At 39.5% G+C, this 72,089-nt stretch overlaps 1 protein-coding gene and 1 pseudogene across 3 annotated transcripts; one reads left to right on the forward strand and one right to left on the reverse strand.

Moving 5' to 3' along the window:
- Positions 1–816: 816 nt before the first annotated feature.
- LOC102391222 (adhesion G protein-coupled receptor E2) lies at positions 817–41,860 on the reverse strand. Of its 3 annotated transcripts, XM_044948250.2 has the most exons (20): positions 41,713–41,860; positions 38,551–38,604; positions 37,890–38,009; positions 34,831–34,977; positions 33,370–33,423; positions 32,947–33,081; positions 30,511–30,557; positions 30,336–30,413; positions 29,746–29,923; positions 24,566–24,673; positions 24,160–24,380; positions 23,795–23,974; positions 22,101–22,298; positions 21,596–21,831; positions 15,534–15,600; positions 15,082–15,173; positions 13,924–14,092; positions 13,728–13,838; positions 3,076–3,283; positions 817–1,735 (listed from the first exon to the last, which is right to left on the reverse strand). In XM_044948250.2, the coding sequence occupies exons 1-19, from the start codon at positions 41,741–41,743 to the stop codon at positions 3,119–3,121; spliced, it is 2,391 nt and encodes a 796-aa protein (XP_044804185.1). In that variant the 5' UTR covers positions 41,744–41,860; the 3' UTR covers positions 817–1,735; positions 3,076–3,118. The 3 variants fall into 3 exon arrangements, with proteins under 3 accessions (XP_044804185.1, XP_025149465.2, XP_044804186.1); XM_025293680.3 differs by lacking the exon at positions 3,076–3,283; XM_044948251.2 differs by lacking the exons at positions 817–1,735; positions 3,076–3,283 and having other exon boundaries at positions 13,689–13,838.
- Positions 41,861–68,577: 26,717 nt separating this feature from the next.
- LOC112587090 lies at positions 68,578–71,691 on the forward strand (annotated as a pseudogene).
- The last annotated feature ends 398 nt before the right edge of the window (positions 71,692–72,089 follow it).

The raw sequence follows: 72,089 nt of genomic DNA on the forward strand, positions 1-72,089 counted from the left end.
GTGTTTGATCTTACATTTAGATCTTTAATCCACTTTGAGTTTATTTTTGTGTATGGTGTCAGAAAGTGTTCTAGTTTCATTCTTTTACAAGTGGTTGATCAGTTTTCCCAGCGTCACTTGTTAACAAGATTGTTGTTTCTCCACTGTATATTCTTGCCCCCTTTGTCAAAGATAAGGTGTCCATAGGTGTGTGGATTTATCTATGGGCTTTCTATTTTGTTCCATTGCTCTATATTTCTGTCTTTGTGCCAGTACCATACTCTGTCTTGATGACCAGTCAACCTTAAATGAAATCAACCCTGAATACTCTTTGGAAGGACTGATGCTGAAAATGAAACTCTAATACTTGGCCACCTGATACAAACAGCTGGCTCATTGGAAAAGACCCTGATGCTGGGAAAAACTGAAGGCAGAAGGAGAAGAGGAAGACATGATGAGATGGTTGGATGGTATCATTGATTCAATGGACAAGAAGTTGAGCAAACTCTGGGAGATGATGAGGGACAGGGAAGCCTGGTGTGCTGCAGTCCATGGGGATGCAGAGTTGGACAGGTCTTACTGATTGAAGAACAACATGTAGTCATTAATGGGGCTTCCCAGGCGGCTCAGTGGAAAAGAATCCACCTGCCAATGCAGGAGATGTGGGTTGGACCCCTGGGATGCGAGGGTTCCTTGGAGAAGGAAATGGCAATCCACTCCAGTATTCTTGCCTGGGAAATCCCGTGGACAGAGGAACCTTGTGGGCTACATTCCATAGGGTTTCAAAAGAGTCAGACATTACTCAGTGAGTAAACAACAACAAGAACTCATGGATATTTTAAAGTTTATATATTATGATAACTTACAGTAATTTTCCATTTTGTTTCAAGTGATACAAAGGGATTAGTGGGTGTTTGCAGGGCATTTATTGTAGGTGTAATCCTCTGGTTTAGATCTTGAATAGGTCACAGTTTGAGAAAGAAATAATTTGTTATATATGTAAACAAAACAAAACTATGCAGTAACAATATACACTTTTATTTTGCCAAGCTCAGTTTACAAGATATGCAAATTAAGATATTTTATTCACAGGGTTCTAATTTTACTCAGATAAAGCACTTTATTTATCATATAAGTAAAATTAGAAACCGAAAATCTCTTAATTTAGTGGAGCATATGGTGAGTACTAACATATATATTTCTAATGAATAAGTTAGCGATCTTTAGAAATGGAGAGTGAAGAAGTTGAAGCATGTATGTATGGAGACCATCTGTCCTAGGTTGCCTGTAATGAAAATGTTTTTTAGGACATAATCCAGAAAAATCTTGGGAAACCATATTAGTTATTTACCCTCTATGTAGGGTTTGACCTATTTCCTCTCTTTCTGTATTTTAAGTACGACTTCTGAAGCTCATTCTTCTTGTCATATATCTTCAATTAGAGGAACTTCATAGGAAAAAAGTTTGGAGCAGATGATTTAATCCAAGGCAACTGGGGAATTGGGTCATAGCTCCTTGATTATGCTGTTAGTGAAACAGGCATCCCATACGGAACAGAAAACCCAAATTCTCCAGCAATCTGAATATCACATATTCCCTTCATGCTTTATTCCACAATGCTTCCATGAAGAATTACTTGTAATAAACATGAAAAAGTGTTTGTTTGTTTGTTTTCCCATTACAGAGGTGACAGTTTAGAATTTTCCTCATTGTCTAGGATACCGGATCATCTGGTTTACTGACTGATTCAATTACCCTGAGAAGAAAATTGTGAAAAATAATATTTTGTTAGAAAGTGCTAGACTTTTACACCAAAAACCATAAAAGATAGTCAAAAGAAGTCAAAGAAGACCCAAAGAAATAAATAAACTTTCCATGATCATGGGTCAGAAGGCAATATAGTTAATATGGCAGCATTCCCCCAAATTGATCTATAGACTCAACACAATCCTTATCAACATCTCAGCTAACTCTTTTCAGAAATTGACAAGCACTTCTTACAATTCATATGGGACTCCACCCTTATGGCAGAAAGTGGAGAGGAACTAAAAAGCATCTTGATGAAAGTGAAAGAGGAGAGTGAAAGAGTTGGCTTAAAGCTCAACATTCGGAAAACTAAGATCATGGCATCTGGTCCCAACACTTCATGGGAAATAGATGGGGAAACACTAGAAACAGTGTCAGACTTTATTTTGGGGGGCTCCAAAATGACTGCAGATGGTGATTGCAGCCATGAAATTAAAAGATGCTTACTCCTTGGAAGGAAAGTTATGACCAACCTAGATAGCATATTAAAAAGCAGAGACATTACTTTGTCAACAAAAGTCTGTCTAGTCAAGGCTATGGTTTTTCCAGTAGTCATATATGGATGTGAGAGTTGGACTGTGAAGAAAGCTGAGTGCCGAAGAATTGATGCTTTTGAACTGTGGTGTTGGAGAAGACTCTTGAGAGTCCCTTGGACTGCAAGGAGATCCAATCAGCCCATTCTAAAGGGGATCAGTTCTGGGATTTCTTTGGAAGGAATGATGCTAAAGCTGAAACTCCAGTACTTTGGCCACCTCATGGGAAGAGTTGACTCATTGGAAAAGACTCTGATGCTGGGAGGGATTGGGGGCAGGAGGAGAAGGGGACGACAGAGGATGAGATGGCTGGATGGCATCACCGACTGAATGGACATGAGTTTGAGTGAACTCCAGGAGTTGGTGATGGACAGGGAGGCCTGGCGTGCTGCGATTCATGGGGTCGCAAAGAGTCGGACACGACTGAGCGACTGAACTGCACTGAACAAATGGGGTTCCAAAGAGTTAAAAAATCTTGAGAAAAACTTATTGATAGAGTCAAAGTGAAATTTACTACAAAATACTGGAATCAAGATATATGAATGAAAGAGCCTAGGGTACAGACATGGGCACTTATATTTAGGGTAACTTATTTTGACAAAGTTTTTAGTAAAGTTCACTGGGGGACAGAATAACCTTTTAAACAAATGATGCTGGGACAATGGGACAACTGCGTATCCACATGCTAAAGAATGTGGACCTCACAAAAAAAGTATAAAATTCGTATCATTAAAATGTTAATCATAAATTGATATACCTATGGAAGTGAAAGTGTTAGTTGCTCAGTCATGTCCAATTCTTTATGATTCCATCGTTTGTAGGTTGTCAGGCTTCACTGCCAATGGTATTCCCCAGGCAAGAATTCTGGAGTTGGTTGCCATTTCCTCCTCTGGGGGATCTTCCTGACCCAGGCATTGAACCTGGGTCTCCTGCACTGCAGGTAGATTGTTTACCACTAGCGCCACCTGGGAAACAATTACTATTTGTAAAACTATATTATTTTAAGCAATCAGTTCCATTCAGTTCAGTCACTCAGTCGTGTCCGACTCTTTATGACCCCATGAATCACAGCACGCCAGGCCTCCCTGTCCATCACCAACTCCCGGAGTTCACTCAGACTCACATCCATCGAGACAGTGATGCCATCCAGCCATCTCATCCTCTGTCGTCCCCTTCTCCTCCTGCCCCCAATCCCTCCCAGCATCAGAGTCTTTTCCAATGAGTCAACTCTTCCCATGAGGTGGCCAAAGTACTGGAGTTTCAGCTTTAGCATCAGTCCTTCCAAAGAACACCCAGGACTGATCTCCTTCAGAATGAACTAGTTGGATCTCCTTGCAGTCCAAGGGACTCTCAAGAGTCTTCTCCAACACCACAGTTCAAAAGCATCAATTCATCGCTCAGCTTTCTTCACAGTCCCACTCTCACATCCATACATGACCACTGGAAAACCCACAGTTTTGACTAGATGGACCTTTGTTGGCAGAGTAATGTCTGCTTTTGAATATGCTATCCAAGTTGGTCATAACCAATACCTATATATAATTACTATAGACAATACCTGTATACAATTACTAAAAGTTCTGAAGTCTTGGAAGAAACATGCATGCAAATTTTTGTGACTTTGTTGCAGGCCATTGTTTTATGATAAGACTCCCAAAGGACAAGTGAACAAAAAATGGAGAAATTGGATTTCTTAAAAAATCAAAACTTCTGGGGGATGGTCCCAAGATGGCAGAGGAATAGGATGGGGAGACCACTTTCTCCCCTACAAATTCATATAAAGATCATTTTAATGCTGAGCAACTTCCACAAAACAACTTCTGAATGCTGGCGGAGGACACCAAGTACCCAGAAATGCAGCCCATTCTCTTTGAAAGGAGGTAGGACAAAATATAAAAGACAAAAAGAGAGACAAAAGATTAGGGACAGAGACCCATCATGGGGAGGGAGTCATGAAGGAGAGGAAGTATTCAAACAGTAGGAAACCCCCTCAAAGGCATGTCTGTGGGGAGATTTGAAAGCTCAGAGGGCAACTTAACTGGGAGGGGAAAAAAACACCCACAGAGTAGGCGCCTAACCACAACTGCCAGTGGAGAAGTAGCCCAGAAGCCCAGATCTACCACCCCTGCTGTGTACAGGCCACCCTGCTGGAGGCAGAGAGGCAGGCATGTGACAGCCAGAGCTGGAAGGCAAGGGACTGCTCCAATCTCAGCCCCAGAGACCAGCATCCTCCACCAAACTGTGAGTAGGCCCCCAGTTTCTAACCATGTCTTCCTGGGATCATGGATAGTTGACATCTTCCAGGAAGGTCACAGCCTGACATCAGCTCCCCAGAGGAGACACACAGCACACATGAGACAGTGCTCTCAAGCTCCAGGAAACCTAGTCAGGATTGGGAGGTGATGAAGACACATTGCACATCTGGAACAGTGCAGTTACCAAGCACCTGGTTGCCTGAGCTGCTCGGACCTGGGAAGGGCACAAAACGCATGCCCAACTGAGTCTGTGCCCTTGTGGACTACCCGAGAACCTGAACCTGAGTGGTTTAGACCTGGGAAGTGCACGAAATGCAGGGCCCACTTTGGACAGTGCCCTGCAGAGCACGCTGAAGCCTGAGCAGTGTAGACTGGGAAAGCACATGCTGCTGTGACCTGGGACAAACCCAGTGTGGTCCATACACTGTGAGCACTCCCCACACATGCCAGCGATATTTGTTTGCAGTTTTCCTCCCTCCCCACAACCCAACTGAACAAGTGAGCCTAAATAAGTGACCGCCTTCACCTCCTTGTGTCAGGGCAGAAATTAGACACCAAAGAGACCTGCAAACAGAGGAAGCCAAAATGAACAAAGAGGGAACCACTGGAAGTAGCAGGTGCAACAGATTAAAACACTTGTAGTTAACATTGACTAAGCATTGGAGGGGGCCTGTAGACCTTGAGAACAAGTACAAGCTGGAACAAGGAACTATTTGAAACTGAACTGACTCCACACTGCCTACAACAGCCCCAGAGAAATTCCTAGATATAGTTTTGCTATCATCACTTTTTAATTTTTTAAAAATTTATGTTCTTTATTACTCCTTTACTTTTCATTTTTACAACCTACTGTTACCTTGCAAAAAAAGACCTATTTTTAAAGCATATTTCATAAATATATATTTTATAAATTTTGTTTTGTATTTTTAATATTGTATCTTTGAGAGTCTAACCTCTACTCTAGATTTTTAATCTTTGCTTTTTGGTATTTGTTATCAATTTTGTACCTTTAAGAACCTAACCTTCAGTATCCATTCTCACTTAGGGCTGTTGATTACTGGCTTGATTGCTCTTTCCCTTTGGACTCTCCCTTTTATCTCCAGGTGACCTCTATCTCCTTCTTCCCCCTTCTCTTTTCTACTTAAGTCTGTGAATCTCTCTGGATGTTCTGGGCTGTGGAGAACACTTAGGGAACTGATTACTTGCTAGATTTGTCTCTCCTCTTTTGAATCCCCCCTCTTCTCCTCCTTGTCACCTCTATCTTCCTCATCCCTCTTCTCTTCTCTATGTAACTCTGAACGTTTCTGGGTTTTCCAGACTGTGGAGAGCACATATGGAATTGATAACTGGCTAGACTGCTCCTTCCTCTTTTGACTCTCCCTGTTCTCCTCCTGCTCACCAGGCTAATTCTCCAGCAAAGCAGGAACACAGCCCTGAGAATTAAAAGACAGGCCGTTCAAAGCCATACCAAGCCCACAGACATCCCAACTCTCTACTGGACACTTCATTGCACTCCAGAGAGAAGAGACCCAGCTCCACCCACCAGAACACACATGCAAGCTCCCCTAACCAGGAAACCCTGACAAGCCACTAGTCCACAGGGCAGGTTCCACAATAAAGAGGAACCACAAATTTCCAGCATACAGAATGGACACCCCAAACAGATCAATCTAAACAAAATGAAAAGGCAGAGAAATATTCAGCAGGTAAAGGAACATGATAAATGTCCACCAGATCAAACAAAAGAGGAGGAGATAGGGAGTCTACCTGAAAAAGAATTCAGAATAATGATAGTAAAGATGATCCAAAAGCTTGAAAACAAAACGGAGTTACAGATAAATAAATTAGTGACAAGGATTGAGAAGATGCAAGAAATGTTTAACAAGGATCTAGAAGGAATAAAGAAGAGTCAATAAATTATGAACAATGAAATAACTGAGATCAAAAGCACTCTGGAGGGATCCAACAGTAGAATAACTGAGGCAGAAGATAGCATAAGTGAGGTGGAAGATAGACTAGTGGAAACAAATGAAGCAAAGAAGAAAAAAGAAAAAAAGAATTAAAAGAAATGAGGACAACCTCAGAGACCTCCACCCTTACATTCAAGTAATAGGAGTCCCAGAAGAAGACAAAAAGAAAAAGCATGAGAAAATACTTGAGGAGAGAATAGTTGAAAACTTCCCTAAAATGGGGAAGGAAATAGCCATCCAAGTTCAAGAAACCCAGAGAATCCCAAACAGAATAAACCCAAGGCAAAACACCCCAAGACACATACTAATCAAACTAATAAAGAGCAAATATTAAAAGTAGCAAGGGAAAAGCAACAAATAACACACAAGGGGAACCCCATAAGGATAACAGCTGATCTTTCAATAGAAACTCTTCAGGTCAGGAGGGAATGGCAGGACATGCTTAAAGTGATGAAAGAGAAAAACCTACAACCCAGATTACTATACCCAATAAGGATCTCATTCAAATATGAAGGAGAAATTAAAAGCTTTGCAGAGAAGCAAAAGCTGAGGTAATTTAGTGCCACCAAACCAGCTCTTCAATAAGTGCTAAATGATCTTCTTTAGACAGGAAACACAGAAAAGGTGTATAAACTCGAACCCCAAACAACAAAGTAAATGCTAAGAGGATCATACTTATCAATCATTACTTTTAATGTAAATGGGTTGAATGCTGAAACCAAAAGGCAAAGACTGGATACAAAAACAAGCCCTCTATATATGCTGTCTACAAGAGACCCACCTCAAACCAAGGGACACATGCAGATTGAAAGTGAAGGGCTGGAAATAAATATTTCATGCAAAAGAAAGCAGGAGTGGCAATACTCATATCAGATAAAATAGACTTTGAAATAAAGGCCATGAAAAGAGACAAAGAAGGACTCCATATAATGATCAGAGGATCAAACCAAGAAGAAGATATAACAATTATAAATATATATGCACCCAACCTAAGAGCACCTCAATACGTAAAGCAAATGCTAACAAGCATGAAAGGGGAAATTAACAGTAACACAATAGGAGTAGGAGACTTTAATACCCCACTCACACCTATGGATAGATAAAAAAATTAGCAAGGAAACAAAAACTTTAAATGACACAATGGACCAGTTAGACCTAATTGATATCTATAGGACATTTCAGCCCAAAACAATGAATTTCACCTTTTTCGCAAGTGCACATGGAACATTCTCCAGGATTTATCACATTCTGGGCATAGGTCTAACCTTAGTAAATTCAAAAAAATTGAAATCATTTCAAGCCTCTTTTCTGATCATAATGCGGTAAGATTAGATATCAACTCAAAGAAAAGCAATGCCAAAGAATGCTCAAACTACCGCACAATTGCACTCATCTCATATGCTAGTAAAGTAATGCTCAAATTTCTCCAAGCCAGGTTCAGCAATACATGAACTGTGAACTTCCAGATGTTCAAGCTCATTTTAGAAAAGGCAGAGGAACCAGAGATCAAATTGCCAATATCCGCTGGATCATGGAAAAAGCAAGAGAGTTCCAGAAAAACATCCATTTCTGCTTTACTGATGACGCCAAAGCCTTTGACTGTGTGGATCACAATAAACTGGAAAATTCTGAAAGAGATGGGAATACCAGACCACCTGACCTGCCTCTTGAGAAACCTGTATGCAGATCAGGAAGCAACAGTTAGAACTGGACATGGAACAACAGACTGGTTCCCAATAGGAAAAGGAGTATGTCAAGGCTGTATATTGTCACCCTGTTTATTTAACTTATATGCAGAGTACATCATGATAAATGCTTGGCTGGAAGAAGTACAAGCTGGAATCTAGATTGTGGGGAGAAATCTCAATAACCTCAGATATGCAGATGACACCACCGTTATGGCCGAAAGTGAAGAGGAACTAAAAAGCCTCTTGATGAAGGTGAATGAGGACAGTGAAAAGGTTGGCTTAAAGCTCAACATTCAGAAAATGAAGATTATGGCATCCGGTCCCATCACTTCATGGCAAATAGATGGGGAAACAGTGTTGGACTTTATTTTTTTTTTGGCTCCAAAATCACTGAAGATGGTGATTGTAGCCATGAAATTAAAAGATGCTTACTCCTTGGAAGGAAAGTTATGACCAATCTAGATAGCATATTAAAAAGCAGAGACATTACTTTGGCAACAAAGATCCGTCTAGTCAAAGCTATGGTTTTTCCAGTGGTCATGTATGGATGTGAGAGTGGGACTGTGAAGAAGGCTGAGCGCCAAAGAATTGATGCTTTTGAACTGTGGTGTTGGAGAAGATTCTTGAGAGTCCCTTGGACTGCAAGGAGATCCAACCAGTCCATTCTGAAGGAGATCAGCCCTGGGATTTCTTTGGAAGGAATGATGCTAAAGCTGAAACTCCAGTACTTTGGCCACCTCATGCGAAGAGTTGACTCATTGGAAAAGACTCTGATGCTGGGAGGGATTGGGGGCAGGAGGAAAAGGGGATGACGGAGGATGAGATGGCTGAATGGCATCAGCGACTCGATGGACGTGAGTTTGAGTCAACTCCAAGAATTGGTGATGGACAGGGAGGCCTGGTGTGCTGCAATTCATGGGGTCACAGAGTTGGACTCGACTGAGTGACTGAACTGAATTGAACTGAACTGATTAGGGAAAAAACTATTAAAAATACAAACATATGGAGGCTAAGCAACACAGTTCTGAATAACCAACAAATCATGGAAGAATTAAAAAAGGAAATCAAAATATGCTCAGAAACAAATGAAAATGAAAACATGACAACCCAAAACCTATGGGATTCATAGGTTTTGAAAAACCTATCCCCTTAGCAAAAGCACTGCTAAGGGGAAGGTTCATAGCCTTACAAGCTTACAAGAGAAAAATCAAATAAATAACCTAACTTTACACGTAAAGCAACTAGAAAAAGAAGAAATGATGAACCCCAGGGTTAGTAGAAGGAAAGAAATCATAAAAATTAAGGCAGAAATCAATGAAAAAGAAATAAAGGTGACTATAGCAAAAATCAACAAAACTAAAAGCTGGTTCTTTGAGAAGATAAATAAGATAGACAAACCATTAGCCAGACTCAACAAGGAAAAAAGGGAGAAGGATCAAATCAACAAAATTAGAAATGAAAATGGAGAAATCACAAGACAACACAGAAATACAAAGGATCATAAAATAGACTACTATTGGCAGCTGTATGCCAATAAAATGGAACCTGGAAGAAATGGATGAGTTCTTAGAAAAGTATAACCTTCCAAAACTGAACCAGGAAGAAATAGAAAATCTTAATAGACCTATCACAAGCATGGATCGAAACTCTAATAAAAAATCTTCCAACAAATAAAAGCCCAGGACCAGATGGCTTCACAGCTGAATTCTACCAAAAATTTAGAGAAGAGCTAGCACCTATCCTATTCAAACTCTTCTAGAAAATTTCAGAGGAAGGTAAACTCCCAAACTCATTCTATTGCACCACCATCACCCTAATACCAAAACCAGAAAAAGATGCCATAAAAAAGAAAACTATAGGCCAATATCACTGACGAACATAGATGCAACAATCCTCAACAGAATTCTAGCAAACAGAATCCAGTAACATATTAAAAAGATCACACACCATGACCAAGTGGGCTTTATCCCAGGAATGCAATGATTCTTCAATATTCACAAATCAATTAATGTGATACACTATATTAATAAATTGAAGGATAAAAACCATATAATTATCTCAATAGATGCAAAGAAAGCCTTTAACAAAATTCAATATCCATTTATGATAAAATCCTTCCCAAAAGCAGGCACAGAAAGAACATACCTCAACATAATAAAAGCCGTATATGATAAACGCACAGCAAACATTATCCTCAATGGCAAAAAATCAAAAGGATTTCCCCTAAAGTCAGAAACAAGAGAAGGGTGACCACTCTCATCACTACTATTCAACATAGTTTTGGAAGTTTTAGCCACAGCAATCAGAGCAGAAAAAGAAATAAAAGGAATCTAGATTGGAAAAGAAGAAGTAAAACTCTCACTGTTTGCAGATGACATGATCTTTTACATAGAAAACCATAAAGACCCCACCAGAAAATTACTAGAGCTAATCAATGATTATAGAAAAGTTGCAGGACATAGAATTAATACACAGAAATCCCTTGCATTCCTATACACTAACCATGAAAAAACAGAAGGAGAAATTAAGGAAACAATTCCATTCACTATTGTGATGAAAAGAATAAAATACTTAGGAATAAATTTACCTAAAGAAACAAAAGACTATACATAGAAAACTATAAAACACTGATAACAAAATCAAAGATGAGACTAATAGATGGAGAAATATACCGTGTTCGTGTATCAGAAGAATCAACATAGTGAAAACCAGTGTACTACACAAAGCAATCTATAGATTCAATGCAATCCCTATCAAGCTATCAGCGGTATTTTTCACAGAACTAGAACAAATAATTTCACAATTTATATGGAAATACAAAGTCCTCAAATAGCCAGAGCTATCTTGAGAAAGAAGAATGGAACTGGAGGAATCAACCTGCCTGACTTCAGGCTCTACTACTACAAAGCTACAGTCATCAACACAGTATGGTACTGGCACAAAAACTGAAATATAGAATAATGGAACAAATAGAAAGCCTAGAAATAAGTCTATGCCCCTATGTTCACCTCATCTTTGACAAATAAGTAAAATATAGAATGAAGAAAATACAATCTCTTTAACAAGTGCTGGGGAAACTGGTCATCCATCTGTAAAAGAATGAAACTAGAACACTTTCTAACACCATATGAAAAAATAAACTCAAAATGGATTAAAGACCTAAATGTAAGATCAGAAAGTTTAAAACTCCTAGAGGAAAACATAGGCAAAACACTCTCTGACATAAATCACAGTGAGATCCTCTATGACCCACTTCCCAGAGTAATGGAAATAAAAGCAAAGATAAATGGGACCTAATTAAATTTAGAAGCTTTTGCACAATGAAGGAAACTATAAGGAAGGTGAAAAGACAGCCTTCAGAATGGGAGAAAATAATAGCAAACGAAGCAACTGGCAAAGAATTTATCTCAGAAATATGCAAGCAGCTCATGCAGCTCAATTCCAAAAAATAAGCAACCCAATCAAAAAATGGGCCAAAGAACTAAATGGACATTTATTCAAATAAGACAGACAGATGGCTAACAAACACATGAAAAAATGCTCAACATCACTCATTATCAGAGAAATTCAAATCAAAACCACAATGAGGTACCATTTCACGCCAATCAAAATGGCGGCTATCAAAAAGTCTACAAACAGTAAATGCTGGAGAGGGTGTGGAGAAAAGGGAACCCTGTTACACTGTTGGTGGGAATACAAACTAGTACAGCTACTATGGAGATCAGTGTGGAGATTCCTTAAAAAACTGGAAAAAGAACAGCCATACAACCCAGTAATCCCACCAGTGGGCATACACAGGTAAGAAACCAGAATTGAAAGAGACACGTGTACCCCAATGTCCATTGTAGCACTGTTTGCAATAGCTAGGACATGAAGGCAAGCCAGATGTCCACTGGCAGATGAATGGATAAGAAAGCTATGGTACATATACACAATGGAGTATTACTCAGCCATTAAAAAGAATACATTTGAATCAGTTCTAATGAGGTGGATGAAACTGGAGCGTATTATACAGAGTGAAGTAAGTCAGAAAGAAAAACACCAATACAGTATATTAATGTATATATATGGAATTTAGAAAGATGGTAACGATGACCTTATATGCAAGACAGTGAAAGAGACACAGATGTAAAGAACAGACTTTTGGACTCTGTGGGAGAAGGTGAGGATGGGATGATTTGAGAGAATAACATTGAAACATGTATATTACCATATGTGAAACAGATCACCTGTCCGAGTTTGATGCATGAAACAGGGCACTCAAAACTGCTGCACTGGGACAACCCAGAGGGATGGGATGGGGAGGGACGTGGGATGAAATTTGAGAGGGTTGATACATATATACCTGTAGCTGATTCATGTTAATGTACAGCAAAAACCACCACAATATTGTAAATTAATTAGCCTCCAATTAAAATAAAGAAATTAGTTAAAAAATTAAAACTTCTGTGCATCAGTTGACACTATGAGAGAGTGAAAACATTGAGAGAAATGGTTGGCTGAAGTCCTTGCACAATTCGTATAGACCCCATGGGTCTTTGTGTTTTCACCTGTCGAATAGAAACATTGTAATACCTTATCTTTAAGTGGTGATGTGAAGAATATATGAACAGAAAACATGAGAACTGTTTTGTAAACTCAAAAATACAAATTCTTGGTAAGATTCACACTGCCAGGATCTCTCTACGACCTCTGTGATTTTCTGATGTTTTGCATTATTTGTGCCTGTTGCAAATCCCAGGAATGATTAGATACTTATAAGGAAATTCTCAAATCTAATGTAATCCTTATACTTTACTTTTATGACTACATAAACCATGTATTTACTGTTTTCTATATACAGGGGTGGCTTCCCAAGTGGCACTAGAGGTAAAGAACCCATCTGTCAATGCAGAAAGATTCAGGAGACAAGCATTCAACACCTGGGTTGAGAAGATCCCCTGGAGAAGGGCATAGCAACCCACTCCAGTATTCTTGCTTGGAGAATCCCATGGACAGAGAAGCCTGGTAGGCTATGGTCCATAGGGTCTCAAAGAGTCAAACATGACTGAAGCAGTTTGGCACACACACATGCATATAGAGGGGTCCTGGGGTTGACATGGGTTAAATGATGGTCCTGTGACTCTGGTTAGCTTGTGTGTCTGTGCTTCAGATCCACAGTTACTGCTTATTGAGCTTAACACAGGACTAGTCTCTTCCTTAAGTGTTTGTGCATGAAAAAGTCCATGCTGCATGGACAAAATGGGTGCTCTAACCAGGTGGAGAATAAGAAGATAGTTATGTACGAGAGTCAAGATAAGAATAGAAATGCAATGAGCAGAAGTAAGAGGAAGACAGTCTTTCATGACAGAGGAATGTCCTGAGTGAGTTTAGACATAAACCAGTGTGAGTCATCATAGGGTATCACCTGCTTTATACCCAATTGTCCAGTATGATAGGAATGTGCTGCTCAATGAATCAATCAGTGAAGTGCTCTGGGGACACGCATGATCTTACCTCACTGTGTTTAGAGGGTTCCGACATGGCCTTGCTGGAGAGTGTGTACTCCTCAGACTCAGTTTTCTTTTTCTTGATCCCTTTGAACCATATCTTGTATTGCTCCTGCACCTGTAGAGACAAAGCATGCTCTGCATCAGCTCACAGAGAGAAATGAGGATGAGAAGAGTCCTGAGCAGGAGTCAGACAGTGGTACCTGCTGGCTGAGGAGGCAGTACACCAGGAAGATGAAGAAACCCTGCAAGCTGTTGATGATGGTGAAGAGGTAGGCCATGACGTGGGGAGCTGGTCCCACCTGCAGGATTCCCAGACACCATGTACATCCCAAGATAAAGAGCTGAGCCGTGGCTTTAAATGTTAGCATCCTGAGTAGGAGGACAAAAAAGATTCATGATGCACCCTGACCAACACAATCAAGTCCATCTTTTTTCAGCTCAAAGAATGTCTCTGACTCAGTTGTGGCCACTCTGATCTTTACTGTGAATGATTATCTAAAAGAAATATTTTTTGTTTCCAGAATGGTGTATTATCTTAGACTGAAGTTGGTAGTGAAACTTCATAATGTGGCTTTCAGTAATAGGATGAATATCCCCAGTTTCAATCAACTAATATTACTGTGGATGTTCTGTGCACATGGCTTTGTGCTGGCCCGATGCATTAAAAATAACAAAGGCAAGATTTCTGATTTCACAAACTTTACCACCTAGTGGGAAGACAAATACAAATAGTCAGTTATACTTGTGAAATTGAAGGTCCCTCTGCCCTGGTCCCTCCGGTGATGTCCCTATCTTTTCCATCTCCATGAATTGACCCAGAGCATGCTTTGTCAGATGATTCATTATGTGTAAATGAAAAGAAAGCAAAGGATATCCTTGGCTTCTTAGAAGATATGATATGTGGATAATCAACTTGGCTTCACCAGGTCGAACAGGGCAGATGAGGGTAGTGGGACAAACATGAATAAAGACATGGGCATGAAAGGGCATGCTGTGGCCTGTGTCAGGTATGTAAGTGATTTATAAGGATATATATATTCTCAGGACTTTTCTCATAGGGTCATGGTGGTAATCCCTGTTTATCAGAACAAAATCAATTTCCTCTGTAGTTAAGATAGTTCCATTCTTGGGTTAGAGATGAATGGAATATTTTTGACTTGGGTATCAGCAACAGAACAGTATTCGAGCTTCCAAGAAGGGTGGCTGAACTCCTCCTCTCAAGTCGCCTTGAAACCCTGTGAAGGGACATCAGAAGCTTGGAACTCTATGTCCTTGCTCCTGGACCATGCTTTTTATGGTGCGGGGTTGTGGGGGTGTGATGGGGTAGGGTGGCGATGTGTACCTCTGATCCATCTCACCTAGTCTTCCGGAGAGCGGACACATCACTGTTGAGTGAGGAGAGCTTCTTTTTCACAATCCAGAATGTTATCAGGAAGAAAACTAAAGTAATCTGCAGAAACATCACAAGGGATATTAAGTGCATCCAGATCTGCTAATCCTTCCTTGTGGCTCATCCAACATCTAAATCAGCAGGTAGGAAGGGTTTGTATTTCATAACAGTGATAGAAAACCAGACTGAACACCAGTAACTCACTTTGCATGGGGATTTACATGCTTAAACCCTAAGAATGCCGTGTCTAAGGAAATACTCCTTCGTGGTTTTAAAATGGAAATTTCTGCATCCTGGGACCCTCTCATTCCTGAGCTAACTGGAATAATTGGTCACCCTGTCCATAGCCCTCTTTTTGCTTGTGCTTTAATTCACCCTCAGCCAGGGAGGAAAGATCCTCTGATGTCATCCATTACTCACAGAGAAGATGGTGCAGACAGGGCCAAGAAATGTCCATACAAATCCCTTTTCTGTGCTGAGCCAGCATCTAAGAGAGGTGGTTGAGAATCAAGAGTATATTAGCCTTTGTGGATAAAGAATTGATAGATGAACATCTCTCTCATTCCTCAAAGTTTTTCCTGACTCCTGGTCCCAATAATTATTATTGGTTTTTTTTGGTCAGAATATTTTGCATAAGATCACCCTGGTACAGGGAGGGAGGAGGGTTCAGGATGGGGAACATGTGTATACCTGCGGTGGATTCATGTTGATATATGGCAAAACCAATACAATATTGTAAAGTTAAAAAAATTAAAAAAAATAAATAATAAAAAAATTAAAAATTAAAAAAAAAGATCATGCTTAGCAAATTTCAATACACAATACAATATTAGCCATAGGCACTATGCTCTATAGTAGACTTCCTGAACTTATTATTTTGCATAATTGAAATCTTATGTATGTCCTTGATATTAGTAAAGGCCATGGGTGTATACTTATTCCCAATTGTCAGGTTATACACATTAATCATGTGCAGCTTTTTTCCATGTAAATCACAACGTAAAAAAGTGGTTTTAAATAAATATAAACTTATTTTAAAAAGCCCTTTGAAGTCTTGGCCCTCATATGCTGGCAGAAAAAAATGTACATGTTTTAAAGAAAAAAAATCAATAAAAATTAATTTATGGTTTATGAGACAAATATTGAGTATCTCTTTCTCTATCAGGGCCAGTTCTTGGCTCTGAAGATCCAGTTATGATTAAGACAGTGAACTCTTTCTTCAAGGAGTTCCTAGCTCTGTAGGCTTGTTGATAGTTAGACAATAGAAACAATCAAAATGATGAAGCTTAAGATCAAATATGAGGAGCTGTGGGAACACATAAGTGGATCTATAACCTAGTCAAACCTGTAGGAGGTTCTGATACTGGGAAGGGTTCCCTGAGAGAATTCTGTTGTGTTTATGATGAGAGGTGATGAGTAGGTGTAGATAGGGTGAAAAAATTGGGGACAGCCAAGAAGAGAGAGAGGGAGAGTGATTGACAGAGAGAGAGAGAGAGAGAATAACAGTAAGCCTGACACTGCTATGGCAGGCTCATGTGCATTATACAATTTATTCCTCATGACAATATAGGTAATCAAATGATTGCAAATCAGGGGTCTGAGGCATAAGGATACAGAGTCAGTAACTGAAGTTCACACTGATAGAAATGATAGAATTGATGCTTGATCCCAAATAGGAACTGTGTGCGATTTGGGAGGTGTTAGGGCCATGCTAGTTGGATCCACCAGGAAGAACCAAAGAGAGAGCTACACAGACAGGGGCTGGCATACTGCAGCCTGTGGTCCACACTAGGCTGTTGTCTGATTTTGGAAATGTGTTTTACTGGGTCAGAGTTACACTCATTTTCTTATATCTTTTCTGTGGCTGCTTTTGAACTACAAGGGCAGAGGTGAAAAACTGCAACTGAGACTGTTTGACCCACAAAACCAAAATATCTACTACCTTGTGTTTTATAGGGAAAGTTTTCTGACTTTTTTTGCTAAACTATCTAGAAAGGCCAGTGATCCAGAAACCATTTGATGCAGGTTGGCATCAATTTTTACCAGCATAAGAATTTGTTGTGAGTTCTTCAGTTGCTAAGTCGTGTCCGACTATTTGTGACCCCATGAAATGGTACTCACAACAAATTTCTAAGATGGACCATAAGGAAATCTGAATGCCAAAAATTGATGCTTTCAAATTGTGGTGCTGTAGAAGACTCTTAAGACTGCCTTGGATAGCAAGGAGATCAAACCAGTCAATCTTAAAGGAAACCAACCCTGAACATTCACTGGGAGGACGATGCTGAAGCTGAAGCTCCAATACTTTGGCCACCTGATGTGAAGAGCTGACTTGTTGGAAAAGACTCTGTTTCTGGGAAAGATTGAGGGCAGGATAAGGCGGTGACAAGGACGAAATGGTTGGATAGCATCACCAACTAGATGACATGAGTTTGAGCAAACTCAGGAAGATAGTGAAAGACTGGGAAACCTGAGCGACTGAACTGAACTGAACTGAACTGCAGCACGCCAGGTTTCCCAGGAATCTCAGAGGGCAACATAACACATGTATACCTGTGGTGGACTCATTTTGATATTTGGCAAAAGTAATACAATTGTGTAAAGTTTAAAAATAAAATAAAATTTAAAAAAAAATAAAATAAAAAAAAAGAAAAAAAAATTCACCACACAATACGTGCTGAGCCTCAATTACTAGCGGAGAAGCAGCTCAGATGCTCAAGTCCACTGCAGCTAGTGGGGGCTGGGTGCAGAGGTTTGGGCTGTGTGGCTGGTTCTTAGGGTAAGGACTGGGTTTGAATGTCCTGTGGACAATCAGAAGGGGCTAATGTAACACAGCAACCCAAACCATGTGAACACCAGAGAGACAAAGAAAACCAAAGGACCTTTCCTGCAGGAAGGCTCAAGTGCTGCATGGTGACACTTGGCAAGCTAACAGAATAAGTATTGTGCCCAGAGAAGGAAATGGCAACCCACACCAGTGTTCTTGCCTGGAGAATCCCAGGGACGGGGGAGCCTGGTGGGCTGCCGTCTATAGGGTCGCACAGAGTTGGACATGACTGACGTGACTTAGCAGCAGCAGCAGTGAATACCAAAGGGGAGTAATCTTCTGCCATTTACGACCCTCCTTCCCTGGAGTCAGAGAAGTAAGAGTGTGACAGCCAGAGCTGGAATGCAAGGGGCTGCTGCAATCTTGGCCCCAGAGACTGCATTTCCCACCAAACTGTGAGCAGGCTGTCAGTCAATAACCACATCTTCTTTGGATCCTGGACAGTTCACACTGGCTGGGAGTGTCACAGTCTGAGACCAGCTCCCAGAGGAGAAACACAGCACACCTGGCATAGTGCCCTTTTCGTGCAACAGAGAAATTGGGCAGCTTGGACTGGGGAGGTGCATAAGATGCATGGCCCACCCAGGACAGTGTGCTTGCCAAGCACCTGGTTGCCTGAGTTGCTTGGATCTGGGAAGGGCACAAAATGCACAGCACACTTGGGTCTGAGCCTTATGGAGGCCACCATCATCCTGATACCAAAACCAGACAAAAACCACAAAAAAAAGAAAACTACAGGCCAATATCACTGATGAACATAGATGTAAAAATCCTGAACAAAATTCTAGCAAACAGAATCCAACAACATATTAAAAAGATCATACATCATGACCAAGAGGACTTTACTCCAGGGATGCAAGGATTCTTCAGTGTTCTCAAATCAATCAATGTGATACACCATCTTAACAAATTGGAAGATAAAAATGGTATGATTATCTCAATAGATGCAGATAAAGACTGACAAAATTCAACATCTGTTTATGATAAAAACTCGAGGAAGTAGGCTGCTGCTGCTGCTGCTAAGTCGCTTCAGTTGTGTCCGACTCTGTGTGACCCCTGAGATGGCAGCCCACCAGGCCTCCCCGTCCCTGGGATTCTCCAGGCAAGAACACTGGAATGGGTTGCCATTTCCTTCTCCAATGCATGTAAGTGAAAAGTGAAAGTGAAGTCGCTCAGTCATGTCCGACTCTAGTGACCCCATGGACTGCAGCCTACCAGGCTTCTCCGTCCATGGGATTTTCCAGGCAAAAGTACTAGAGTGGGGTGCCATTGCCTGAGAAAGTAGGCATAGAAGGAATGTACCTCAACATAACAAAAACTATATATGACAAACCCACAGCAAACATTATTCTCAATGGCAAAAAATTGAAAGCATTTCCTCTAAATCAGGAACAAGGCAAAGGTGCGCACTGTTACCACTACTATTCAACATTGCTTTGGAAGTCCTAGCCATAGCAGAGAAGAAAAAGAAATAAAAGGAATCTAGATTGGGAAAGAAGTAAAACTGTCACTGTTTGCTGATGACATGATCCTCTACATACAAAACCATAAAGACTCCACCAGAAAATTTCTAGAGTTAATCAATGAGTATAGCAAAGTTGCAGGATATAAAATTAATGCACAGAAATCCCTTGCATTCCTATATACTAACAATGAAAAATCAGAAAGAGAAATTAAGGAAACAATCCTATATACCATTGCAACATTAAGAATAAAATACTTAGGAATAAATCTGCCTAAAGAAACAAAAGATCCATATATAGAAAAGTATACAACACTTATGAAAGAACTCAAAGATGACACAACTAGATGGAGAAATATACCATATTCATGGAGTGAAAGAATCAATATAGTGAAAATGAGTATACTACCCAAAGCAATCTATAGATTCAATGCAATCCCTATGAAACTCCAATGCTATTTTTCACAGAACTAGAACAAATAATTTCACAATTTGCATGGAAACACAAAAAACCTCAAATAGCCAAAGGAATCTTGAGAAAGAAGAATGGAACTGGAGGAAACAACTTTTCTGACTTCAGACTATACTACAAAGCTACAGTCATCAACATAGTATGATACTGGTGCATAGACAGAAATATAGATCAAAGGAGCAAAATAGAAAGTCTGGAGATAAATCCATGCACATATATAGACACCTTATCTTTGACAAAGGAATCAAAAATATACAACGGAGAAAAGACAGTCTATTCAACACGGGGTGCTTAGAAAACTGGTCAACCACCTATAAAAATGTGAAACTAGAACATTTTCTAACACCATACACAAAAATAAACTCAAAATAGATTAAAGACCTAAATGTTAAGACCAGAAACTATAAAACACTTAGAGGAAAACATAAGCAGAACAGTCTCTGACATAAATCACAGCAAGATCCTATAAGACCCACCCCCCAGAGTAATGGAAATAAAAATAGAAATAAACAAATGGCACCTAATTAAACTTAAAAGCTTGTGCCCTATGAAGGAAGCTATAAGCAAGGTGAAAAGACAGTTTTCAGAATGTGAGAAAATAATAGCAAATAAAACTACTGACAAAGAATTAATCTCCAAAATATATAAGCAGTCATGCAGCTCAGTACCAGAAAAATGAATAACTCAATCAAAAAGTAGGCCAAAGAACTAAACAGACATTTCTCCATAGAAGACATACAGATGGCTAACAAACACATGAAAAGATGCACAACATCACTCATTGCTAGCCAAATGCAAATCAAACCACAATGAGGTATCATTTCACCCTGGTCAGAATGGCTGTTATCAAAAAGTCTACAAACAATAAATGCTAGAGAATGTGTAGAGAAAAGCGAACACTTTTACACTGTTGGTGGGACTGTAAACTGGTACAACCATTGTGGAGAACAGTGTGGAGATTCCTTTAAAAACGGGTCATAGGCCTGTCATATGACCCAGCAATCCCACTATTGGGTATACTCCCCAAGGAAACCAGAATTGAAAGAGACTCATATACACCAATGTTCATTGCAGCATTATTTACAATTACTAAGACATGGAAGCAACCTAGATGTCCATCAGCAGACGAATAGGTAAGGAAGATGTGGTACATACACAGAGTGGAATATCTCTCAGCTGTATAAAGGAACTCATTGGAGTCAATTCTAGTGAGGTGGATGAAACTGGAGCCTATTATATAGAGTGAAGTAAGTCAGAAAGAGAAAGACAATATGAAATTTAGAAAGATGGTAATGAAGATCCTATATACAGGGCAGCAAAAGAGACACAGATGTAAAGAATAGACTTTTTGGATTCTGTGGGAGAAGGGGACGGTGGGATGACTTGAAAGAATAGCACTGAAGCATGTATATTACCACATGTAAAACAGATGACCAGTGCAAGTTCAGTGCAAGCAGCAAGGCACACAAAGCTGGTTCTCTGGTACAACCCAGAGGGATAGGGTGGGGAGGGATGAAGCAGGGGGATTAAGGATGAGGGGGACACATGTACACCTGTGGTTGATTCATGTTGATGTATGGAAAAGCCACCACAATATCGTAAAGTAATTATCATTAAATTAAACTGAATAAATTAAGAAAGATAAAATTAAAGTGTTATGTTGGTTCTATAATGGCCATAGTCATGCATGAGAAGTTAGGATGGTGGGAATTTGGTTTTACCGTTTGGGTGTTCCATAAAGATGAGGCCTGGATGCAGAAGAAATGGCCACAATCACAGCCGGGACTCCATAGCCCACTGGGAACACAAGCTTCTTCATGAATCTGTTGACACTGGAGTAGTTGACCACTGTCAGGTTGCGTGCAGTGAGGAAGAGCTGCAGACCCTCCAGCAGCATCCAGATGAAGGAGGCCAGGTAGAGATAGTGTAAGGCACCTGCAATGATGGCGCACAGCACCTGGGGGAAGAGGAAGGTGTCACCTGGATGGTTTGTCAAGATGGAGCATGGCCCCAGGACTTCTTCTATGACTTGCCACTGGGGATAACTCTGATGTAAATGAATGAATTATCAATTGAATGGTTGCTTTCTAGTTGTCAGTCCATGTGAATTGGCTACTTATCCATCTAACATTACCTGGAAACCCATTATATTAAGGAGTCCAATGCAGTATGGCCCCATGAACTCAGCATCCCTGGGGCAGGGATATTCTGGGACAGTATACGTACCTTGCTCTTAGTTCTGTTGATGGCTGTCAGGAAGAGCAGGTGGGCCAGGAAGAGGCAGAGAGAGAGCTGCAGATGGAGAGAGGTGCTGATGCTCTGGATGGCTTTGCACAGAAGGAAGGTGAGGGCCGCCAGGAAGAGACACAGCAGAGAGAGGCTCAGTCCCACGTAGGTGATCACATTCAGTGTGGGATCCTCCTCCTGGGACCCAGCAGAGAGAAGATCAGTCATACTTTCCTGCTGTGGGGTAGTGACCCTTCCACCATTTTTATTTGTAGACATAGAAAAATCAGGAATGGAGGTGCTGAGTAGATTATGTTATGGATATGTTATGTTTATGGATAACTTTCTCCTGGTTCAAAAATATAGAAATTTATGGGATGTGAATGATAAAATCTGTGCCTGGAAGGATTGAGGGATAAGAGTCCTAATGAAGACCAAGACCTGGATCTCACAAGGGTTTATTTCCCTCTAGACTTTTGAGCATGACTAAGCTTCTCAGTTACCTCAATAGGTTCACAGAGGCAAGAAGCTACATTTTGAGCACCATCCTCCATCCCTGTAATGTAAGGATCTACAACAAAGCCTCTACCCCTTGTCATGATGTCCAGGTATCAGTTCCCAACTCTGAATTCAGCACAGTTTATCCCCGTAATATTTCTTCATGATTGGCCACTAATCCTTACAGATTTAGAGCTAAATTCTTGGGTAAAAGAGAAAAACTACTATGCTTGGATGTTGGCTGTAGCTTAAAATCGATAATGTCTGCCTCTTTTTGGAGTGCATGTGTTCTCAGTCACTCAGGTGTGTCTGACTTTTTGTGACCTCAAGGACTGTAACCCCCCAAGCTCCTCTGTCCATGGAATTTTCCAGGCAAAAATACAGGATTGGGTTGCCATTTCCTCCTCCCGGGGATCTTCCCAATCCAGGTATTGAACCTGAGTCTCCTGTGTCTTCTGAGTTGACAAGTGAATTCTTTACTACTGAGCCACCTGGGAAGCTTGCCTCTTTTTGGGAATCATCCTAAATACTGAGGACAAGGAAAAAGTATCTGCCAATTTCCTTTTAGTATAAGTCTGGGTGAAGAGAGAGAGGGAGAAAGACAGAGTGAGGTGCACAAAGGATGAATAAAATGAATGTTAAAACCTGCAAATTAGGTGCTTCTGGATAAAAAGCATTTGAGTATGGTAGCACCAAATTTATTTTTGCAGCATGTCTCTATGTTTGATTTTGTTTAAGAATGAAATGTTTAAAAATAAATAACCAGCCCTCCAGATGATTCTGATGCACTTTAACTTTTGATAATGTTTGGCTTATTGCATAAAACTAATTTTTGTACTGTATTAAAGTTCTCAAGAGAGGTCCATATGGGAAGAAATGCAGGTAGCCCCTAAGAGCTAAACATGGACACCTGCTGACAGATAGGAAGTCAAGGAGACCGCAGTTCTACCACCACAAGGAACTGAATTGTGCCAAAAATTAGAGGGTTAGAGGAGGACTGCAAACCTCAGATCAGAATGCAGTCCAGTCTGACAGAATGATTTCAGCCTTGGAAGAATTTGAGCAGACATCCCCGCTATAACTTGCCAGATCACTGACGTGCGATAACTGGGAGACAGTATTTTTTTCAGGTTTTACATGTGTGATAATTTGTTCCACATCAAGATATTGAATGCAGCCCCTCTGAGGGGTGTCACCTGCACATCGTAGTGGGCCATGAGGACAGCAAAGCTGCCGAAGTGGGTGCACTGGCAGGTGGTGCTGTTGTCTCTGCTGTCCATCGTCCTACAGCCTCTGGTTGCCCAATGGCCACTTCCATTCTGGCCCTGCTCCCAGAAGACGCAGTGCACCTTCCCCTTTGTTTCAAGGGTCCTTGACTGTAGAAACAGGAAGTAGGTTTGAGCTGGTGGTTCTGTTGCTCAGAAACGCTGACCCAAATCTAGCTCATGATGGACTTTCCTTGGGATATGATGCACTCGTGATGGACATCCCTGAAGCATAAAGGCTGTGCCCAGGACTCAGATCTCTCCCACACCCACAGCTTCATCCCCCCAGGACTCACATGTTTGAAGACAAATTTGACTGGAGAACTGAGGTTCTGCATGTTACTGTTGCTGATAAAAACGGATATGACATCTGACAGCAGGATAGGGGGAATTTCCTGCAGCAATTCCCCATGTGTCTCATGTGGAACTGCCTGTTCCTCAGCATCCACGATCAGGGGAACTTTATCCAGCAACTTTTCAATCCCAGGTATGGAGACAAGGCCCACCACAATGGGATCTGTAGGACAAGGGCAAGGTTGATATCTTGGGGGTATCCATGACTCCTCCTTTAATGAACTATTTCCCTGTGGCCCCACCATTACCCATAGTTTCCTTTAAAGTATACATTTCTGTTTATTGCTTCTTTGAGTATTGTGTTCCGTTGTGAATTCCTATGGATCTGTACCCTGCCACAACCATTACCTGAGTCATTAGATTCATGCACTGTATCCCAGATCAGTATCATCTTTATGTTATTCTGAATCAAGGTGACATTCTTATCTTCTTTATCCAGTGCCTTCAATGACATTTCTAAGAGTTGTGAGGGTTATAGAAGGGAGTTAGATTAGTAATTGTGCCTATGATGGTACACATACTACCATTATTTGCATACATAAAAATAAATATTTTAATATATTATGTGCTGTGTGCTGCCCTTATTTGGTCAATCGTGTCCAAATCTTTGCAATCCCATGGGCGGTAGCCTGCCAAGCTCCTCTGTCCATGGGGATTCTCCATGGACAGAATACTGGAGTGCGATACCATGACCTCCTCTAGGAGATCTTCCTAACCCAGGGATCGAGCCCAGGTGTCCTGCATTGTAAACTTTGGATTAATATTGGAACCTTTACTGTTGATCCACTAGGGAAGCTCAATAATATTAGTCTCGGTAGCCTATCCCTTCTCCAAGGGATCTTCCCGATGCAGGAATCAAATCAGGGTCTCCTGTATTGCAGGAAGATTCTTTACCAGCTGAGCTACCAGGGAAGCCCCTTAATATATTATATAAATATGCAGATACTTTATATATTACATAAGGTGTATTATATGGGCTTCGGTGGTAGCTCAGGAAATGATATATTTTTATCATTGATTTACATGATATCTAAATATGATGTCAAAATATCTAAATCATATGCCATATCATATGATTTATATGTATAATCATTTATATGATCATACAATCATACATAAATGATTATATATCATTTTATCAATGATATATAAATAATATTTATAATAATGTATATTATAAATAATGATATTATTGTTTTAAGCAATATCATTTGGTACACATAATAGTGGTATATACATATATCATTTAAATTTACAAAGGATTGTAAGAGAACATATAAGCAATTATTCAACAACATGAAATGCAACCTAAATAAAATGGAGAAATTCCTAGAGACACAAAATACAAAAAGTTGATTTAAGAAAATGGAAAATCAGAGCAATCCAATAACAGATAAGTAGATTGAATCAGTATCCAAAACTTTCCAAAATGAAAAGACCAGAACAGATGGCTTCTACAGTGAATGCTCTCAGGCATTCTGGAAGAATTAATACTAATCCTTTGTAAACTTTTCTATAGAACAGAGGAGAAATAACTACCTAAATAGTTCTATGAGACCATCATTATCCCAAGAACAAAACAAGATAATGCATCACAGCAATCCCAATAAACCAATGTCAATATGAACATAGATACACAAATAGTCAACAAACTACAAGGAAAAATTTTATCCCAGGAAACTCAAGACTTGTATATTGAATACTACAAAAGACTGTTGAAAGAAATTAGAAACTCTAAATAAATCATAAGATATCCTGTGTTCATGGATCAGAACCATCATATTAAGTTCTCAACAGTCCCCAAAATGATTTATGAATTCAATGCAATCTGTATCAAAATTCTGACATCATTAAATTAATTTTCAGCAGAAATGGAAAGCTCATTCTAAAATCCATAATGGATTGCAAGTGACCTGGATAAACAAAGCAATCTGAAAGCTGAAAAACAAATTTGGAGGCATTACAATTTCTGATTTCAAAACTTACTGCCAACCTACAGTATTCAAAATGGTGGGAAATTGCTATATGAATACAGAGCAGTAAAACAGAACTGAGGATCCAGGAATAAATCCATGCATCTATGGTCGGTTGATTTTCACAAAGGGGTGTCAAGACCATCAATGAGCAAAGAAAAATCTCTTCAACAATGATGCTGAGACATCCAGCTTTCCAGAAACAAATGAAGGAATTCAGTGACCTACTTCACAAAATAAATTGTAATAAAGAAATGGGTCAAAGACCCATTGGGGTCAAAATGGGTCAAAGATCTACATTCAAAAGTTAAAACTAAAACAAGTAGGACAAAAACACATGAGTAACTTTTCATGACCTTGGATTTGGAAATGGATTATTAGATATGAAAAAATACACAGAAGCAACAAAAGTGCCAATAGATTATATAGACTCCATCAAAATGGAAATATCTATTCATTAAAGTGAAAAGACCACAAAAAAGTGAAAAGGTAATCTACAGAATGGGAGAATATATTTGCAAAGACATATCTGATAGGATCTAAATTAAGATCTATGAAGATCTCTTATAGCTTAACAACCAACTGTAAAAAATTGAAATTGAAAAGAAAGAAAAATGCTCAAGTAGATGTTTCTCCAATAAAATATAGACAAATTCAACAATGACATGAAAAGATGTTCAACATCTTAGTCACTAGGGAAATGCAGATAGAACCATGATGAGATATCACCTGACACACACTAGAATGGCTACATGAAAAAGAAAGCAAAATGGAAGTAACGTGTTGTTGAGGATGAGGAAATTGGAACCCTCATACGTTGCTGTTGATAATGTAAAATGAAGAAATATCCACTTTGGAAAACTAGTTTGGTGGTTCCTCAAAAAGCTGAAAATAGAACTACCACATCACCAAGCAATTTTCAAACCAAAACTTATGCTACAGGAACTTCCCTGGTGGTACAGTGCTTCCAAGACTCCATGCTTCCAATGCAAGAGACACAGTTTTGGTCTCTGGTCAAGGAATTAAGATCCTACTTGCCATATGCTGCGAGGTGTGGGCAAAAAAGAAACACCACATTCATAGTAGCTTTGGTCACAACAGTCAAAAGGTGGCAGCCAGCCAAAGTCCATCAATGGATGAATGGATAAACAAAAGGAGGTACATCCATGTACAATACATTATTATTCAGCCATAAAAGAATGAAATACTGATACATGCTACAACATGGGTGAACCTTGGAAACATTATGCTAGTGAAAGAAGCTAGACATTCAGGTAATATATCTTCAATTTTATTTATACAAAATTTCCAGCATGGCAAATTCATAGAGACAGAAAACAAATCAGTGGTTGGCAGGGACCAGGGGAACAGAGGATTGAGGAGTGTTTGCTTAGTGGCTACGGTTTTTACTTTTGGAGAGTTGAAGTTATTTTATAAATAGAGGTGATGATTACAACCTTGCTGCTGCTGCTAAGTAGCTTCAGTCGTGTCCAACTGTGTGTGACCCCATAGACGGCAGCCCACCAGGCCCCACCGTCCCTGGGATTCTCCAGGCAAGAACACTGGAGTGGGTTGCCATTTCCTTCTCCAATGCATGAAAGTGAAAAGTGAAAGTGAAGTCGCTCAGTTGTGTCCGACTCTTAGCGACCCCATGGACTGCAGCCCACCAGGCTCCTCCATCCATGGGACTCTCCAGGCAAGAGTACTGGAGTGGGGTGCCATTGTCTTCTCTGATTACAACCTTATGATGTACTAAGTGCTACTAGATTTTACACTTTGATTAAAATCGTGAACTTTAGTGTCTGTCAGTGGAGGAATGGGATAAAAAGATGTGGTGATTATGTAGAATAGAATATTAATTTACCACAGCAAAGAATGAAATTCTGCCATTTGCAACATTCTAGATGGACCTAGAGAGTATTACACTTAGTGAAATAAGCCAGATAGAGAAAGACAAATATTGTATAGCATTTCTATGTGAAATATAAAAATAATATAAACCAAGATATGCAAAACAGATTCATTGATATTGAAAAGAAACTAGTGCTTACCAAAAGGGAGATCATAGAGTGGAAGGGCAAGTTAGGGTTATGGGATTAATAAGTGCAAACTGTTATGTTTAAAATAGATTAAAAAATAAATAAATAAAATAAAATAGATAAGCAACAGGGATATATTGTTTAGGATAAGGAATATAGCCATTGTCCTGTAAGAACTTGTAATGGAGTGTGTTCTGTAAAAATACCAAATTACTATGCTATAATCCTGAAACTACATAAATAAAATAAATGTTTAAAAATAAATAAATAATTGTGCTAAACAAAACAAATACTCAATTGAAACAGATTATATCTACATAACAAATAACATGAGAAAGTTATGTTATTCCAAATAAAAAAATTTCCCTTTTGTAATTATTTTATTTTGTCTTAAACTTTCATTATCATTATTTTATGCTCATAATTTATTTACAATGAAAGTGTATATTATATATAATTTTATTCATTTATGTTTTTCTTACTGAGGTATAATTAACAGGTATAGTGACTCCATACTTGAATATATTGCAAAACGATCACTGCAAAAACTAGCTAAAATCTGTCATCATACAGAGTTCCAAATTTTTCTGTGGTAAGTCCTTTTAAGATGTACTTTCATAGAAATTTAAAATACACAGTTCAGTACTATTAACTATAGTTACCATGTTGTACATTCCCATAACTTAGTTTTAACTGGAAGCTTGTACCTTTTGACTTCTTTGCACCATTTCTGGTACTGCTATCCTGGTCTCTGGCAATCACCAATCTGTTCTCTATGTTGATGACCTTGGTGTTTGTATAGTCTTTTTTTTTTTTCTTTTTTTAAAAATTTTATTTTATTTTTAAACTTTACATAATTGTATTAGTTTTGCCAAATATCAAAATGAATCTGCCACAGGTATACATGTGTTCCCCATCCTGAACCCTCCTCCCTCCTCCCTCCCCATACCATCCCTCTGGGTCGTCCCAGTGCACCAGCCCCAAGCATCCAGTATCGTGCATCGAACCTGGACTGGCAACTCGTTTCATACATGATATTTTACATGTTTCAATGCCATTCTCCCAAATCTTCCCACCCTCTCCCTCTCCCACAGAGTCCATAAGACTGTTCTATACATCAGTGTTTTGAAAGTGTTAGTGGCTCAGTTGTGTCTGACTCTGAAACCCATGGACTGTAGACTGTGAGGCTCCTCTGTCCATGGGATTCTCCAGACAACAGTACTGGAGTGGGTTGCCATTCCCTTCTCCAGGGGATCTTCCTGACTCAGGGATTGAACCCAGGTCTCCTGCATTGCAGGCTGACTCTACCATCTGAACCATTAGAGAAACGAGGGTATTTGTCTTCCTCTGTCTTAGTGTTTTGCTTAGCACAATCATTTATTTATTTTTTTAATTTATTTTTATTTATGAGGTCAACATGAAATACAACCCTGGTCACTGGGCTCTAGTGAGGTTGGGAAAGGAATGAACCAGGAATGAGCAGAGTAGGAGACTGGAAGCTGTTCCAGGTAATTACCTGTGCCTGAAGGTGAACTGAAGTGCAGTGACTCATTGTTCAGGGACTTGCTCAGTCCTCTCAAGACAGTTTCCAGGCCAACTAGCAGGTTAGAGGCCACAAGGTGCTGTTCTGAGTTGGGCAGGGTTTCCAGGTCCTGGGGGGCCTCCAGCATTTCATCCACCCCCTGTATGAGGTTCTGTGGAGATAAGGACACAGAACCAGTAGATCACACACCTGAGAGGTTGTATGAAGACATTACCCACTCACTCACAGAGAACAGAGCTTGGAAATTGAGTGATAAAGGCAGTGCCAGGTAGGATTCTTTGGGTGGTCTTTGCACCTGGAATCCAGCCATTCAGAGGTCAATCTTGTACATGAATGCCAAGGATGACGTAAACCTAATATTCAGGAGCTGCAAGATTAAAGGTTTTTAAAAGGTGCATGTGGGAGTCTAACAGTGACTACACATGTCCACACTTCCCACCCACCCTGGGAGAGGCAGGGCCTCAGAGCAATGCACCATTATGTTGAGGTATCTCCTCCTGGACCAGATTTTCCTACAGCACCTGTGGGAAGCCTCCACCTGCTTCCCTGGGTCCTACCCTTACCTGGATAGTGTCCTGGACAGGGACTGACTCCACATTTTTACTAAGATTCTGGACTCTGTTGAAGAAGCAGGAGAGCATCTGGAGGGGGAAGAATATGAGGAGGTTAGAACTTGGGGGAAATAGGTGGGCTATATGGAGGGATTTCCTGTTGTGTGTTGTCAGCTGGGCAACTCACCGAGCTGTTGATACTTGAGGGTGCGGTCCAGGTGTGGATGGAGATCTCTGCAGGGAACAGAACAGTGGATCATTAGGGGTGAGAGCATTTGTGTGTGTGTGTGTGTTATGAGTGGGATCTGGGGTCAGGTCAGGCCAGGGACCATCCCAGACATTAATCCCTGAATATTTGGTTACTCAAAGTAACAGTTAAAGAAAAACCATGAACGTAAGAATGAATCAAAAAGAAGGAACAGAATGCTTGATCCTGTTTATTCCAATTAGGGAACCAAAGACTTTATGGCTTCACAGGACTCACGACATCATGATGAGTCAGGGCAGCCATCTGGTCCCCCCAGATCAGTCCTCATCTCTGGACCTAAGGGTTTCCCTTCTAAGGCCCCAGACCCAGGTGGAGGGTCTGCAGTAAGATAGAACAAGATATAGGAGGGATGCACAACTGAGGGATTCAAGTTCAACCTCTAACTGGGCATTGAGACTTCTTCCTGTCTTAGATGGTGGCAGTCGCTGGAGACCTGTCTTAAAGGTTGATGAGATGAGATGGAATTGAGTGCAGGATAGTGGAAATGGGGTGTGAGGAGGGGAGGATATGAGGATCTGGAATTCCTCAACCTGACAAGTGTGCTCCTAGGAAGGAGCTGGGACTAGCAGCCAGATCTCTTCTCCCTGTTCAGCAGTTTATGAATCTCCATGAGACACACGTACAAATGCATAAAGGAAACTCTGGGAATACCTCTAGAGTGACAGAAAGACTGAACATAGGTCAAAGACCTTTTTTGATGACAAAATCTGATAAAATCTACTTTTATAAAAAATATTAAGTAACACATGGATACTTGGAAAACAAAGATAATTTAAAACATGGGAAAAAAAAAAGGAAGGAAGAAAGAAAATCACTCATGTCCATTACACAGATCCCTGGAAATTTCTTCAAATTTTTTTTTCTCATCGTATTGCACATAATAAGAATACTTTTCTTTAATAGCAATAAATGTCCATCAAAAACTTTTATCAGTAGACAAGGATTATTTCTTGTAAAAACTGTATAATTCTCCCTTACTTTTTAGTATTGTGGTAAAATTCATAAAACATAAAATTTACCATCTTATTAACTTTTTAAGCAATTTAATTTCCCTTAGGATCCTATATTGTTGAAAATAAAGTCTTGAAATTTTAGATCTGGCTCTTGGTTCTATGACCCTACTAAATGTGTGACTTTGGATATTTAACTTAAGCTCTTTGGGCCCAAATATGATTATTGAAAAAAAATTCTGCCTTGAAAATGTAAAACTCCTAGAATAAAATATGACAGTTGGGCAAACTGGGAGAAGGTAGGGGGAAAAAATCTAAGTGTGCTAGCATCCTGGGTCTGCTGTGAGGATTGATGTGGGAAACCTCAATGGTCAGTGAGGAGGAGTTCCTGGTGAGCTTGGGATAGTGAGAGAGCCTGAGCTTCCTCCTGGGAGTTTCTTTCCTTCTGTTGGTTCATTTATTCCCCCCCCCCCTTTCTTTTTGCCATAATAATAATAATAGTGTAACATCATGAATGACAATAATAGCTCTCATGTGTTGACCATAGTCAAGACTATGGTTTTTCCAGTGGTCATATATGGATGTGAGAGTTGGACTATAAAGAAAGCTGAGCACCAAAGAATTGATGCTTTTGAACTGTGGTTTTGGAGAAGACTCTTGAGAGTCCCTTGGACTGCAAGGAGATCCAACTGGTCCATCCTAAAGGAAATCAGTCCTGGGTGTTCATTGGAAGGACTGATGTTGAAGCTGAAACTCTGATACTTTGGCCACCTGATATGAAGAGCTGACTGATTGGAAAAGACCCTGATGCTGGGAAAGATTGAGGGCAGGAGGAGAGGGGGATGGCAGAGGATGAGATGGTTGGGTGGCATCACTGACTCAATGGACATAGGTTTGGGTGGACTCTGGCAGTTGGTGATGGACAGGGAGGCCTGGCGTGCTGTGGTTCATAGGGTCTCAGAGAGTTAGACACGACTGAACAACTGAACTGAACTGAACTGAAACTTTAGCTTTTCTTCACTAAGGTAAATATTAAATCTAAGTTCATCCATATGGGGTAGGTACGACGACTACCTCTGGTTTACAGACAAGCAAATAATGCACAGAGAGGAAAAACAACTTCCTAACTGTCAAAGAGCCTGTGTCTGAGCTAAACTTTGCACCACGCAGCCCAGCTCTGCTGTGTCGACTCTCAGCCCTCTCCTAACCGATCATGAAAACAGGATTACCCACTCCTCTCATACTTTCCTGTGCTGTCACTTTTATGTTACGCTTGTTAAAAACCTTTTGAGCTGCTCCCATGGCTGAGGGCTCTGGAGGTCCCATTGTGTCCTCACACAATCTCTATATACCACCCCCAAGCATATGCCACCCACAAGTTAATGCCACCCCCAAGCCTCTGTACCATCACAAGTCTCTGAGCGGCTGGTGATGACTTCCCCAGTTGAAGATGTGAATCCTGGAATGCAGTGACAGGTGTTGGCATCAACACATTTGGAGTTTGGAGGGCACCACTGAGCACAACGAGTTGTGATAGAGGCTGTGTGGATGAAGATCATGGTCAGAAGACCCAAGAAACTGAGGAAGTCAGCTGCATGCTAGAGACCCAATAGTAGAGGAGGGGAGGAAAGTGTTGAATGGCTGCCACCTGGAGTGAAAAGCCTCAGAAAACTCTGGACATAATGGGGAAGAGTAACAGCTGTTAGTATCCTTAGAGGATACTTTTGCAGAATAAACCTCCTTTCCCCATTTTATTGGTGAGAGGACCCAGACCATGGCACACACTCTCAAGCTTACATCTCCAATGAGGCTGGGTGCAGAGACTCACTTTTAAGGTTCTGGACTGCAGTGTTCATTGTCTTCAGCAGTAGTAGATTCAGTTCTGTGGCAGAAAGACAGAGATGACAAAGAGGAGAGAGTTGAGCTCTAAATGCAGCCACTATCCCCATGGCCTTTGCCTTCTTACTGGATGGCTTTGGCTCTATAGCCCATCACTCTCAGCAACATTCCTGAAGCTCCTGTACTTTACTTGAAATCAAGGAATCAATACTTCCCCTCCATTTCTCAGGCCTCTTGAGGGATCAGTCACTGATAGACACAGCCCCTGTGGAACCTCATGTGCTACATGTTTGTAGAAAGAATAGTGCTCTCCCATCCATGCTAGCTCAGACTCTAGCTCCATGAAGCTGGTCCAAGACCCATCCCTGAGCCAGGACCCTCAATAAGCTTTCAGGAAGTGGTGAGGAGTGTAAAGATGATGTCAGACAGGCCAGAGGCCCCTGGACACTGGGGACAAGACTGGGGACACAGTGGGGGTCTACTTCCAGCCATGCAGAACTGGTGTTGTGAGGATCCACTTCATGTACCCTTGGAAGGCATTTTCCAAACTGAAATAAAATGGTAAGACTCATCATCTGAGTGAGGCCAGCTTTGTGGTAGGGCTGAGTGGCTGAAGAAGAAGCATGTGCTTATGGATGAGGAGTGGCTGGTGTTTCTGTCTTTGCCCTGGGCATCCAACTAGGGATGCAAACTTGTGGGTTCCTTCTGCGCAAGGCTCAAGTGGTCTGAGTCAATGTAGGGCCTTTGTTGACCTCTTAAGTAGAGTTGGATCAGGACAATGAAGCCCAGTGATACTCTCTCTTTCCACCTATGCCAGATGGGAGCCACTTTGAGTATATGTGGTGTGGTTCATGTCATCTACTCATTCTGACATAACATCCTCCCAGTCCCAGTCATTTGAGTTTCCCATAGGCTTGTTAATATAAATTATTGGTCAGGAGAATGGTGGATACTTGCATAGTGAAATAGACAAAGGCTGAGTGGCCAAGGAACTGGGTAAGGTTACCCAGGGGCAGGGCTGGCTGGGGAAGATGGGACCACCCTTGAATACCCCCCTTCCAACATTTCTAGACAGAGTTCTCAGGTCCATCATTCCAGAAGAGTCTGAAAGAACCCCTAGCTTGCTCAAATCTGTATGGGATCCAGGTGAGAAAGGTCTCATATTGGAAATTAATGATGAAGAATACAGATAATTCCCTGGGACTCATTGCACTGGACATCAACTCCTGAAATGTCTTGATACCACTCCTCTGTTTATTTTGAGAAAATAAGATGTCAAGTGTCAAGGGGGCATCCAATATTGCAAAATTGACACTCTATGTGGGGTTCTGACCCTTGGGGTTTGGAGAGAGAGGGGATACCAGTAGGTGCTGAGAACAGACCTCTGTGGCCTAGAGTAAGTGGTCAAACTTAATGAATGAGGAAATGAAAGAAATGGGTTCCTTCTTACCAAAGGTTTTCTTAGTACACTCATCCTCAAATTCTTTTTGAGAAAGAGTTCTGTTTCCTCTGCATTGACGCTGTGTGTTGTTAAAGTTCTGGCAGTCTACATATATTCCACAGGACACTTTCCATGATGGTCCACACTTGTTGATGTCTGGAACACAATAGGACAAAATGTCACCTCTCAAAGGTATGAATTCCATTGTGAATTCACATGTCACTCACCTCCATCCTGATCTTGACACAAGACTGAACTGACTCAGCTCCTCATTAGCTCTTGTAGGGTTAGGCTGAACTAGCACCAGTTGCTCCAGAAAGCTGGCTTGCTGTTCTGCTCATCCCTGCTCTCTGACTGGATCTGCATGTACCTTGATTCAAACACTCTGCTGTGTCATATGGGGACTGGAAGGAGGTCTGCCTCCCCGCTGCAGGCCTTTTGGGGTAGACAGAAAAAATGACTTGGTTCCGGACCATCCTCTTGGTTGCTGTTTGCATCATCAGGGACATGCATTTGAGCTCCAGTCATTCCTAACTGTGAGTGACAGTGACACTGAAGGCTTCCCAAGATGCTGAAGAAATGGAGGCAGTCATGGCTGGAGGATTGTCCAGAGTGATATCCATCATTTACAGCTGAGGTTAGGGGTAGGTGATCAGGCTCTTACCCATTGATCCCCTCCACTTTAGTCATAGCAGTCCTAGCACACCCCACAATCTTCATCAAGCACTCCCCCAGCTCTCATGTTAAGACGTCTCAAGATTCCCCAGGATGTCTCTAGGAGAGACTTGCTCTCTCCACTTCTGTAGAAATCCCATTTTATCAGAGCCTGTTATGCATGGGAAAGAGGAAGCAGCTCACAGCTGAGTCACTGCAGGTGTTCTCTGGCATTTTACCTCTCCCTGTTCCTAAACTTAGGAGGAAAGGTGCCCATGAGCCAGGTCCCCTTGGAATAGGTCAGGGAACCATAGAACAAGTGCTGGACACCAATGCTGAAAACAACAGCAACTTAGTAAAAATTCAGGAATAGAATGTTTGGCTCTTGTACATATATGATCTCCTTCCAGTCAGGGGGCCAAAGACGTTTAGAGCCTGGAAGGACTCACACAGTCATGATCAGTCAGGGTAGACAACTGGTCTTTCCCAGGTCAGAGTTTCTTATCCAGACTTTTGACATTCCCTTCTAAGGCCCCAGGTCCAGGTTGTGGGTAGTATTAACATAAGGATATGAATGGAAGGGGGAGGGATACACACCTGAGGAATTGTTGTTCAGCCCCCATCTGATCACTGAGATTTCCTCCTCTCAGATAGAGACCCATATTAAAGGCTGAGGGATAGGGAGGAGTGAGTGGGGGAATATGGGAATGAGTGCTGGAAGGAGAAGACATGAGGATGGGGGATTCCTCAACCCGACAAGTGTAGTCCAAGGAAGGAGCTGGAATCCAATTACAGCAGCAACCAGATTTCCTCTCCATGTTCAAGAGTCTGCATACCTCCCTGAGATACACACATGCAAGTTCACAAAGGAATCTTTCAGATACTTCCAGGGTCAAGTAAGGGCTGTGCAGTAATTGCAATATCTTTTCCTTTCTTTGATAAAATTTACTTTCTCCCAAATTTTAAATAACACATGGATACTTAAAAAACAGGGAAAAAGTTAAAAAAAAAAAGGGGAAAAAAATCACCCAGAAGTCTACTATTCTAGAATATTGTAGGTTTTTTTTTTTTTTTTACTCATTGTTTCAAATATGCTAGGAATAATTTATTTTATTACCAATAACTCAGACTATTTTGAGTAGATGAAGAAGAATATTTCTTGAGGAAAAATCATATAATTTTCTTTTCCCTCATTAAAAAAATTGCAGTAAAATTTCGATAACAAAAGTTTTTCAGCTTAACTTTATGTTTAATAATTTCCTTTTGTGGTTCTATTTTTTTTGAAGAATAAAAACTCCTTGGCTTTAGACATGGTGTGTTTCTACTACCTTATTAGTTATATAACTTTGGACATCACTCAATCTCTTTGAGGCTGTATTTGCTAATTACAAAAATCAGGCTACCTTGAAATCATAAAATTCATAGAAAAAACCATACTGTATAAGCTCCTTGATACTGGTCATGGTAATAACTTTTTTTTTTTTTTTTTGACAGCAAAAGCAAAGCAACAAAAGCAAACTAGAGGGATGGGACTCCATCAAACTACACAGCTCTGTACAGCAAAATGAAGTGAAATCACTCAGTCGTGTCCCACCTCATGGACTCTACAACCCATGGAATTATCCAGGCCAGAATATTTGAGTGGGTAGCTGTTCCCTTCTCCAGGGGATCTTCCCCACCCAAGGATCGAACACAGGTCTCCCATATTTCAGGCAGATTCTTTACTAGCTGAGTCACAAGGGAAGCCCAAGAATTTTGGAGTGGGTAGCCTATCCCTTCTCCAGAGGATCTTTCTGACCCAGGAATTGAACCGGGGTCTCTTGCATTGCAGGCAGATTCTTTACCAACTGAGCTATCAGGGAAGACTGTACAGCAAAGGAATCTATCCAAAAAATGAAAAGAAAATCTACAATATCAGATAATAATTTACAAATCACCCATACATAAGGGGCTAATACCCAAAATATATAAAGAACTCATATGACTCAATAGCAAAAAAAGAACCAAACAAAGTGATTGAGTAAAAAATGGGTAGATGATCTGAATAGACGTTTTTCCAAAGAAGACTACCAAATGGCCAACAGGTACATGAAAATGTGTTTAACATCACCAATCAATGAAATGGAAATAAAACCCAGATATCACCTCACACTTGTTAGAATAATTATTATCAAAAAGACAAGAAAGAACAAGTGTTAGTGATGATGTGGAGGAAAGGACTTTTTTCCATTGTTGGTATCAATTAAATTTTCACCCTTCTGGGACTGCTCACTTCCTTCATGCTTTCTTAAAGTGTATCTTTTCTTATTCTCAACAAAGTGCTTCTGTGCTGCCCTCAGAGCTGAATGCTATAGATGTACCACAGCCTCTCCCCAAATCTGTCTGAGCATTTCCACCACCCCAAGGCTCTGTACCATGGCAACTCTTCAAGGGACTGGTGAAGCTGTCCTCAGATGCAGAACTGAATCCTGGAATGCAGCGGCAAGCATCAGTATTGACACATGGAGGGTTTGGAGGGCACCACCAAGCACAGGCTGTGAGGGAAGAAGCAGTGGGGATGGAGGTCAAGGAATTGTCAAGGAATGAACAAAGCCTGCTTCAGGCTGGTAATCTAATAATAGAGGAAGGGAAGGAATGGATGGGATGGCTTCCATTGGAAGTTGTTGTTGTTTAATTACTAAGTCATGTCTGACTATTTGTGACCCCATGGACTTTAGCCCACCAGGCTGCAGGGGATTCTCCAGGCAAGAATGCTGGAGTGAGTTGCCATTTTCCTCCTCCAGGGGATCTTCATGATCCAGGAATTAAACCTTTGTCTCTTGCATTGGCAGGCACAACCTTTACCACTGAGTCACCTGGGAAGACCTCTCTTGGAACAGGAAGAGACAAAAACTTCTGAGCATGTTGGGGTGGGGAGGAGTAGCTTCTCTTACATTCATAAAACTTGGACCATAAAAAATGGACCTTACAGTCAGCATAAGCCTACTTTCTTCTTCCTTTGTTGGTAAGAGGACACAGACCCCAGCATATGCTCCACAGCTTATGTCACTAATGGGGCTGGCTGAACAAACTTACGTTTCTTGTTCAAGGATGTGGATTCCAATGGCAAAAACAGCAGAATCAAGAATCCTGGGGGCAGAAAAACAGAAAGATGACAGGGTAGAGTCACACTCATTTTCATCTCCTGTCCCCATAGCCATTGCCTCCTGGGGATGTGTTTCTGGGCCCTGTATCCTTCAGCTTTCCAGTGGCATGTCATATTCTCCTGTACTGTACTCAGAATCAAGAACTCAGCCTTTCACCTGAGTCTTGGGTCTCCCTGAGGAGTCAGTCAGCAATGGACACAGTCCTCATGGAAAAATCAGGTGCTACAGGTAAAGGACAGGCAATATATAGATCGACAGCTGATGTTAGCAACACATCTTTGAAATTCCAACCTCTTCCAGTGGAAGTGTTAAATTATGGAGGAGAAAGTTCTTTAGATTGTTGTACCTAGGTTCTTTGTTCTCTGACAGTGGCAGAAATCTGCTCTGGAGGTTTCTCTTTCAGGATCTCTCTTCATGTTTAACATACATGACACAGATGGGTATGGGTAGTAGAAGTGAAACAGCCCTGAGTTGGAGCCCTAGCTCACAATTATGTCAGCAGGGCATGGAGCCCTGGAATAAGGAGACAGGGAGTTTAGAGCATGTGAGAAGTAAGAACTAAGGCAACTTCTAAGGTAGAAGAACTAAGGTAGAGTCACTATCACCTTGTTAAATGGCCTCTCCACATATAGCACCAATAACTTCTATGAAACTGAAAGAGTTAGTGGCTCAGTCATGTCTGACTCTTTGTGACCCAAAGGACTGTAGCCCACAAGGTGACTCCTCTGTCCATGGAATTCTCCAGCCAAGAATACTAGAGTAGGTAGCCATTCCTTTCTCCAGGGGATCTTCCCCACCCAGGGATCAAATCTGGGTCTCCTGCATTTCAGCAGATTCTTTACCATCTGAGCCACCAGGGAAGTCCAATGACTTCTATGGTTCCTTCCAAGTGAACTCCTGGTCCTGCTATAGTGTATCAAGATCACAGCCTTTTTTTTGATCTCCCAGTTTGGTCTGAGAAAATGAGTTACTGATCAAGTTTTCTGTTATGAAAATAGCCCTTATATGTGGAATCTAAACAGAAATAATACAAATTAACTTACAAAACAGAAAGAGTCTCATAGACATAGAGAATGAACTTATGGTTGCCGGGGGGTGGGCGGTGGGGTGGGAAGAATGGAGGAAGGGATATTTAGGGAGTTGGGGATGGACATGTACACACTGCTATACTTAAAATGGATAACTAACAAGGACCTACTGCATAGCACAGGGAACTCTGTTCAATGTTATGTGGCAACCTGGATGGGAGGAATTTCGGGGGAGAATGGATACATGTACATGTATGGCCGAGTCCCTTCACTGTTCACCTGAAGCTATCACAACATTATTAATTGGACATATGTGTGTGTGTGTTAATCACTCAGACATGTCTTACTCTTTGCAATCCCATGGACTGCAGCCCACCAGGCTCCTTTATCCATGAAATTCTCCAGACAAAGATACTGGAGTGGGCTGCCATTCCCTTCTCCAGGGGATCTTCTTGACCCAGGGATCAAACCCACATCTCATTATGTCTCCTGCATTGGTAGGTGGGTTCTTTACCATCTGTGCTACCTGGGAAGCCCCTAATTGGCTACACTCCAATACAAAATGAAAGCTTAATAAAAAACGAATAAAAAAGAAAATAACTATGGGTGCAAATATAAAATTTACTCTTATAGGCAATATGTGGAGCACGTATTAGAGTCTGTTATCTTATCCATGGGAGCCAGCGAACCCTATGAAAATTTTTTACGATCTATGAGTCTACACAGAATTTTCCCCAAATGTGCCCAGCATTAAGAAAGTCATGTTCCACATATCAGAAGATAAGAAACATGGCCATTCTCATAAAAACCAGAAAACAATTTACAAGCAATGAGGACAACATATAAGGAACATTTGACTTACTTGGTAACAGGTATTATTCTAAACAGTGAAGAAAATAAAGATTCACCTGGGAAGCCCTGCTTTAAATGTTAATCTCATTTTTAAAAGGCAAAACTCCGCAGCAGCATCTAGACTAGTGTTTGACAAAATATCTGGGTACTATGGCTGAGACAAGCCTGATAAACTTTTTTTTTTTTTCAGAAGAGTATAAAACCAGCCTATGTGAAAATTCTAATGGCATAAGAAAAACACCATTATTTAATCTATAGGCTTTATGTGGGATGGAATGATTTGAGGGAAATCACTCCAGTATTCTTGCCTGGAAAATCCCATGGACAGAGGAGCCTAGTGGGCTGCAGCCTATGGGGAGGCAAAGAATCGGACACAACTGAGCGACCAACACTTTCAATAGAGAATGGGTGAAAAAACAGTATCAGAAAGGTCAGCTTAATTCTGATCACTCAGTGGTAAAGTATCTGCCTGCCTAGCAGGAGATGCAGGTTCAGCCCCTGGGTTGGGAAGATCACCTGGAGAAGAAATTAGCAACTTGCTCCAGTATTTTTGTCTGGGAAATCCCATGTACAGAGAAGCCTGGTGGATTACAGTCCATCAGGTCCCAAAGAATCTGAGACAACTTTGAGATTAAACATGCCTGCACACACACATTTAAATCCATAGACTTTGAGTAAAGCAGATTACTCTCCATTATATAGGTGATCCTTTTTCAAACAGTTGAAAGCCTTATAGTAAAAAGACTGACCTCACTGAGAAAGACAGAATTCTTCCAGATTGCATTTGGATTTGAGAAGCAGCATTAGGTCTTCCCAGGGTTTCCAGCCTGCCTCCCTGTCCTGTAGATTTTGAACTTTCCAACCTCCGCAGTCCCATGAACCAGTTCCTTCAATAAACCCCTTTCTCTTTCCTTCTCTATGAACATTCCAGTGAATTCTCTTTCTCAGGAAAACCTGGACTAATACAGGTGGCAAAATGAGATATCTTTAAGTCTCCAATTTGCCCAGAAGTAAGTTTCACCAGTTTTCTCCTTTGAATCTTACTATCAGTGTGCTAATATCCTTAAAATTTCTACTTGTCTATCCCTTATAGAGATAGTAGGAAAGCAAGTTAAATATCAAGGATGAAAGAAAGAAGAGAATATTTGCAGACTGGATAGAGTCCCCAAACAGCTTTATTTGTCTATACCCCGTGTTATAATTCTACACACCTGGAAGCAACCTTAGATAGTCGTTTTTCATGATGTAGAGACCAGGAAGTCCAGCCACGGAAGATATCTGATCTTGGTCTGTGCGTGTTGAAAAGACTTCTTGTTTTAAGTGTTACTTGCACTTTGAAGAAGTTGACTGAGGAAAATGCTGATCTGGATTCTTTCTTCCCTTTTAATCTGCCCTATGATTAGCTTCTTAGAAACTGCAGTTCTGTTTTTAAACTATGTGCATGGTATTTATACTGAATTAGTATTTGGGCTTCCCTTGTGGCTCAACTGATAAAGAATCTGCCTGCAATGTAGGAGACCCTGATTCGATTCCTGGGTTGGGAAGATCCACTGGAGAAGAGAAAGACTACCTACTCCAGTATTCTTGCCTGGAGAATTCCATGAACTGCATAGTCCATGGGGTCACAAAGAGTGGGACATGACGGAGCGACTTTCACATAGTATTTGTACTGAAATACTCATTGAAGGTGGTTTTTTTAAATCTTTTTAGTATCAGCTCAGTTCAGTTCAGTCACTCAGTCGTGTCTGACTCTCTGCGACCTCATGAACCGCAGCATGCCAGGCCTCGCTGTCCATCACCAACTTCCAGAGTCCACCCAAACTCATTTCCATTGAGTCGGTGATGCCATCCAACCATCTCATCCTCTGTTGTCCCCTTCTTCTCCTGCCCTCAGTATTTCCCAGCAACAGGGTCTTTTCCAATGAGTCAACTCTTCGCATGAGGTGGCCAAAGTATTGGACTTTCAGCTTCAACATCAGTCCTTTCAGTGAACACCCACGACTGATCTCCTTTAGGATGGACTGGTTGGATCTCCTTGCAGTCCAAGGGACTCTCAAGAGTCTTCTCCAACATCACAGTTCAAAAGCATCAATTCTTCGGTGCTCAGCTTTCTTTATAGTCCAACTCTCACATTCATACATGACCATTGGAAAAACCATAGTCTTGACCAGACAGACCTTTGTTGGCAAAGTAATGTTTCTGCTTTTGAATATGCTATCTAGGTTGTTCATAACTTTCCTTCCAAGGAGTAAGCGTCTTTTAATTTCATGGCTGCGATCACCATCTGCAGTGATTTTGGAGCCCAGAAAAATAAAGTCAACCACTGTTTCCCCATCTATCTGCCATGAAGTGATGGGACCGGATGCCATGATCTTAGTTTTCTGAATGTTGAGCTTTAAGCAAACTTTTTCACTCTCCAAAGGTGTGATACTATGTATAAGAAAACCTCCCCAACATTAATAATCATACTGGACTTTTTACCTCTGTGAGGCCTTTAGGTCAGAATGAGTAGAATTATATATTTATTATTTATTAGTGGACATTTAAATTTTTGTTGTAATGGGCACACAACACAATATTAGTTTCAAATGTGAAACGGGATTATTTGATATTTGTATATATTGCCAAATGATTACCGAAATAAGTCGTTAACATCCATCATCAACACAGTTACAAATTGTTTTTGCTTGTGATAGGAAATTTCAACTTTTTGGCCAATTCAAAATTAACTCAAAAAATTCAACTGAATTAGGCAAGTTAACTCATAGGCAGGTGTTCTTTGATGTCCCTCACATTTATTTTCTTAATCCTCAAGGTCCAAGAGCTTCAGTTATGAACAACAAAGACCACCCTGCCCCCCCCCCCGCCCCATTTCTAAGGTACATTCTATTTGACCATAAACAGCTACGGTGCCCCATCCCCAGTCAGAGATTGGTTTCAGAATGGATTGGTGACTCCATTCTTGCAATGAGGACCAAAAGCTGTGGGGCTTCTAGTAAGATTCCTCCTCCCTAAGAAATACCCCCTGATATCCTTTTTCTTTCTGAGCATTGCAATTTCTGGATGCAATGTTGGAATGGCTCCATCCAGCAGCCTGAAAAGGGGCACCAGTCCAGTCATAAAGGCAGAGCAGAAAAAAGGACCTTGATGACATTGTTGATCAGCTGAATCACCCAATGCTAAAGTTTGTTTGACCTCAGAACTTCTGAATAAGTAAGACAATAAATTTCCTGATTGCTTAATCTGGTGAGTATGGAGAGAGGGAGAGAGAGAGAGAGAGAAAGGGAGGGAGAGAGAGAGAGATAACGCCTTTCACTGTGATTACTGTCAATGGATAAGACTGATTTAGAAGAATCATTAAATTCTGAATGGAACATTGAAAAAAAAAAGCTTTACTTTGTTAGAAACTTTGTAATACAATATTACTAGCTATTGTTGCTTTGTTGCACGTTATATCTACATGACTTATTTAATAACTGGATGCTTGTACCTTTTGATCCCCTTCACCCACTTCCCCTCTCTGACCTCTGTTCTCTATATTTACAAACTTGTTTTTGTCCTATCTTGCTTCTCTAAATCTTTTAGAGTCTTATGTTTGTCTGATATATAAGATGTTTATACACATGCTAGTAAAGTAATGCTCAAAATTCTCCAAGCCAGGCTTCAGCAATACGTGAACCATGAAATTCCAGATGTTCAAGCTGGTTTTAGAAAAGGCAGAGGAACCAGAGATCAAATTGCCAACATCCGCTGGATCATAGAAAAAGCAAGAGAGTTCCAGAAAAACATCTATTCTGCTTTATTGACTATGCCAAAGCCTTTGACTGTGTGGATCACAATAAACTGTGGGAAATTCTGAAAGAGATGGGAATACAAGACCACCTGACCTGCCTCTTGAGAAATCTGTATGCAGGTCAGGAAGCAACAGTTAGAACTGGACATGGAACAACAGACTGGTTCCAAATAGGAAAAGGAGTATGTCAAGGCTGTATATTGTCACCCTGCTTATTTAACTTCTATGCAGAGTACATCATGAGAAATGCTGGACTGGAAGAAACACAAGCTGGAATCAAGATTGCTGGGAGAAATCTCAATAACCTCAGATATGCAGATGACACCATCCTTATGGCAGAAAGTGAAGAGGAACTCAAAAGCCTCTTGATGAAAGTGGAGGAGGAGAGTGAAAAAGTTGGCTTAAATCTCAACATTCAGAAAATGAAGATCATGACATCTGGTCCCATCACTTCACGGGAAATAGATAGGGAAAGAGTGGAAACAGTGTCAGACTTTATTTTTGGGGGCTCCAAAATCACTGCAGATGGTGACTGCAGCCATGAAATTAAAAGACTCTTACTCCTTGAAAGGAAAGTTATGAGCAACCTAGATAGCATATTCAAAAGCAGAGACATTACTTTGCCAACAAAGGTCCATCTAGTCAAGGCTATGGTTTTTTCCTGTGGTCATGTATGGATGTGAGAATTGGACTGTGAAGAAGGCTGAGCATTGAAGAATTGATGCTTTTGAACTGTGGTGTTGGAGAAGACTCTTGAGAGTCCCTTGGACTGCAAGGAGATCCAACTAGTCCATTCTGAAGGAGATCAGCCCTGGGATTTCTTTGGAAGGAATGATGCTAAAGTGGAAACTCCAGTACTTTGGCCACCTCATGTGAAGAGTTGACTCATTGGAAAAGACTCTGATGCTGGGAGGGATTGGGGGAAGGAGGAGAAGGGGACGACAAAGGATGAGATGGCTGGATGGCATCACTGACTGGATGGACGTGAGTCTGAGTGAACTCCGGGAGTTGGTGATGGACAGGGAGGCCTGGCGTGCTGCGATTCATGGGTTTGCAAAGAGTCAGACACGACTGAATGACTGAACTGAACTGAACCGACACATATCTTGGATGTAATTGTGTTTCAAATAAGGTTTTTCATGCTATGAACTTTGTCTTCAAAGTTTCTTTAGTCAGCAATAGTTCTTGGGGAGCTCTTTCATGTCATTGCATGTAAATCCACATTTTTCTTTTCTGCTGCATGTATCCAGAATTTACAACATGAAGAAATTATATTTTTCCATTCTCTATTTTTATGCACACACAACAATGCTGCAGTGAATATCTCAAAAGTACCATGAGGAGAACATTTGATATTTTCCTTACAAGAGACAATATATGGTTCTAATCTTGGGTTGTAGAGTATATATATTTTACATTATGATAAATTCTACAACTCTTCTATTTAATGACACTCAGAGTGCCATTGGTGCTATAGGATAGGGTCAACTTCCTATATTCAATTAACAGTCTTGCTGCCATACTTTTTTTCATTTTTAATATAAACATTTTTGTTGTCAGTTGGTTTAAGTGACATATGAATTAGTCCATTATTTATCTCACTTGCTGCTAAGTCGCTTCAGTCGTGTCTGACTCTGTGCAACCCATAGACAGCAGCCTACTAGGCCCCTCCATCCCTGGGATTCTCCAGGAAAGAACACTGGAGTGGGTTGCCATTCTCTTCTCCAATGCGTGAAAATGAAGTCTCTCAGTCATGTCTGACTCTTCGCGCGACCCCATGAACTACAGCCTATCAAGCTCCTCTGTCCATGGGATTTTCCAGGCAAGAGTACTGGAGTGGGTTGCTACTGCCTTCTCCATTACCTCACTTAGAATGAAATTAATAGAAGTCTAAGATATAGGAACTTAAAAATGTCAGGAAGTTAATTCACTATATATTAGGTCGTTAGAATGGAAAGGGGAGTCCAAGATGGTGGCTAGCAAAAGCCATGCAGAGGGCAAACAAAGAAAAAACCTGCAAAAGAGGAAGCTAAAGACTTGAGTGAGAGCCTCTGGTAAGAAAACATGCCCAGAACACGTTCCATTACTTTACTGGTCTTGAGCATATACCTTTTTGCATTCCCTTTCTTGATTGGTGGTGGGTACAAGCTCTATTTTGCATAAAGGTGAAACAATCAGTCTCCAGGAGGATGAGACAGAAAGTATAAGACAAGAGAGATCAAATCTCTCCTGTGGGGTCAGCCTTCTCTCCCATCTTGAGGGTGTACTGTCTACTGCCTGCTGCCTTCTTGAGCTCAAACTAGCCTACTTGAGCTGTAACTAGTCTGTTGATGAGACGATAACCTTGAGGGTGCACTATCTGCTGTCTCCTTAATAAATCCTGCCTACTTGAGCTATAACTAGGCTATTGTCTCAAATCCATGCTATGACGAAACAAGAGCTGAGAACTGCCTTCTTGAACTGTGACTATTCTGTCATTTCAAATCTTTGTTATGATGAGACAAGAACTAAGGGAGAAAAATAAACTGATCTGACATATCTGTGGATACAAAAAGGTCAAAACTTCAAGCTTATAAGCCACTGTCTGTGAAGGAGGCACAGTTTTTTTTTCTTTTTTTCCCCTTCAATAGAATGACAGTATATAATTTGTAAAGAATCAGTCTAGATAACTTGTAAAGGAACTTTCAACTTTACATTTATAAGATTCTGTAAGGTTTGCATTTAAACATTAAGAGACTTAGGAATCTTGTAATTATACATTATCAAATGATTTCAACTTCCCCAATTTGATGGATAAGCAATTTAATCTCAGAAAAATCTGTATTTCTTTGATTATCAGTGTAGTTGAAATTTTCACATATTTTTATATTTTCATGGTACTCTGTGAATTATATACTCATATCTTTTGCAAACTATTTTATTCATTGTATTTACTTAAATTGTTAAGAATATATACATGTGCATGATGTGTGTATATATCTTTGTTTTGAAAAAACAAAATGCAAAATTTTTTTTTAATTTTATTTTATTTTTAAAGTTTACATAACTGTATTAGTTTTGCCAAATATCAAAATGAATCCTCCACAGGTATACATGTGGTATCACACCTTTAAACTCTGATTGTGGTGTCTTTTGTTACAGTATTTCCCACCCCCCCACCCCCACCCTGAAAACCTGTTACCTATTTTATTCCTGGAGAAGGGTAAACAAAAGAGAGAAGATATTCACTTTAATTTGAGAGGCAGCTATGCTGGAAGCAACAGTGTCAGTAATTTTAAGCCCTTAAGAATATTCTCAGTAAAGGGAATGCTGAACCATCTTACTTTGGAGACTAGAGCAAGATCATCCGTTTTCACTGGGATAAAAGAATGAAGAAAAGCAAGTTCAGTAACACCAAATAGGGTTTTAACAAAGAAATTAAGGTGAGGTTACTCCTTTCAAATGCAGATTTTTTAAATGAAAATATGTGTATAAGTCACAGTTGTATTCTCTCTGAATTCAGCTGGTCTCCTACTCATAGTAGGAGCCCCAGGAACATGAAGAACAAAGGCATTATTAACCAGATACAGTCAAGTCACTTCTTCTAAACTGGGGTTTGATTGCTGATGGACCTGTCTAGCTCACAGCTGCCTCCAGTGATGGGAATCAGTAACTATGTTGGCAGGAAAGCCAGATACTGAGGATGCACCCATCAAAAAGTTGAATGCTGTGCAATGGGTCCAAGATGACTTGCACACCCTGTTCACTGCACATTTTCTGATCTCTGTGGATAGGAGTTATCTGTGAACATCAGGCTCACTTGATGCTGCTGCATGTCTGTGCTCATGTTGTTAGTAAACAGGGTAAACATCATCCTCATTCCAATTGAAGTAAGATGAAATTGACAGCTATGTTATTACAAACTTTTATTTTGGTTTATTTTGGTCTAGTTTTTAATTATTTACTATGTGGATTTTGCTTTAGCCTTGCCTAGGGCATTGTTCTTCATCTTCCAATGTTTATTTGGTAGATTGTTAGTATACTTGGAATTTGCACATTCAATAATTTATCCTGAATAAATAACCTGCTATCTTGATGTAATTTATTGCAGGAGTTATTGTGACTTTCCTGACTTCACATGCAATCTTTCATACATTGATTTGAAATATCACATCTACTGAACATTAAATTTCTATACATGGTGTATTTGTTATTCTGTTTCATGAATCCATTTTCCAATTTTCAGACCAGTAAAACAGTTAAAATGCTTTAGTTTTGTTTTTATAAGTACTTTGAAGAAAATTTCTGTATTTCCTGTTAAATGTGTGAATCTGGTTGGATAAGAATAGAGTTTCATCAGAAAGTCTATTGTAATAGGGAGAATGCTCTGATCTCAGAAATCTCTGAGGATCTCAAAATCATACTGAAAAAAGTTTTTCTTTTATAGTGTAAAGGAGGAAGCAGGCAGAGATAAACTTAATTTTTGGAAGGGGAAGCTGGACAAATAAGGGGAAATTATCCTCAGTTTGTGACAGGAAATTGATTTTAATGTGATCAGCCATTTCCCAGGAGAAATTAAAAATGAAAGCGTGTTCTACTTTATTTTGCTTCTTACTCAAGCTTGTGGATAAACTTAGTTCAGAGACCTGTAGGAAAAAGAGAAACACTTGTTTCCAGCTTGACCAAGACAAAGCAAAGTGTAAGAAATAACAATTGATAAATGTCATTATTTACAACTGTGCTATTTCCCCTTTCACATTTTTTATACTATATAAACATTAGTAAGTTCCATAAAAAAAAATGTCTTGGGACTTTGATTTTTATTGAACTGGCTTTGTAGATTAATTTGGAGGTAATAGATTCCTTATAAAACTGAGATTTCCCAACCCCTCCAATATAACATCCTGTGTACCTTATGATTTCTTTCAATTATACTTTCCAGTTTTCTGCTTAAGAACTTCATGCATTCTTGGAGGATTATTCCTAGTATTATTCTTAAATTTCGAACAATTTTCCTATAGAATTTTAAAATTGTTTTTTATTTAGATAGAAAAAACACTGCACTTTGCAAGTTGATCTTGCTGTAGATGTAGAACTCAAGATTTTTCAATAAACTATGCGAAGTTTCTTTGATAGACAACTTGCCCTCTGCAAATAAACACTCTTTTGTGTATTTCTTTCACGCACTTATATCTTTCTTTTTTCATCTCACTTGTGTGAGTTTGGATATAGGATAAAGATTTGTGAGATAACTCAAGTATCAGTGTTCAAATATTTTGAGTTGAACATTTTATAATGGTCCATGAGGTTGTATGACAATAACTCTTGCTTCCTTACTGGTAAAAGTTCAATGGTTATTGAGTTATAAATTGCAATTTAAAAAAAGGTATCAGATATTCTGTATGCATAAGGAATTTGGCAGAGCACACACAGAGCTGAGGTATGTCATGCATTACATGGTGCTTTTCAGTAGCTATATTCTTGCATTACTTAAATTAAAAAAAAAAATATTTTTGATAGCAGGGAAAACATGAATAAATTTTGGTTGAAAAAATAAACCCAAAATACAAGACATATATGATCCATTCCTACCCTGATCTAGTCTCCCTTTAATAGTTATTATCTACTATCACAAATCAGAAGATATTAAGAAGAGGTGGAAAATACACAAAAGAACTGTACAAAAAAGATCTTCACGACCATGATAATCACGATGATGTGATCACTCACCTAGAGCCAGACATCCTGGAATGTGAGGTCAAGTGGGCCTTAGAAAGCATCACTACGAACAAAGCTAGTGGAGGTGATGGAATTCCAGTTGAGCTATTTCAAATCCTCAAAGATGATGCTGTGAAAGTGCTGCATTCAATATGCCAGCAAATTTGGAAAAGTCAGCAGTGGCCAGAGGACTGGAAAAGGTCAGTTTTCATTCCAATCCCAAAGAAAAGCAGTGCCAAAGAATGCTCAAACTACCACACAATTGCACTCATCTCACATGCTAGTAAAGTAATGCTCAAAATTCTCCAAGCCAGGCTTCAGCAATATGTGAACCATGAACTTCCAGATGTTCAAGCTGGTTTTAGAAAAGGCAGAGGAACCAGAGATCAAGTTGGCAACATCTGCTGGATCATGGAAAAAGGAAGAGAGTTCCAGGAAAACATCTACTTCTGCTTTATTGACTATACCAAAGCCTTTGACTGTGTGGATCACAATAAACTGGAAAATTCTTCAAGAGATGGGAATACCAGACCACCTGACCTGCCTTTTGAGAAACCTGTATGCAGATCAGGAAGTAACAGTTAGAACTGGACATGGAACAACTGACTGGTTCCAAATAGGAAAAGGAGTACGTCAAGGCTGTATATTGTCACCCTGCTTATTTAACTTCTATGCAGAGTACATCATGAGAAACGCTTGGCTGGAAGAAGCACAAGCTGGAATCAAGATGGCTGGGAGAAATATCAATAACCTCAGATATGCAGATGACACCACCCTTATAGCAGAAAGTGAAGAGGAAATAAAAAGCCTCTTGAGGAAATTGAAAGAGGAGAGTGAAAAAGTTGGCTTAAAGCTCAACATTCAGAAAACGAAGATCATGGCGTCCGGTCCCATCATTTAATGGGAAAGAGATGGGGAAACAGTGGAAACAGTGTCAGGCTTTATTTTTTTGGGCTCCAAAATCACTGCAGATGGTGATTGCAGCCATGAAATTAAAAGACACTTACTTCTTGGAAGGAAGGTTATGAGAAACCTAGGTAGCATACTCAAAAGCAGTGACATTACTTTCCCAACAAAGGCCTGTCTAATCAAGGCTATGGTTTTTCCAGTGGTCATATATGGATGTGAGAGTTGGACTGTGAAGAAGGCTGAGCACCGAAGAATTGATGCTTTTGAACTGTGGTGTTGGAGAAGACTCTTGAGAGTCCCTTGGACTGCAAAGAGATCCAACCAGTCCATTCTAAAGGAGATCAGTCCTGGGTGTTCTTTGGAAGGATTGATGCTAAAGCTGAAACTCCAATATTTTGGTCACCTCATGCGAAGAGTTGACTCATTGGAAAAGACTTTGATGCTGGGAGGGATTGGGGGCAGGAGGAGAAGGGGATGACAAAGAATGAGATGGCTGGATGGCATCACTGACTCGATGGACATGAGTTTGAGTGAACTCTGGGAGTTGGTGATGGACAGGGAGGCCTGGCGTGCTGCAATTCATGGGGTCACAAAGAGTCGGACATGACTGAGCAACGGAACTGAACTGAACTATCACAAAACTCTATTTTTTCTGGTATATATAGAATCTATATTTTAATATTGACAGTTATATAAGATTCCTTAATTATTCAAATATTAATAAATATATACTTTTGGAATTATGAAGAATTTACTGAAAATCAACCCAAAACTTGGCCACTCTTTATAGTGTACAAGGAAATTTTTCCTTGCCATTCAGTCTTTGAGTCTGTGGACTGGGGTTCCTTAGAATTGAGATGACTTTTCATTTTGTTGTAGTTTATTAATGGTTCATTTGAGTAGCTTGTGTTTTCTTCTTACAGTGCTGCAATGAATGTCTTCTCCTTTAGCTCCCTACTTTAGAAGTGTTTAGAGCAGAGACTTCCTATTGTCTGATAGCCCTTTTTAGGACCTTTGCTAAGATGTCACCTCTTTTCTGCTGATTGCCGGAAGTTGGTATTCTCAGAGATCTGGAAACCAGAAGTTTGTGACTAGAGTAAACTGGAAACCATATTCCACTCCTGTCAGCTGAAACACAAGAATAAGGGGAATTGAAACCTTGTATATGTGGAAATCCAGGAGCATATCTCAAGAATCTAAGACTTGAATATTGGAGATGCTGAGAAACCATCTACTCTTGGTGGATGTGAAAATTGGACGACTGTAGAGCCTGAAGGCAAACTGAGTGTCACATAATGAAAGAGGCCGTTGTGGGTCTAAACTGATCACCCAGATTGACAGTCTGTGGTTGAGGAGTCTTAATGAGAGAATATGAAAGATTGATCGAGCAAAGAGGATCATGTTCTGAAGGAGTTAGATAGGAAAATCTGGAGCGGCAGCAGAGACGATTGGGAGATGATAATGAGAGGGAATTGAGCTGAGGAAGCTAAGATATATGATATGAAATAATTCAAGGAGAAACACACAACAAGGGGCTGAGCCATTGTTTAAACTGTATTCAGTACAGAATGAATTCCCCAGCTAGGAAAAATTATAAGAGTGTGGTAGGAGGTGAATCTGGGATCACTCCTGGGAGACATTGTTTTGTAGGTTTTTTTTTTTTTTTTTTTGAGGAGTGGATGAAGGCCTGTTTCCATGGGGTTTGCTTGTTGAGAAAAGTGCTTTGCCTGTCTGCTTTAGGAAGCAGCTAGAAATTTTCAAGCAGTGAGGTGAACGTAGCATATTAGGGGTGATTGGGTTTGATTTACTCTTTCTCCTTATCCCACATCCAAAGAATGTATATCTTGTGGAAAATAATACATTCCAGGAACAGAGATTGCAAGCAGCAACTGGTATGGAGAATACAAACACACCAAGAGAAAAATTGTAAATTGCCACCATAGTCCAAAGAAGAAATACCATGTTAGTTAGACACATTAAACTGAGAAATGGAAAATTATTCATACATGTGTTTCTTTTTCTTTGATAGCAATTATAATTTTTGTTGTATCACAATATATGAATATTCTCTTCAAAGAAGTTATATAGGTACTGATACAGCAAAGTTCAAAAAAATTTCCCTTACCCACAGCTGTCCTGTCCAAAACACAAGTGGACATGCATTTTCTTTCTCACTTGTGAAGGCACTTATGATTTAACCTTTGCAATAACCCATTAATCTTTCTAAATATTAATTTACATGGATTTATGTATCTATATATTTTTGAAAATTTGTTTCAAACTATATGTAGGATTATGTGACTAGCATTTTTCACATAAAAATATTCCTTTTAAGTATATATGCCCTCTGGTTTTATTCCTAGCACTATGTACTTTCTTATTATAATTGAACTCTGATTTAACTCTGCCTTGTTAGTAAATATTTTAGTTTTAAAGGAGAATTGCACATTTGAAGTGGGTGCAGATTTATTATTTGATTTGTATATGGACATGATACTTAAAGTGGAGGAGGGCAAAGACCCCATACCTGGTTGTGAAATCCTTGAGACATTACTGAGATATTCAAAAAATATGGATCATGATCAACTGTAGAATACAGGGCTTCAGTACTGGGAGGCGGGGAAAGTTGAATGGCTCAGCAGAGTATTCCTCTTAAGAAGCAGGAAGAGGGTGATCCTATGGACACTCTTATTGAAACGGAGCAGGATTATATGGTCCTTCCCGCACCCCACCTCCCCCAACCCCCATGTCCTCTGCTTTTCTTTTGCCTGTGGAAAACTTTAGTCAAAGAATAATCAGAGAAACAAGAAATTCTAAAACAATGGAAAGCAGTTAAAAGAGACGAAATTATAACTATGTAGTCATTAAGCATAGTCAAAGGCCTTTAGTTCTTTCTCAAGGGCTACAGATGATATTCTGATCCATATCCTGTGAGCTGTCTTATAGATACTAAAACCCTAGATGGAGAAGTTAACTACATGATGACCAGACTGTACCCAAGACTTGAGCTGCCACAATTCTGAGAATTGACCACAAAGAAATGGGAACAATTGGACCCTGCAGCTGAAGATGAACTGTACCTAAATCATTCATGATGATGCTGATCAGACCACTGATAACCAATCTGAAGATAACTGTTAGAGATGACTGCATGTAGCACGCCACCCCCACAATCTGTCTATAAAAGCCTTTCCTCCTGCTTGTCGAGGGAGGGGTGTCAGCCTTTGGACAGGTTTCTGCCACCCTCCCCCCACACAGTTGCCAGCACCTGAAATAAAGCAAATTTTCCTTTCTACCATCCTGGACTGTTTATTGGCTTTTGAGTGGTGAGCAGCTGGACCCCACACCCTCCTTTCGGTAACATTATCTTATGGTTCCCCCTCCACCCAGAGCATCATGACTCCCACACTGAGGTAAGAATTGTGGCTCCTTACATCCATACAGATAAGACCTGGTACCCCAGAGATGTCTGTGTTCCCAGTCTACTGCTTTTTCTTATAAATTTTAGTATTCTATTCTTCTTCTTCTTCTTTTTTTTTTTTTTGCATTTCTCTTTGCTCTTTCTTTCAAAACATCAGTAGTCACTGAGAACACTTGAATTGTTTATCCAAACACTCAGAAGTTGTCTATTATCCTTTATACTCTATTTATTGTTAAGTACACAAGCACTGGTGCTGCCTTCGTGGCTCAGACAGTAAGAAATCTGCCTTCAATTAAGAAGACATGGGTCCAATTCCTGGGTTGGGAAGATCCCTGGAGAAGGGAATGGCTACCCACTCCAGTATTCTTGCCTGGAGAATCCCGTGGACAGAGGAGCCTGGTGGGCTACATACATGAGGTCCCAAAGAATTGGATATGATGAATGACTAACAGCTTTACTTCACACAGGCACTAAGTGCTTATGTTTTAACTTTAAATAACTTACTAGAACTGAGAAATTGTGTCACATTGCTTCTTGAACACTGTCCATATTCCAGTGCCCTCAGCAAAATTTTTATTTTTTATGACTAAGATGTGTATTCTATCTTATAAACTCAAGACAAAACTTGCTGTTGTCATTCAGTTGCTAAGTTGTGTCTGACTCTTTGCAACCCCATGGACTTCCCTGTCCTTCACTATCTCCTGGAGTTTGTTCAGATTCATGTCCATTGAGTCAGTGATGCTATCTAAGCACTTTATCCTCTGCTGTGCTCTTCTCCATTTGCCTTCAATCTTTCCCAGTATCAGGGTCTTTTCCAATTATTTCGCTCTTCACTGCTGCTGCTGCTGCTAAGTTGCTTCAGTCGTGTCCGACTCTATGCGACCCCAGAGACGGCAGCCCACCAGGCTCCTCCATTCATGGCATTTTCCAGGCAAGAGTACTGGAGTGGGTTGCCATTTCCTTCTCCAATGCATGAAAGTGAAAAGTGAAAGTGAAGTCGCTCAGTCGTGTCCGACTCTTAGCGACCCCATGAACTGCAGCCTACCAGGCTCCTCCATTCATGGGATTTTCCAAGCAAGAGTACTGGAGTGGGGTGCCACTGCCTTCTCCCTTCGCTCTTCACATCAGGTGGCAGAAGTATTGAAGCTTCAGCTTCAGCATCAGATCTTCTAATGTATATTCAGGGTTGATTTCCTTTAGGATTGACTGGTTTGAACTCCTTGCTGTCCAAGGGACTCTCAAGAGTCTTTTCCAGCACCACAGTTTGAAAGCATCAATTCTTTGGCACTTAGTCTTCTTTTTGCCCCAATTCTCACATCCCTACATGACTACTGGAAAAACCATAGCTTTGACTAGACAGACATTTATTGGCAAAGTAATGTCTCTGCTTTTTAACACATAACCTGTTAATCACATTAGTAAGATATATCTTGCTGATACATCTCAGACATTACAGAAGTTATCATGCCTCTAATCACTGCCCCAAACTTAGGCTCTTTGCTTTGCACCTGTAAAAATAGAATATTTTACTCTTTATAAGAATTAACTCAATAATACTATGCCCATTGTATTTCAAGTTGCTTTTTTTTTTACACTCAACTATGTATATTGAAAATCTTTTCTCATCTTTATAGAAGCTATGCTATAGATACATGCATTTTATCCTTTTCTATTCATAGAAATATATATACATTTATTTTGACTTTTTTATGAATGGATGCTTGAATATTTAAAACAAATTAAAAGAACAATTTTAGTTAAAACCTAAGAGTCTAAGTAATTTGAAAGTATAAATAAATACTTTTGATTATTTACATTTGATGAAGCATCCTTTTCTACAAACTCTAGACTACAAGAACTCTCCAACCTTGTCAAGCATTGAGGTGGTTTTTTGTAGAATGCTAAAATTTAGAGTCCTCAGAAGACTCCAAAAAAACATTGGTTTTAATTTGGAAGTATATATATTTTAGTTAAATATATAGATACTTATGAATAACTGATTTTTATATAAAATTAATGGCTACTGATATACACATTTAAAGCCCCAGAAAAAAAGCTTATGTTTTTGCATTGGATTATCATCAGAAAGATTCTCCCAGCCAACAAATGATGTCAGAACAAAGAGGTGATAATGACCACATTAATATAGTTTCAGGGGCAACTGAGAAGGCCAAGTGGGAAACTGCAAGAGATTTGGGTGTCAACCAAATTGCTCAATTTTTTGGACAGTATTATTTAGATAAGTTTTCATTCACAGCAAAATAAAGGAAGGTACAGAGGTCTTTTCATATTCCCCTTGCCTCCAGACATGTACAGCTTCTTCTATTATCAGTATCACTCACCAGAGTGGCACATTTGTTACAAGTTCAGCTCAGTTCAGCACTCAGTCGTGTCCGACTCTTTGTGATCCCATGAATCACAGCATGCCAGGCCTCCTTGTCCATCACCAACTCCCGGAGTTCACTCAGACTCACGTCCATTGAGACAGTGATGTCATCCAGCCATCTCATCCTCTGTCGTCTCCTTCTCCTCCTGCCCCCAATCCCTCCCAGCATCAGAGTCTTTTCCAATGAGTCAACTCTTCCCATTAGGTGACCAAAGTACTGGAGTTTCAGCTTCAGCATCATTCCCTCTAAAGAAATCCTAGGGCTGATCTCCTTCAGAATGGACTGGCTGGATCTCCTTGCAGTCCAAGCGACTCTCAAGAGTCTTCTCCAACACCACAGTTCAAAAGCATCAATTCTTCAGTGCTCAGCCTTCTTCACAGTCCAACTCTCACATCCATACATGACCACAGGAAAAACCATAGCCTTGACTAGACAAAACTTTGGTGGCAAAGTACTGTCTCTGCTTTTGAATATGCTATCTAGGTTGGTCATAACTTTCCTTCCAAGGAGTAAGGGTCTTTTAATTTCATGGCTGCAGTCACCATCTGCAATGATTTTGGAGCCCAGAAAAATAAAGTCTGACACTGTTTCCACTCTTTCCCCACCTATTTCCCATGAAGTCATGGGACCAGATGCCATGATCTTCGTTTTCTGAATGTAAAGCTTTAAGCCAACTTTTTCACTCTCCACTTTCACTTTCATCAAGAGGCTTTTGAGTTCCTCTTCACTTTCTGCCATAAGGGTGGTGACATCTGCATATCTGAGGTTATTGATATTTCTCTCAGCAATCTTGATTCCAGCTTGTGCTTCTTCCAGTCCAGCATTTCTAATGATGTACTCTTCATAGAAGTTAAATAAACAGGGTGACAGTATACAGCCTTGATGTACTCTTTTTCCTATTTGGAACCAGTCTGTTGTTCCATGTCCAGTTCTAACTGTTGCTTCCTGACCTGCATACAGGTTTCTCAAGAGGCAGGTCAGGTGGTCTGGTATTCCCATCTCTTGAATAATTTTCCACAGTTTATTGTGATCCACACAGTCAAAGGCTTTGGCATAGTCAATAAAGCAGAAACAGATGTTTTTTCTGGAACTCTCTTGCTTTTTCCATGATCCAGCAGATGTTGACAATTTGATCTCTGGTTCCTCTGTGGAGACTATATTGATGCATCATGATCAACCAAAGTCCATAGCTTACATTACAATTCACTCTTGATGTACATTGTTTTGCTCACCTACCTTTCAATATTTATCTCTTGTGAATGTAGTGCAAATATCATTTTTGTAGATATCCTCTGCAATCATACTAATGTTTCTTGAATGAAGATTTTAAAAGCAGGATTGCTAAACCCTAGGCTCTGTGCATCCTAAATTTCTATAGCTGCTTCCAAATTCCTCAGCAAAGTGTCTATATAAACTTAACTTAGTACCATATAGGAATATCCATTTTACCCTGGTGTAGCTGATATTGAATGTTACTCAGATCTGTAGATTTTTCTGATCTAACGCATGGCAGTATTTGCTCCTTGTATTAATTCCAATTTCCTTGATTACTTGGTATTTTAAAAGAAATTTATGAATGGGAGAAGATAATAGCAAATGAAGCAACTGACAAACAACTATTCTCGAGAATATACAAGCAACTCCTACAGCTCAACTCCAGAAAAATAAATGACCCAATCAAAAAATGGGCCAAGGAACTAAATAGACATTTCTCCAAAGAAGACATACAGATGGCTAACAAACACATGAAAAGATGCTCAACATCACTCATTATCAGAGAAATGCAAATCAAAACCACTATGAGGTACCATTTCACACCAGTCAGAATGGCTGCAATCCAAAAGTCTACAAGTAATAAATGCTGGAGAGGGTGTGGAGAAAAGGGAACCCTCTTACACTGTTGGTAGGAATGCAAAGTAGTACACCCACTATGGAGAACACTGTGGAGATTCCTTAAAAAACTGAAAACAGAACTGCCTTATGATCCAGCAGTCCCACTGCTGGGCATACACACTGAGGAAACCAGAAGGGAAAGAGACACGTGTACCCCAATGTTCATCACAACACTGTTTATAATAGCCAGGACATGGAAGCAACCTAGATGTCCATCAGCAGATGAATGGATAAGCAAGGTGTGGTACATATACACAATGGAGTATTACTCAGCCATTAAAAAGAATACATTTGAATCAGTTCTAATGAGATGGTTGAAACTGGAGCCTATTATACAGAGTGAAGTAAGCCAGAAAGAAAAACACCAATACAGTATACTAACGCATATATATGGAATTTAGAAAGATGGTAACAATAACCCTGTGTACGAGACAGCAGAAGAGACACTGATGTATAGAACAGTCTTATGGACTCTGTGGGAGAGGGAGAGGGTGGGAAGATTTGGGAGAATGGCATTGAAACATGTAAAATATCATGTATGAAACGAGTTGCCAATCCAGGTTCGATGCACGATACTGGATGCTTGGGGCTGGTGCACTTGGACGACCCAGAGGGATGGTATGGGGAGGGAGGAGGGAGGAGGGTTCAGGATGGGGAACACATGTATACCTGTGGCGGATTCATTTTGATATTTGGCAAAACTAATACAATTATGTAAAGTTTAAAAATAAAATAAAATTTAAAAGAAAAAAAATAAAAGAAATTTATTTTTACTTATGTTAATTATTTATAAATAGCTGTATTTGTTAACCTTTTTATTATTGAATTTGACACTTCTTATTACATTATATATGGTGGTATCTTACTAACGTTGCAAATACTTTAACTTGTCTTCAGTCTTTGTAAATGGTGCCTTTAATTATTAGAAACATTTGAGTAGTAAAATTTGTCAATTTTTCTATGACTAGATTTTTTTTTAAAGTATGGTATTATAAAATTTAAAATGTTGGCCCTCATTGTCTTTTGAAATTTCTCATGTGTTCATATATGCTGTCCACTTCTGCCAGGAGAACAGGGTTTCTCAATCTTAGGGAAAGAAAGAGAAAATTGAATTTCCTATTAAAAGTTACTTTCTCTTTACACTCATATGATTCTGTAGAAAGTTTCCTGCATCTGGTGGCAAAAGGAAGATAGCTGAGTTTAGTATTTACAGAAAGTAAGGACAGAGTTTCTCAAGCTCAGCATTACTGACATTTGGGGGTGGTTGTATAACTCTTTGCGACTGGGAGTGTGTCCTCTGCATTGTAGAATGCTGAACAGAATCCCTTGCTTTTGTTCACTAATGTCAACATTGTCTGTGATGCCAAAGTTTTCTCCAGAAGTTGTCAAACTTTTCCTGAGGCCAAGTTGTCCCTTAGGTGAGTGCTACTGCTCTACAGCCTTTAATATATTATTCATAGTTATTTTTAATTTCCTGACTGTTAGTTTAAGTGTGGTTCTGTTGATCTCTGCATGAGTTGTTTTTTCGTGTTTTTGTTTGTGTTTCATAAATATTAATTGAATACTTAGCAATGTGTATAGAATAGTAGACTTTGAGGAATATATTGTTTAGTACTAGACATACCTGTTTATTGTAGTTATGTTAGAAGAAGCACACTGTCCACCCTGGCCAGGCACCATAGTAACTATTTGCATAAGTTGTTTTAAGACAGGAGGTTCCAGTAAGGAACACGGAACTAATAAGCCTCCATCAACCGGCAGAGTTTGGGAAAGGTCAAAATGAGACACCACATGTCTGACCACCTCCCAGAATCCTCTCTGGCATTCATCTTGGCTGAACAAGGCATGCACCACCAAGAAGGACTCTGAGTCAGAATTGTTGGCTAAAGACAACCGGGAAACTAATCCCATCACCATAAAACCTGAGACTGCAAGCCATGTGACAGAGCTGTTCTCCTGGGTTCTCTTACCCTACTGCTTTCCACCTGGGTGCCCTTTTCCCAATAAAATCTCTTGCTTTGTGAGCCCATGTGTATCCTCAGACAATTCATTTCTGAGTGTTAGATAAGACCCCATTTTCGGGCCCTGGAAGGGAGCCCCCTTCCTGCAACAGTTATAGTCAATTTTCATTACTCTTGCTGTTATGTTTTTGCCTCCAGGGACTGATCCAAAAAAATATTACTGCAACTTATGTCAAAGGCTGTTTGGCTTATGTCCTCTTCTAGGAGCTTTATTGTTTCGTGTCTTGCATTTAGACCTTTAAACCGTTTTGAGTTTATATTTGTATATGGAGTGAAGAAACGTTCTAATCTCATCGCTTTATATTTGGCCGTTTAGTTTTCCCAGCACCACTTGCTGAAGAGACTGTTTTTTCTCCACTGTATATTCTTGCCCATTTTGTCATAGATTAATTAGCCATAGGTGTGTGAATTTATTTCTGGGATTTCAATTCTTTTTCAGTGATCTATGTGTTTGTTTTTGTGCCAGGACTATGCTGCTTTGATTACTATAGATTTGTAGTATAATGAAGTCTTGGAAGGTAATTATTTTTTCAAGATTGCTTTGAAAATTCAAAGTCTTTTGTGGTTTCTTCCTTCTGCTAACTTCAGGGTTTGTTTTTTCTTCTTTTTCTAATTCTTTTATGTGTATGTCAGATAATTTGAGAGTTTGCTTCCTGATATAGACCTGTATCATTATGAACTTCTCTCTTAGAAATGCTTTTACTGCATCCCAAAAATTTTGGAATGGTGTGTTTTCTTTTTTTTTTTCTATGTGTGTCAAGATATTTTCTTATTTCTTCTCAGATTTTAATTCTTGACCCACTGGTTTTTTAGTAGCATGTTGTTTAGTCTTCACATGTTTGTTCTTTTCTCATTGTTTTTTCTGTACTTGACTTCTAATTTTATATCATTGTGATAGGAAAATATGTTTGATATATTTTCTATCCTCTTAAACTTATTGAGACTTGTTTTGTGACATGTAGCCTATTTGAGAAGGAAATGGCAGCCCATTCCAGTATTCTTGCCTGGAAAATCCCGTGGAGAGAAGACCCTGGTGGGCTACAGTCTATACGATCACAAAGAGTAGGACACAACTGAGCAGACAGATATACACTCATGTGATCGTTCCTGGAGAATGTTCTATGTACATTCCTAAAGAGGATTGTGTACTCTGGTTCTTTTGGGATATAATGTACTGTAAATATCAGTTAGGTCCCCAACTGCTCTATTGCAGCATTTAGGACTCCTGTTGCTCTAATGACCTTCTGTCTGGATGATCTCTATGATCAGTGTTAGTGAGGTGTTAAAGTCTCTGTTGGTTACCAGGAGCTGGGAGTTGGGGAAATAGAGAAATCTTGATTTTTTAAAGGTCATGAAATTTTATTTATGCAGGGTAAATAAGGTCTGGTGATGTACAGTATGGTTATAATAGATAATAATTATACTGTGTTATATAATTATATGGGTTTCCCTGGTGGCTCAGAGGTTAAAGCCTCTGCCTGCAATGCAGGAGACCTGGGTTCGATCCCTGGGTAGGGAAAATCCCCTGGGGAAGGAAATGGCAACCCACTCCAGTATTCTTGCCTGGAGAATCCCATGGATGGAGGAGCCTGGTGGGCTACAGTCCACGGGGTTGCAAAGAGTCAGATACAACTGAGCAACTTCACTTGTATAATTTCAAGTATGTAATTATATACTTGAAATTTGCTCAGAGAGGAAATTTTTAAAAATGTTTATTTATTTTTGATTGATAATCGGTTTACAATATTGGTTTTATTTCTATAATACATCAACATGTATTAACCATAGGTGTACATATGTCCCCTCCTTGAGTCTTCCTCCCATCTCCCACCTATTCCCATCCCTCTTGTTTTTTGTACAGCCCAAGTTTGAGTTCCCTGAGTCATAGAGAAATTCCCACTGGCTATCTCTGTACATATGTTAGTGTATAGGCACCCATACTACTCTCTCCATTTAACTCACCCTCTCCCTCTTCTTCCCCACCCTTGTCCATGAGTCTATTCTCTATGTTTGTGTCTCCATTGCTGTTCTGTGAACAGATTTGTCAGTACGATCCTTCTAGATTCCATATATATGCATTAATATAGGATATTTGTTTCACTCCATATAATAGTCTCTAGATTCATCCACCTCATTAGAACTAACTCAAATGTGTTCCATTTTATGGCTGAGTAGTATTCCATTGTATACATGTGCCACAAATTCTTTATCTATTCATCTGTCAAAGGACATCTAGTTGCTTCCAACTCCTGCCTATTGTAAATAGTACTGCAATGAACTTTGTAGATACATGTGTCTTTTTCAGTTTTGGTTTCTTCAGGGTATATGCCTAGAAGTGGTATTGCTGGATCATATGGTGGTTTTATTCCTAATTATTTAAGGAATCTCCATACTGTCTTCTATAGTGGCTTTATCAATTTACATTCCGACCTGCAGTGTAGGAGGATTCCCTTTTCTCCATGCCCTTTCCAACCCTTGTTGTTTTTGGAATTTTTGAGTATGGCCATTCTGTCTGGGGTGAAGTGATATCTCACTATAGTTTTGATTTATAATTCTCTAATAATGAGTGATGCTGAGAATATCAGAGAGGAAATTTTAATTGTTCTCACAAAAGAAAAAAAATGAAAAAGAACTATATGAGGTGATAGCTATGTTAATTATCTTGATTGTGATAGTCATTTCATTATATATATATATATATATATATATATATAAAAGGATCATTTGTACAACTTAAATATATACAATTTTAGTTTGTCAATTATACCTCAGTAAAGCTAAAGAAAATTATAGTGCTGAAAACCTTCTGTATCTTTTTTTAAATATTAATTGTGATGAATCATGGTTTTTAAAAATTTGTCTATTTATCTAAATTTTAGAAATTTATTAGAAATAAGTATGATATTTTAAATACATGTATAAGACAACAAAGTAATGGTTCCAAAGAGGAAGAGGAGTAGGGGGAGGGAAAAATAAGTAAGAGAGTTCAAGAGGGTGGTGATGAATGGAAAGTACACTGTCAGTGGTTGTCAAATGTAGTGTATTCAGAAGTTGAAATATATCAATACATAAAACATATAATGCTATAAACCAATAGAAATGTCTTGATTAAAGTGAATTCTACATGGCAATCCCAGTTTCCTAATACATCCCACTCCCTTCCCCACTCAGTAGCTATAAGTTTATTTGCTGTATCTGTGATTCTATTTCTATTTTGCAAATAAGTTCATCTGTGCCTCTTTTCTAGATTTCACATATAAGTGATTTTATATTAATACAACATTTGTTTTTCTCTTTATGAGTTACTTCACTCTGTATGACAATCTCTAGGTCCATCTGCATCTCTGCTAATGGCACTAATCTGTTCCTTTTGATGTATAAACAGTACTATGTATTATATTCTGTGTAATATGTATTAAGAAGAGGTGGCAAGATTGCACAGAAGAACTATACAAGAAAGGTCTTAATGACCCAGATAATAATGGGTCACTCCCCTAGAACTGGATATCCTGGAATGTAAAGTCAAGTGGGCCTTGGGAAGAATTACTGCAAAAAAAAAAAAAAAAATCTAGTGTAGGTGACGGAGTTCCAGTGGAGCTATTTAAAATCCTAAGAGATGATGTTGTTAAAGTGATTCATTCAATATGTCAGCAAATTTGGAAAAGTCAGCAGTGGCCATAGGACTGGGAAAGGTCAGTTTTCAATCCAGTCCCAAAGAAGGCCAATCCCAAAGAATGTTCAAACTACTGTACAACTGCACTCATTTCATATGCTAGCAGGGTTATGCTCAAAATCCTTCAAGCTAGGCTTCAGAAATACTTTAATTAAGAACTTAGAGATGTACAAGCTGGTCAAGTAAATATGGGCAGATGTGAGAGCTAGTCCATAAAGGATGGTAGGCTTGGAAGAATTGATGCTTTTGAATTGTGGTGTTGAAGACTCTTGAGGATCCCTTGGAATACAAGGAGATCAAACTGTTCAATCTTGAAATAAACCCTGGATATTCATTGAAAGGACTGTTTATGAAGTTCCAAAACAAAGAGCTGACTCATTGGAAAAGACTATGATTCTGGGAAAGACTGAGGCAAAAGGAGAAAGGGATGTTGCAGGATGAGATGGTTAGATAGCATCACCAACTCAATGGACATGAATCTGAGCAAAAATGGGGAGATAGTGGAGAACAGAGGAGTCTGGTGTGCTTGTAGTCTCTGGGGTGACAAGAAGTTGGACACGAGTTAGCTACTGAACAACAATATGTATAAAATAGATAATGAGAACCTACTGTATAGCACAGGGAACTCTACTTAATGCTATGTAGTGACCTAAATTGGAAGGAAGTATAAAAAAGATCAGATACATATAACTGATTGACTTTATTGTACAGCAGAAACTAAAGCAACATATAAAGCAAGTATACTCCAGTATAATTAATAAAAAGGTATAATAACTGGATTATTAAGTTGTACTATAATAAAACTTTCAGGGCTAGGAAAAATGTATCCTACATTTTTAAATGTGTTAATAGGTTATCATATAATGAACATACATCAGTTCAGTTCAGTCGCTCAGTCGTGTTCAACTCTTTGCCACCCCATGAATTGCAGCACGCCAGGCCTCCCTGTCCATCACCAACTCCGGGAGTTTAGCCAAACCCATGTCCATTGAGTCGGTGATGCCATCTAACCATCTCATCCTCTGTCGTCCACTTCTACTCCTGCCCTCAATCTTTCCCAGCATCAGGGTCTTTTCCAATCAGTCAGCTCTTCGCATCAGGTGGCCAAAGTACTGGAGTTTCAGCTTCAACATTAGTCCTTCCAATGAACACCCAGGACTGATTTTTTTTTTTAGGATGGACTGGTTGGATCTCTTTGCAGTCCAAGGGACTCTCAAGAGTCTTCTCCAACATCACAGTTTAAAAGCGTCAATTCTTCGGTGCTCAGCTTTCTTTATAGTCCAACTCTCACATCCATACATGAACACTGGGAAAACCATAGCCTTGACTAGATGGCCCTTTGTTGACAAAGTAATGTCTCTGCTTTTTAATATGCTCCCTATGTTGATCATAACTTTCCTTTCAAGGAGTAAGCACCTTTTAATTTCATGGCTGCAGTCACCATCTGCAGTCATTTTGGAGCCCAGAAAAATAAAGTCAGCCACTGTTTCCACTATTTCCCCATATATTTGCCATGAAGTGATGGGACCGGATGCCATGATCTTAGTTTTCTGAATGTTGAGCTTCAAGCCAACTTTTTCACTCTCCTCTCTCACCTTCATCAAGAGGCCCTTTAGTTCTTCTAAAGGGTGATACCACCCTTGCCATAAGGGTGGTATCATCTGCATATCTGTGGTTCTTGATATTTCTCCCAGCAATCTTGATTCCAGCCTGTGCTTCCTCCAGCCCAGCGTTTCTCATGATGTACTCTGCATAGAAGTTAAATAAGCAGGGTGACACTATACAGCCTTGATGTACTCCTTTTCTTATTTGGAACCAGTCTGTTGTTCCATGTCCAGTTCTAACTGTTGCTTCCTGACCTGCATATAGGTTTCTCAAGAGGCAGGTCAGGTGGTCTGGTAGTCCAATCTCTTTGTCCTTTTCTAATCTTGGGTAGCATTCCATTGTGTGAAAGCACTGCAGTTTATTTATACACTTGAATCATGGTCATTTGGATTATTTTCAGTTTTTTTTGTTTGTTTGTTTTTACTGTTGTTTTTACTATAAATCAAGCTGCAATGAACATACTTTACAGCTTTTGTGCACTTATGCATTCAATTCTTCGGGGATTTTAAGAATGAAATTGATGGATCAGAGTGTAGATATAACTTTCGTAGACACTGCTGAATAATTTTTTAAAAGAGGGTTGCCAGATTTTATTTCTATCATCAATGTATGAGTTTCACTTTTTCACATGTTCTGTTATGCTTACTGTTTTCCATCATTTAAATTTTAGTTATTCTTTTAAGTATGTAGTGAGTGTGTAGTAGATTTAAAAACATTTCTAAAAATAAACATTATTTCAGAATAATTTTGTATTTCTAGAAAAGCTGCAAAGTTGGTAGAGAAAATTCCTTTATGATTTACACCCAGGTTTTCCTGTGTTAAAGTATTACAGAACAATGATACTTTGGTCAACAGTTAGAAATTAACATTGATGAAAACCATGAGAAATATGTTATTATTAACCAAACTATAGACTTTATTTGGATTTCACCATTTCCCTCCAATAATATTCTTTTCCTGTTTGATAATCAAGTACAAGAAACAACATTGCACTTAGGGACTTTTCTGTGTGTGTGTGTGTGTGTGTGTGTGTGTATGTAGTTTCCATTTCCCCTTTTCTGATAACTAACTATGTCAGAAAGTGGAAAGTGAAAAAGTTGACTTAAAGCTCAACATTCAGAAAACAAAGATCATGGCATCTGGTCCCATCACTTCATGTGAAATAGATGGGGAAACAGTGGAAACAGTGTCAGACTTTATTTTTCTGGGCTCCAAAATCACTACAGATGTTGACTGCAGCCATGAAATTACAAGACGCTTACTCCTTGGAAAGAAAGTTATGACCAACCTAGATAGCATATTCAAAAGCAGAGACATTACTTTGCCAACAAAGGTTCTTCTAGTCAAGGCTATGGTTTTTCCTGTGGTCAAGTATGGACGTGAGAGTTGGACTGTGAAGAAGGCTGAGCACCGAAGAATTGATGCTTTTGAACTGTGGTGTTGGAGAAGACTCTTGAGAGTCCCTTGGACTGCAAGCATATCCAACCAGTCCATCCTAAGGGAAGTTCAGTCCTGAACATTCATATTGGAAGGAGTGATGCTGAAGCTGAAACTTCAATACTTTGGCCACCTTGTTTGAAAAGATCATAATGCTGGGAAAGATTGGAGGCAGGAGGAGAAGGGGATGACAGAGGCTGAGATGGTTGAATGGCATCACCAACTCTATGGACATGAGTTTGAGTAAGCTCCGGGAGTTGGTGATGGACAGGGGAGTCTGGCGTGCTGCAGTCCATGGGGTCACAAAAAGTTAGGCATGACTGAGAGACTGAACTGAACTCATTTCCAATGTTACTTAGTTCACCACTGTTTCTCCCTCTTCCTTCAGTGAAGGTGTTCCATTCATTTGAATACAATTAAATATTTTTGCCCACAGTCTGCATTCCATCCTGGAATTCGCTGAACCTTCTAAATGATGTCTTTATTTGCATACATTGAGGTTTACTCTTTGTGCTGTAAAGTTTAATGCATTTTAGCAAATGCATAATGTCACATGTTCACAATTACAGTATCTTATAAAATAGTTTCACTGCTCCGAAAAATCCCTTTCTTTTACCCTTTCAACCCTTTCTTCCTTGGAGTCACAGAAACTTAAACTTTCTGTTTGGCTTCTTTCATCAAAAAACAAGCATTTAAGATTTTTTCATGTCTTTTTGGGGGCTGTTAGTTTCTTTTTATCACTGAGAAATATTACATTGTACAGGCATACCACAGTGTGTTTATACATTTACTTAATTGAGGGCATCTTGGTTGTTTTCAGTTTTAGAGACCATGAATAAAGCTGCTTTCATGAATGAAGATTTTGTGTGGGCATAAGTTTTGGATTACTTGGGTATATAACTTAGTACTGATTCCCAAGTGTCAGAGTAGTAAAGAACTTGTCTGTCAATGCAGGAGGTGCAGGAGACGTGGTTTTGATCCCTGGATTGGGAAGATACCCTGGAGGAGGAAATGACAACCCACTCCATTATTCTTGACTGAAAAATTCCATGATAAGAGGAGACTGCTGGGCTACAGTCCGTGGAGTTGCAAAGAGTCGGACATGACTGAATAACTACATAAGCACGCAGATACCTAGTAGTACTACTGCTGGATTGTATGGTGAGATTATACTTAGCTTCAGAAGAATCTACAAAACTGTCCTTCTAAATGGCTATGCTATTTTTTAATCCTACTAGCAATGAATGAGAGTTTGTGTTGCTCCAACTACTTGTCAGTAATTGGTATGTCAAGTTTTTTTGTTTTGTTTTGTTTTGAGCCATTCTAATTGGTATATTTTGGTATCTCATTGTTGTAGATTCTAATTATCTAAATGATAAATGATGCTGTGCATTTCCCCTGAAACTTTCTTGCCATCAGTGTTTCTTCTCTGGTGAGAGGTCTTTGCGTTCATGGGTGCAATGTCACTTCAGTCATGTCTGACTCTATGCAACTCCATGGACTGTAGCTTTTCAGGCTCCTCTGTCCATGGGGTTCTGCAGGCAAGAACACTGGAGTGGGTTGCCATGCCCTCCTCCAGGGGATCTTCCTGACCCAGGGATCAAACCTCCGTTTGTCTCCTGTGTTGGCAGGAGGGTTCTTTACCACTAATACCACCTGGTAAGCCCTTCAGAACTTTAGCCCATTTTTAAATTGTTATTTGATTCTTTGGTGAATTTAAGAGTTCTATGTATTTTGGGGATACAAGTCCTTTATTAGATACATGCTTTTCATGTACTTTTTCAAAGACTGTGGTTTATCTATTTTTTCTCTTAACAATGCCTTTTGTAAAGCAGAAGGTTTTTTAGTTTTTATTTTAATGAAATGCAACCTATTTTTTCATGAATTATTATTTTTGTGCTGTATCTAAAAGTTCCTTGTGAAACCTAAGACACTCTAGATTTCCCTCAGTGATTTCTTCTAGAAGACTTAAGTTTTTTTGTTTTGAGTATATGATATCTTTTGAGATAATTTTTGTGAATGGTCTTTGTGATACTTTCTCACCATCAAGGAGGATCTTAGTGGTTTTGTGTCGCATGTTCTCTACCAAACTGAAGAAGTTCCTATTCTCAATCTACTGATTTTTTTTTTAATGAATGTTTGTTGGATTTTGTCAACTGCTCTTTCTACATCAATTGATATAATTTCTCTTCATTAGCTTCTTGACATGGTTGATTACATTGATTTTCTCTTTTTCACTTAGTATTTTAAAAAGTTAACATGAGATTATTAACAAAATTTAAAGTTAACTTAATTGTTAACTGAAGGAAGGAATAGATTACATTTATTTTCAAATTTTGAGCCTATCCTGCATACCTGGAATAAATTCTTCTTGGTCTTGGTGTAAAATTCTCTCTATTGCTTGTTTTGATTTGCTAATATTTTGCTGAGGACTTCTGTACCTATATTTGTGAATTATATTGTTCTGTAGTTTTCTTTTCCTGTAATATGCTGACCTAGTTTTCTGTTAGTTAAGGCTGGCTTTACAGAATGAGTTAGGAAGTATTCTAACTGCTTCTACTTTCTGGAAATATTATGGGGAATGTAAATAATTTCTTTCTGAAGTTTTTGTTAGAATTCACTATCATTTCAGCAATATTTAAAAAATAACTGTTTCACCCATCAAAACATTTTCCCAGGTCACTGGATTTTGAAAAACAAAAGCTTTAAAATGTTTTGTTTTATTTCTATCAGTTTTTCTATATGTATTTAAAATTATTTATTGATCTTTATACAAATAAATAGTAGTGTGAGGAGAAATGGTAGTGTGAGGTTATGAATAATTTTAGGTCATAAAGATTGAAAACATTTACCTAGTTGGGTATGCATATTATTATTATTATTATTGGGGGCATTCAGGGAGCTATAAGATAGATGTACAATACTGCTATCACCCAAAGAAGGTGATTCCCCCTCACTTCTTCTTTCAGTGGAATACAGTCTTTTGTTTCTGTTCCTCCCTTTTTGTCTATTTCATTTCTCTCTCCTTCTCTGTATTTTCTATCTCTTTTCATGCACATAGAAAAAGACTTGTAAAGTTCCCTGCTTAATGTCTGGCTCATTCTTGAGATCCCTAGACACGGCTACCTCATTAGGATACTTGAACTAAAAACTGGCATTCTCAGATGAAAGCAAACTAATAGATTTATCCTATATAAGACTTCTGCTGACCCTATCAACTCTGCTTCAAATGCAGGCAAACTCAGTGACACCATAGTGCATTGTTTGAATGTGCCAAAGTTTACATATCCATTCACCTACTGAAAAACATCTTGCTTCCTTCTCTGTTAATATCTCGATGGCTTCTTTTAGTTAAATTTGCATTGTTCCTGTTTCTATTTCTGCAGTTTCACTGGCTACAGGAAACCAAATTCGTATTTCAGAGTTTATCTTCCTGGGACTCTCAGAAGAGGTATTATTGCAGCCTCTCCTCTTTTGGCTCTTCCTGTTCATGTACCTGGTCATTTTCATTGGGAATCTTCTCATCAGCTTGGCCATTATCACTGATGTCCTCCTCAACACACCCATGTACTTCTTTCTCTTCAACGTTATCTTTTCCAGACATCTGTTTCATCTGTAACACCATCCCAAAGATGCTGTGGAACATCCAGACTCAGAGTCAAGTTATCACCTATGAAGGCTGCATCATACAGATGCATTTTTTCATGCTTTTTGGGATATTAGACAACATCCTCTTGACTGTGATGGCTTATGACCAGTTTGTAGCTATATGTCACTCATTGCAGTATATGATCATCATGAACCTGAAGTTTTGTGACCTCCTGCTTCTGACATCCTGGCTAGTGAGTTTTCTCGACTCTCTGTTACATGGCTTAATGATTTTGTAACTCTGTTTTTTCACAGAATTGGAAATTCACCATTTTTTTGGCGAACTTTATGAGGTGGTTCAGCTTGTTTGTTCTGACACTTTACTTAATGACCTGATGATGTATTTTGCAAGTGGAGTTCTGGTTATTGTATCCTGGTATCCTGTTCTCTTACTCTAAGATTGTATCTTCCATTTTGAAAGTTTCATCCATGAGAGGTAAGTATAAAGCATTTTCCACATGTGTGTCTCACCTCTCAACTGTCTCCTTGTTCTACGGTACAAGCCATGGGGTGTATGTTTGCTCTGCTGACACACAAAAGTCCGAGGCAACTGCAATAGCCTCAGTGATGTACACTGTGGTCATACCCATGCTGAACCCTTTTATCTACATTCTTAAAAACAAAGACATAAAGCAAGCCCTTAAAACACTCTTCAGTAGAGAAACATTCTCAGTATAAGAGAAATATTTGTCTGAAGATAGAGACTTTTTCATGAGTAACAGTTCTCGAAACCCTAAAAGATCTAAATCATGATTAATATCATCAGTGACCAGAAAGACAATCTGAAACTTAAGTTATTTAAAGAGTTCAGTTTCTTTCATTTTTCATATATTATAAGCAACGGCTTCTTCCTGTACTTTCTCTAAAAATTTCATCTCTTATTATATTCTCTGGATTCAGTGTGGGGAATAGAATCTACCACATAAGTTTTCAGAAGTATATAATACAGAAAATTTAATGCTAAAATAGTATAGAACTCGCTGGAGGAATCATCGTGTAACGCTTTCTCTACCAGATGAAAGCAACTGTCCTTCATATGATCTTCTGTTGATGACAAATCATTTGACATATCAGAGGCTGTACACTAATGGCCAGGGTTTCTGT

Source organism: Bubalus bubalis, chromosome 9 (genome assembly GCF_019923935.1).
Source record: "Bubalus bubalis isolate 160015118507 breed Murrah chromosome 9, NDDB_SH_1, whole genome shotgun sequence".
Lineage (NCBI taxonomy): Eukaryota > Metazoa > Chordata > Mammalia > Artiodactyla > Bovidae > Bubalus > Bubalus bubalis.

Excerpts from the sequence above, each read along its gene's own strand:
- LOC102391222 (XM_044948250.2), bottom strand. The coding sequence starts at position 41,743 with ATGAAAAACGACTATCTAAGGTTGCTTCCAG. Across the intron at positions 23,975-24,159 it reads TCAAATTTGTCTTCAAACAT|TCAAGGACCCTTGAAACAAA; the intron begins GTGAGTCCTGGG and ends CTGTTTCTACAG. Across the intron at positions 15,174-15,533 it reads CTGTCTGCACCATCTTCTCT|ATTACTTTAGTTTTCTTCCT; the intron begins GTGAGTAATGGA and ends ATGTTTCTGCAG.